This window comes from Juglans regia, chromosome 3 (genome assembly GCF_001411555.2).
Source record: "Juglans regia cultivar Chandler chromosome 3, Walnut 2.0, whole genome shotgun sequence".
Lineage (NCBI taxonomy): Eukaryota > Viridiplantae > Streptophyta > Magnoliopsida > Fagales > Juglandaceae > Juglans > Juglans regia.
In genome coordinates, this window is record NC_049903.1 from 13,022,532 (window position 1) to 13,094,620 (window position 72,089).

The 72,089-nt window shown below is 36.1% G+C and overlaps 4 protein-coding genes across 6 annotated transcripts; 1 reads left to right on the forward strand and 3 right to left on the reverse strand.

The window, feature by feature from the left end:
* Nucleotides 1-2,744: 2,744 nt before the first annotated feature.
* Nucleotides 2,745-10,679, reverse strand: LOC108998031 (protein SRG1-like). 2 transcript variants are annotated; one of them, XM_018974458.2, is made up of 4 exons: nt 10,216-10,624; nt 9,730-9,974; nt 9,331-9,655; nt 2,745-3,046 (listed from the first exon to the last, which is right to left on the reverse strand). In XM_018974458.2, the coding sequence occupies exons 1-4, from the start codon at nt 10,489-10,491 to the stop codon at nt 2,774-2,776; spliced, it is 1,119 nt and encodes a 372-aa protein (XP_018830003.1). In that variant the 5' UTR covers nt 10,492-10,624; the 3' UTR covers nt 2,745-2,773. The 2 variants fall into 2 exon arrangements, with proteins under 2 accessions (XP_018830003.1, XP_018830004.1); XM_018974459.2 differs by lacking the exon at nt 2,745-3,046 and adding an exon at nt 7,376-7,881 and having other exon boundaries at nt 10,216-10,679.
* Nucleotides 10,680-32,452: 21,773 nt separating this feature from the next.
* On the forward strand, nt 32,453-36,229 carry LOC108998065 (eukaryotic translation initiation factor 4E-1-like). The gene is made up of 5 exons (XM_018974503.2): nt 32,453-32,894; nt 34,597-34,762; nt 34,845-34,970; nt 35,751-35,816; nt 35,928-36,229. The coding sequence occupies exons 1-5, from the start codon at nt 32,611-32,613 to the stop codon at nt 35,976-35,978; spliced, it is 693 nt and encodes a 230-aa protein (XP_018830048.1). The 5' UTR covers nt 32,453-32,610; the 3' UTR covers nt 35,979-36,229.
* Nucleotides 36,230-36,571: 342 nt separating this feature from the next.
* LOC108998063 (transcription factor GTE12-like) lies at nt 36,572-43,084 on the reverse strand. 2 transcript variants are annotated; one of them, XM_035688088.1, is made up of 11 exons: nt 42,963-43,084; nt 40,555-41,376; nt 40,146-40,203; nt 39,921-40,073; nt 39,780-39,844; nt 39,638-39,689; nt 39,464-39,547; nt 39,253-39,368; nt 39,006-39,042; nt 37,206-37,327; nt 36,572-37,109 (listed from the first exon to the last, which is right to left on the reverse strand). In XM_035688088.1, the coding sequence occupies exons 2-11, from the start codon at nt 41,365-41,367 to the stop codon at nt 36,921-36,923; spliced, it is 1,689 nt and encodes a 562-aa protein (XP_035543981.1). In that variant the 5' UTR covers nt 41,368-41,376; nt 42,963-43,084; the 3' UTR covers nt 36,572-36,920. The 2 variants fall into 2 exon arrangements, with proteins under 2 accessions (XP_035543981.1, XP_018830045.2); XM_018974500.2 differs by having other exon boundaries at nt 39,006-39,072.
* A 9,297-nt stretch (nt 43,085-52,381) lies between these two features.
* LOC108998082 (bidirectional sugar transporter SWEET2a-like) lies at nt 52,382-55,806 on the reverse strand. Its single transcript, XM_018974534.2, has 6 exons — nt 55,605-55,806; nt 54,104-54,140; nt 53,806-54,022; nt 53,543-53,701; nt 53,337-53,456; nt 52,382-53,027 (listed from the first exon to the last, which is right to left on the reverse strand). The coding sequence occupies exons 1-6, from the start codon at nt 55,663-55,665 to the stop codon at nt 52,914-52,916; spliced, it is 708 nt and encodes a 235-aa protein (XP_018830079.1). The 5' UTR covers nt 55,666-55,806; the 3' UTR covers nt 52,382-52,913.
* Between the last annotated feature and the right edge of the window lie 16,283 nt (nt 55,807-72,089).

The window sequence follows — 72,089 nt, forward strand, 5'->3', positions numbered from 1 at the left end:
CAACTTGCCAAAATCATTCTTTCAACGAGTTTCCATGTCATATATAACGAGATCAAATTCTAAGAGCCATTTATTTTCTTTTCCTCCAAATATGAGGATAAATAATCATGATGATTAATAATAGTAGTACCATGGTCCATGCACATGATCAATTTATTGTACGTATAAAAAAATGAAATGTGTACGTGATCGATAAAATCGACAGGATGGAATTGCCAGATAAGTCTAGTTTGATGCCCTACACTTTTCCGGATTGTGGGCAGCCAAATTCCTCAACCATGAAACCTTCTCATGTGCTGTCTATATATATAGATAAAACGACACCAGATGACTAAGAGATCGAAACTCCCAGCCACACGAGTATATATGGGGGATTCGGGATGAATGAAATGATGACTAACTGAGAATATCTCTCGATGGGAAGGAAGTAAGGGTGTGCAAAATTTCAAAAATTTCGACTCCGTCCGACTTCCGCTCCGACTCCGACTCCGACTTTGTCGGAGTCATCGGAATTCGGAGTAGCTCCGAATATCTATTCGGAGTCGGAGTAGGAGTCGGAGCTCCAAGAAGCTCTGACTCTGACTCCGAAATTTTTTTTACTGAACACTTGCGCTCGAGCGAGGTGTCGACCGCAAGTCGAGCACACGTTGTATTGAACAGTGGCTCGAGCGACATGTCGAGCAGAAGTCGAGCGAACCTCTTCGCAACATGTCAAGCGGAAGTCGAGCGGAAGTCGAGCGAACCTCTCTAAAAGAGTTCCGCTCGAGCGCCACGTCGAGCGCACGTCGAGCTCCGATCTTATGTCGGAGCTCCTATAGGAAGTCGGAGCTCCGATAGGAGGCTGGAGCTCCGACCTCCGATAGCTCCAATTTGGTTCCGACTCTTGTCGGAGTCGGAGGTTGAAAACGAGCACTCCGACTCCGTCGGAATCGGAGCCCAGCCCTAGAAGGAAGTGCGGTGGCATAGTGTCACAGTCAGAGGAAATTTATTAGAGTTTGTTAATTTCCACGCTCTGGTACGTCTTTTTGATCAATGGGGTGCATGCCTAGTCTCGTTGGGAAGTTAATTTTTGAGGTTCATCTATTGTATTTGGAGTGAGAGGGATACCAGGAATCGAATGGAGGCAGGCCTAATTAGAGGGTACTTGACGTACGTGTTAAGAGAGTATTATGACTTTAGGAAGGCTTAGGTCTAGCTCTTTTCGTGCGTCATGCTTCACTGTTTTCCTTGGTAGATATATAGGGACCTTCTAGCTTGTGCATTTTGTTTTCTGGATGCTTTGTCAGCTTGATCCTTTTTGGTGGTTTACCATGATCTACAGATGCCCCTTGCAGCCCTATCTCAGTGGGCTATCCAATATATATATTGAATTATATGTACAAAATTGTCTTTGTTCTATGCATGTATACATGTAGTTTTGGTTGTCTAATATTGTGTGGAGAATTACCTTAAACTATAATGGATCTCCTTTGTTTCATCTAGAAAGCTGCGACTTTTTAAGTTTATTGGTGTATAGATCTTGATTCATCTTTGTTTTATTAATGTTATGTTTATTTTGGAGAGCAGGCTAGCTTTCTATCTCTTGTATTTGGTTCAGATGATCATCTGTTGGTTTGCTAGTTAGCAGCGTCCGTGATTTGGCTAAGACCAGCATGTTTTCATTTGCTCTATGTATTTTGTGTGGAATATTGCACCTTATAATATATGCACTTGCCCGGTGTACTTTTGTATTGGGCTATAAGAGTTTGGTTGCCGTGCTTGTGCACTAGGTGTGTAGGTTTCACGTGTATATCGTGTTGCACATTAATATATGTGTGTTTAAATAGAATAGTAAAAATGATAAATTACATATTGGTGTATAGTGCCGAGAATGATCATAAGTAGAATTTTTCTTATGATTTATCTCCTTTTCTCTAGATAACTTCTATTGACCAATACAAAAAACGTATTATTACTTTTTTTTTTTTTTTTTGCCTATACAAGTACTGCTAGATAACAACACTTTCTATAGAGAAGCAATATATTATGTAATTGAGTAGTGCTGCTACATTTATATACAAGTTTACCTAAAATATTATACGTACTGAGTGGCAGCCACATTTTATCGATGTTTTTTAACTTCAGACTTTGAATTTTAAAATTTTGATCATTTTCAACAGCTAACACATGATCAGTATGTATGATTTATATGCAAATAAAATTATAAGTATAGATATATAATATTTTCTTATTGAATTTTCAATGTCAAGTCTAGCTTAAAACTGGTGATGATTAGAGCATAAATAATCCATCCATTACATTTAAATCGTGATTTATTCGAATTCTCTCCTATACAAAACTTTAAACGTACAGGTCGGATTTGGACTCAATGAAGCTGTAGATCATCGATCGAGCTTAGTGGGATCATTTCAACACAGTGGCAAGACAAGACTTGGGTGCATGTTTATTTGCCTCACGACACCATAACAGCATATATCTAGCAACGTTAATATTACTTTATGATCAACATGAGCGACATGAAGACAATTATGACTTGGGTTAATTTCTACACGTTGAACACAAGAAATGACAACATGGGGATATTTCAACATGATCAGTACTGGCCGGCCAGACATGTCTCGTGTCATATCTAAGTACCCTTTAACACATGATCATGATGACCATGATAGATACAAGCTGACGAAACCATAACATGAAACATATATTAATACATATATATGATTAACTTCCCAAACTACATCAGTTTACATGACCTCAAGCAGTAGTAGTACTATTAACGTACAACGTTGCCCTCCCCGATTTTTGTGATCTTCATTTTGTCCACATTTGACTTTCGATTCAGATAACAAGAGAAGAAACCTTTGACGTATTCTTCCATGCCGATCCTTCCAAATAGTGGTGGGCTATTTGTATTCAATAGGCTTTTAACAGGCCCAATCTCTGCCTCGAATTTGGGGTTAAAGAACATGGCGATGGAGATCCTTTCTTTCTCTGCATTTATTGTTACCCTGTGTTCAATGCTCTTGTAGGCCCCATTGCTCAAGATCTGCGAATGACACACCACATCATGATCACGAGTACTTTTATACACATAACTGCAATGTTTTATTATAAGTTCTCTGATTGAGGATTAATCATTTTGTTTTTTTATGGGAAATTTCAAATTAACTGAAACAAACTACAATACGAGGGGATATATATAAGGATCCCAACAAACACTTCAAAACAAACATTAATTACAGTGCAAGAGAAAGAAAATTAATAAACGGAAAATCGACTGTCTTGCTTGCAGTCGAGAGATCAGACGCCGCCTTGAAGAGAGTTTTTTGTGCTAAAGAAAGATCCTACGTACATGAGCAAGAAGATCATGAGCAGTGCTAAAACAATTCATGGCTGCTGTGCCTAATCCTCGATTTTCTAATTCATATTCAAATGGGATATGATTCCCAGCTAAGAGTTCACGAGAAAGTACTTGGGGTCAGAACTTGTCCCGCTGGGGTAACTCTCATGGCTGGCCTGTGCATGGGAGCCAAATAAGTTTAGGATTGCGCCAAGTGTCTGATCTTACCTTGAAAAGAAGCGTATGGTAACTCATCAGTTCTCGTACGTGGTGCCTGTTGAATTAGACATGACCCTATTGATGACATCAACTAACTATAGTTGAGCAAGCTTACTAACCAGGCAAATTAAAGTACTACTCGATTGTTGCAGTCAAGGGCGGCAGATCAGCCACAAACATTTAAACACTTTGATATTAATTAAAACAACTTGGTGTTAATTCACGATTTACATGAGTATGCATGCATGATTAGATCGTAGAATTTAATTTCACATGTTTTAATTGTAAGTAAATTCAAATCCTGAACCCGTTCATGACTCTTCAACTAAGGACTCCGCTCCTAAACAAGTTAATACACAGGAGACAGTTAGCCAATCGACACCTATCAGTAAGAAAATTTTATTAATAATTAATTACATTTCAATACTTTGGAGACTGTATTTAATTATTTTAAGAATCTTATTTGATGCATTGTCACGTTACAGACGTGGCTACACCCGTGGCCTTGCTCTTGAAAGAAATAGAAGGTACGGAAAAATCAAAGTCAACATTCTTGATAACTTCACTGGAAGAGTGGAAGATAGTGCAGCATTGCTTGCCTCCTATGTTGGCACACTAGTCTGAGCTTATACCTCATTTTATGTGTGATCATGGAGAAATGTTTCGAATGAGGTGAAGGATCGCATTCGGAGTCGTGTACTAGTGAGTTTATATACAAACGTAAATTTATTTAGAGATGTTTTGATTTCATATTTTTTTTTGCAATTCACTTCTTAGGATGAGTTTGACCTCAATTTTGGCCATAGCGAGGATGTGCGAACTATGAACGAGTTGATGACTACATTATTTTAACTTCACAAAGGACGATGACATGACCATTTCAAGAAGTTCGATATGTTGGAAAAGGTTGTTCAGTCTCCTTTCAAAAAATGAAGTTACACGATTGGAGGAAGTATTATGATCTTTTCGCAAGTCCAAATTATCAAATATTTTAGATTTATTCCCTATAAGTTATTTACATCTATATATATTGGTTTCATATATTATATTTAACATTGTTAATTTCTCCTACAGGACTTAAGTTCTATCAATATATAGAATCGAACGGCTTTGACAATCCACCATCGCGCCGACTCAAGGTTATTCCAACGTCTTGCTGATAAAATGGTAATTGATAACTTATTAATTCTCACTCATTTTTATCATATTCTTTTATTCAAGTACTAATATTATTTTTTTAAAATTTACTAATGTGGCTTTATTAAAAATGTGATGATCCTGAAAATTTCTTCATCATTCATATCTATGTTGCTACTCACACTGATGAGCACAGTGAGTGGGTTGATCTTGTCACTAAAAATAATTGTATTAGTGATGTTATTTTCTGTGACTAAATTATACAACATGTGAAGTCATATTGTGTTTGATTCCTCGTTTCTTTTAAGAGAAATGATACTTGCAGTCGTGAGTGTGCAAACGCCGTGCAGTCGCTTTAAAAAAAGTGAATAAATATGGGACTCACATGAAAAGAAATTAATTTTTTAATAGTGGACTCCACTCTTTTTCAAAGCAACTGCACGGCGTTTGCGCATTCCACGACTGTATGTAGAATTACTCTTCTTTTAATATGTGAGCTTTATTATCATATTTTTGTTGTAATTGTAAGAAAAAGTGATTGAGATCCAATCAGCCTATGAGGAATCCTCTACTAGTGACATAGATATATTCACGCACGTGGTCAAGACCAAATCTAGTTTGGTAAGAGATTTGTGACGTTCTTTCATGCATGTCGGTTCATCCACCAAGACCTCAACTTCTAAAGTTAATAGTCTTACTAAAGATTTAGATGCAGCACGCTAAGAAATTGAGCAAATGAAGTTGAGACAGTAGGAGTTGAAGTCTCTCTTATCACGACAGTCTGATTTAGAGACGCCTATGCAGGAGGAACAAAGAGATCGCGATGAGAGAATACGCATTGAAGTCCAAGAGCAAGTGCAGAGAGAGATGATGGTCCAGATGGAACATGTTATGTCAATTCAGTAGGATTGCAGTGAGCGAAGAAAGAAAAAGAAATGATCAATATATCATTATCGTTATCAGTATTACAAACTTTTATTGTCTATTAATCTAACTCTATAAGACAATATTAATTGTTATATTTATGGTGTAATATGAAATAATTTATATGCTTTTTAATTTTATGAAATTACTATTTCTGATCATAACGTTCGCACATAAAGAACAAACGTTTGAACATTGATTCATGTTTGAATCAACATTCGAACAAAATTCCAACGAATTCGAACAAAATGTTCGAATGTAAGGCACTACATTCGCACGTTTTAACGCACAAACAATCTAAACGTTTGAATGATGAAAATTCATACGTTCAAACGACGAACTATCATCCGAACGTTATAAATGATACATTGGAACTCTTCTCCTTTAACATCAGAATGTTACATTCAAACATCATCAAGTTAACGTTCGAACGTAAATATCATTCGTGTAAAGCAAAAACAACGAACATCAATTTTTTTTACATGCGAACATTAATTAGTCAGGTTAACATTTGAATGTCGGTTTATACATCCGAACGTTACTTTCTGTGATGGTTTTTAACTGTCACAAAAATTCATCACGTTTGAACTCACGGCAGACTTCCAACTGAAAAAAAATAAATAAATAAAAAAAAGAGAGAGAGAGAGAGAGAACTTTTTGTGACGGTTGAACAATAAACCGTCACAAAAAACATTCTATGACGCCTTTTAGGTAACGACGGTTTGCTTATTTTTTGTGACGGTTTCATCCGTCATGAAAACCAAATTCTATTGTAAAATTGCAAGCTACCAGCGTACGTGATTTGGCTAAGACCAGCATGTTTTCATATGCTCTATGTGTTTTGTGTGGAATATATATTGCAGCATATATATATATATATATATAATATATGCACATGCATATAGTGTACTTTTGTATTGGGCTGTAAGAGTTTGGTTGCCGTGCTTTGTGCACTAGGTGTAGGTTTCACGTGTATATCGTGTTACACATTAATATATGTTAAAATATAAAGATAAAAATGATAAATTATATGTAAAAATGATAAATTATATGTTGATATGTGGTGCATCAAATGATAAGTAGAATTTCTCTTATGGTTTAACCCCTTTCTCTAGATAACTTCTATTGACAAATATACTATTGTATACTTTGGATAAAAATGTATTGTTACTTTATTTGCCTATACAAGTACTGCTCAACAACATTTTCTTTAGAGAAATAATATATTACGCAATTGAGTAGTACTGCTAGCTCCATGTATATAAAATTTTACTGACAATATTATATGTATTGAGTGACAGTCACATTTTATCGATTTTTTTTAATTTTAAATTGTAAATTTTAAAATTTTTATCATTTTCATGAATAGCTGACAAATCAATAGTACATATGATTACGTAAATAAAATTGTAAGTATTAATAGTATTTTCTTATGTAATTTTCAACGCCGAGTCTAGCTTAAAATTGGTGATAATTAGAGCACATATAATCCATCTATTACATTTAAATCGTGATTTATTCGAATTTTATTCTGTACAAAACATTAAACGTACAGGTCGGATTTGGACTTAATGAAGCTGTAGATCGAGCTTAGTGGGATCATTTCAACACAGTGGCAAGATAAGACTTGGGTGCATGTTTATTTGCCTCACGACACCATAACATGATGAGGATATATCTAGCAACGTTATAACTTCATGATCAACAGCGACAAGACAATAATGACTTGGGTTTCTACACGTTGAACACAAGATAGATACACAAGACTAATTTATTTGTCATTAAGACACCAATGACAACATGGGGATCATATTTCAACAGTACTGGCCGGCCAGACATGATGCCTCGTACTGTGTCTAACCCTTTAACACATCATGATCGATGATCATGATAGATACAAGACGAAACCATAACATGAAACATAATATATATATGTATATGATTAACTTCCCAAACTACATCAGTTTACATGACCTCAAGCAGTAGTAGTAATATTAACGTACGCTGCCCTCCCCGATTTTTACCTTCATTTTGTCCACATTTGACTTTCCATTCAGATAACGAGAGAAGAAACCTTTGACGTATTCTTCCATTCCGATCCTTCCAAATAGTGGTGGGCTATTTGTATTCAATAGGCTTTTAACAGGCCCAATCTCTGCCTCGAATTTGGGGTTAAAGAACATGGCGATGGAGATCCTTTCTTTCTCTGTATTTACTGTTACCCTGTGTTCAATGCTCTTATAGGCCCCATTGCTCAAGATCTGCAAAATGACACACCACATCATGATCACGAGTACTTTTATACACATAACTGCAATGTTTTATAAGTTCTCTGATTGAGGAACCATTTTGTTTTTTTATGGGCAATTTCAAATTAACTGAAACAAACTACAATTCGAGGGGATATATATAAGGATCACAACAAACACTTCAAAATAAACATTAATTACAGTGCAAGAAAAAGAAAATAAATAAACGGAAAATCGACTTGCAGCATGCAGTCGAGAGATCAGACGCCGCCCTGAAGAGAATTTTTTGTGCTAAAGAAAGATCCTACGTACATGAGCAAGAAGAAGATCATGAGCAGTACTAAAACAATTTTGTGATTGCGGAATCATTTATTTGTGGATACCAACGTTAGAACATATGCATGGTTGCTGTTCCTAACCCTCGATTTTCTAATTCATATTCACATGGGATATGCAGATTCCCAGCTAAGAGTTCACGAGAAAGTACTTAGGGTCAGAACTTGTCCCGCTGGGGTAACTCTCATGGCTGGCCTGTGCATGGGAGCCAAATAAGTTTAGGATTGCGCCAAGTGTCTGATCTTACCTTGAAAAGAAGCGTATGGTAACTCATCAGTTCTCGTACGTGGTGCCTGATGAATTTAGACACCCTAACTCTCATGGCTGGCCTGTGCATGGGAGCCATATAAGTTTAGGATTGCCAAGTGTCTGATCTTACCTTGAAAAGAAGCGTATGGTAACTCATAATACCAGTTCTCGTACGTGGTGCCTGATGAATTTAGACACCCTATTGATGATATCCACTAACTATAGTTGAGCAAGCTTACTAACCAGGCAAATTAAAGTCTACTCGATCGTTGCAGTCAAGGCCAGCGGCAGATCAGCCACAAACATTTAAAGATTTTGATATTAATTAAAACAACTTAGTGTTAATTCACGATTTGCATGAGTATGCGTGCATGATTAGATCTTAGAGTTTAATTTCACATGTTTTGTAAGTAAATATCATCATATATATATTATTAGAATCTTGATGATCAGGACAATCATAAAGTATGATTTACTTCTTTTGGAAATGACAATACTATTAGAAATTACTATATTATACATGAAGGATTGTTATATATTGATGTTCACGAGCAGTCCAATGCGGTCTTTTATATTTTACTATACATGTGGTTTAAATGGAAGCTTTAATCTCCAATTTCTTGACCGAATTAATTGGTGAATATATATAGAAAGATAGACACAATATTAATTAACTTCTCAGGAAGTGGAGTACTACGTCTATGAGTATTAAATATTGTAGGACCCAAAAAAGTTTGATCAAGATCGCTAAGGTGGTTTCCAAAATCTAGAGTACTATGTTTAACATACGTCGATTGAGGTTAATTTTCTTTAGAAATTAAAGATGGGTTAGAGGCAGATCAGAGCTAGCCAAAGACGGTATATAATATGACAAACCTCCATAATGTCTCCTACGTTGACGACCAAGGCATCTGGGAGGAAGTTCACCGGCATCCAAACCCCATCTTTCTTTATCTGAAGACCTTCTACTCCATTGACTTGATGAAGGATGGTTATACCACTGGCATCGGAGTGAGGGGTAACGCCAACAACAAGTTCTGGTTGTGGGCATGGAGGATAGCAGGCCATCCTCATTGATTGCATCCCATCTACAAATAACTCCTCTATCTCTCTCTTATCTATATTCAGACATTTTCCCATTAACCCCACAAGTGTCATGGCAAGCTCTTGCAACTCTGAGAAGTATGATTCTAAGGTGTTCCTGTCGGGAGAAGTGAAAAATATGACAAAAGTTGAGGTGTTTATCTGATCAGGGAGAGGGGGAGATAGAATTACCTCAAGGAAGAAGGGAGCTTTGGGAATAAATGTGGCTCTCTTCTCTGAATAGGGTTGATCAGCATGTAGAATCTATCACCCCAGTCAAGTTTTTGATCTTTGGATCGGATGACTGTTCCATAACCTTCAGAATCACCTGGCCTTACCTTGTATTTCGTTTTCTCTTCCATGGGAAGATTGAAGAATTCTTCCATCTCTTGTTTCAGTTTATTTAATAGTGAAGAGCTAACTCCATGGTTCACAATCTGTAATTTATACAGAACAACACATATAAGTACTATTCCAACATTTATGTTTGTTATGGAGAAAAAAAAAAAGAACAAGAAGAAGAAGAAAAACTAGACAGTCCACTGTTATTATTGTTATAATTTTTATTATAACACAACAATATTTGATCAATATACATTGATCTTCAATTTTTCTCTCGATTAATTGTTCCAATATACACAAATTATAAGGTAATGGTTGAAAAATATTGAAGAAAACCTGAAAGACGCCCCAATCTTTGCAACTTGAATGCAACTTCTGTAGTTCTAGATCATAGCAGTCTGTGGGCTCCCCGAAGACCAACTTTTCCATATCGATTGTGGGGATCACTGCAGCCAAGGTATTAGTACTGCAGTCAGAGAGACCAAGATCAGTCTCTTGATCTCGACAGATATAGCTCTGCGGGACTACTGCTGCTGTCGACATTAGCGCTTTGGCGAACTCCTTAACACTCATGAGAACTGGATTTGAGCTTGAAAAGTCAACTCCCTCCATTGTTACAGTTTGCAATATTGTTGCTTATGATCTTACCGAGGCCTGCACCTCTTAGCACGCTGCAATGGCCTTTATATAGCCAGCTGAAAGAACTTAATTGTGGCAAAAAAGATAAGAACAGTAATAATTATGATGAGTTTGGGAATATATGCAGGAAGCCTTTGACACGAGGAAGGTAGCGCATGCATATAAGAACCAAAGATATTAATTAAAATTAAATGGTTCGCTTTTTCTTTCTGGTAACGTTAACGCTTTGCCATGTAATTAATTATCAATTGTAAGTTGGTGACGCATGGAAAAGTAGTAGTGGCAGTTTTCATGCAGATCAATTGACGTACGTGTCCTACCTAGATAGCTAGCTAGCTAGTTAATTATTTTGCCCGCCACCTTCAATTTATTATAAGAATCTCATTTTTTTTTTTCCTTTTACGCTTCATGAGGTACTGAAATGTTATGCACCTAATATTTATTTATTTATGACAACCTCATCTCATTTATTTATTTATTTATTTATTTATGACAACCTCATCTCATTGATTAAACATGATCATAACAAGTGCTGAATACAGGAGTATCCTCCATATCCACTATACGTTGAGATTCCATCAGAGTAGACAAAGCATATTTACCTAGTGTATGTGCTAATACATTGCCTTTTCTATGGATATGATTAACAGTTCAGACATCAAAACATAAGATAGTAGATCTGATTTCTGATATGATCATACCAAAATAACTCTCATCAACCGGTTGTTTCTGAATATCCATTACTACTTTTTTGGAATCACATTCTAAAATTATTTTTCTCATTCCCAAATAAACTCCAAAGTTTACTGCTGTGATAGCTCCTTTTACTTCTGCTAACAGTGGATCATGAAGTAGAGTCTAATCATGAAGTAAAGCCTGTTTCTTTCTCATGGTGGCCAATATGTTGCCTTCCTCATCCCTGACAGCTATGCCAATTCCAATCATACACTGATTTTTATTGACTGCCACGTCCCAATTGATCTTGCTAAATCCTGGTGGTGGATTTTGCCAAGTACCAGTTCTTGTCGTATTGTTATTTTCTCTGTTTGATGCCCTTGTTTCCATTATCTCAATATCTTGTAACATTTGAAGCACCTTGGTCTGTACTGATTTAGGATCAATCAAGATGTTTTTAAAAATAAATTCATTCCTAGCTTCTCCACCAAAGATTCCATAAGGTTAGGGACAGTTCTTCCATTTCTTTTTTTCCAGGTTACTGAACATATCTTCAAGAAGTACCTTTAAACTCTTGCATGATACCTTGCTCTTTTGGATCTTTATTGAACATTGTCCTAGAATATCATTTGCAGAGATACATTCCCATAAAATATGTTCTGTGATTTCTGGTTCTTTTAAACAAAGAGGACAAATCTGATCTTCCAAAATCTTTTTCTTGCACAAATTGACCTTGATAGGTAGAATGTTGAGGCAGGCTCTTCACAAGAAATTCTTTGCAGCAGGAGGGATATATGTATCGTGGTCCAAGCTGCATGTGGCAATTTCATGCTGAACGTTAATTTGTCCTACCTCCTCCTTAAACCAGTCTATTTTGAGACGGCTGGTCATCAATTTCATTACAAGCTGGCTTCTGCTTTCTTTTCAATTTTATTGATTAATTGATTTAATATTCTAATATAATGTTTGATATTATCATAAAAGCAGCTTGCATTGCTGGATCTGAAGAAATCATCTTAATTTAATATATATATATATATATATACACACACACACACATACAGAGTACATGCAGATCAGGCCTACACCATGGCCAGTAGGCCTGGAATAACCATATTATTAAATGAAAATACTCTAACGTAAATTATAAGTTAGTATATATTATTGAGACAGACGTACATTAATATATATAAAATAAATTAATATAACCTTAGGAAAATGTCAATATATATTAATAATTAGCATTTTTATCTCTAAAAATCTTGTTGATCAGCATGCATGACTAGTACTAGTACTAGTACGTTAATTAGTTTCTCCTCTTTACTCGCCTTTTTTTTTTTTTTTTTTTAGGAATACTCGCCTTAATTAATTTGTGTCCATGATGACATTAATAATATATATATAAGATCAAACCTTCCACAGTTTGCTCAAGTGAAGAGAGTGATCAAGAGCTAGCTTTTTATACACCGTACGATATTCGAATGTACGAGATCTTAATTAAACGCTTGAATTCATGTATTTTATATATTTTTTATTTGGACTGATCAAATATTTTGTTCAAACTTAATGTCATGAATTGAAATTGAGTTAATATCTGAATTGAACTAATGAATCGACTAAATGATCCTAATCCAATTCCAATTTTTTAGTATATCTTATCTTTTTACCATATAATATATATGTTGAACATATTTTATATATATATATATATACACTATATATTATTATTATCTTTGACAAATTAAAGAACATAATTGCTTTCATGTATAATGTACAACACGATCACGTATAAAGCATGTTGCATGTTAATTGTAACTCGTGTAATTAATTTACATGATTGTTTATATGAAAAAAATTGAGAAAAAGGTGAAAATAGATAGAAACAACATTCTTTAATTCCTAGTACTCATCTTTTATATATATATATATATATATATATATATATAAATAGTACTGGCCAAACATACAGATCAATAATAAATACCCTTCAATGCAATATAAACAGAAAAGGTCCCATAACATTAATTTAAAAAAATAAAAATTTATTTCTCCCTCTCCTTTTTCTTCCTTCCTCCATCCACCCACATTGTCTATTAAGGTAGTTCTTTTTGCTTAGTTTTATTTTGTTTCATTCAAGGTCGAAAAATACAGATCTAAATCTTTTTGGCAACTCTAGATTTAGATCTTGAGAGACACGCACGGCACAATAAGTAGACTCACAAGCCGCAAATCGTTTGGAGAAAAGTGGCGGTTTTGCAAGTGGTTCTCACGCGCTATGCCCTCCGACAGCTCTTCTCGCCACACACGCCAAATCATTGAGCTCGCCACCGCCAAATCTTTCAGATCTAACATTTGTGGCTGAGACAAGTTGCGTGTTGCCTTTATGCGCCATCATAGATTTTGAAATCTATCAGAGTTGATCCAAACTGTAATCCGTCATTTTTCGTATCTATCTTACTGCTTTCCTTTTTGGTTTCCTTATTATTAATTAAAATAAAAAAAGAGTTCGTATCTAGGACTTTTGTTTGTAGAGGTTGAGTCATCTCCTTCTATGAAAGTCGTGAGGTTGTGCTATCTCTATAGAGAGTATCAACAGTAGTGAAGACCAGATCAGTCACAAAAAGAAATAGTGTACTGGTGGAGTTCTAAATACATTATTTTGATTTATGATGTTATGTTTGATATAGGGACATCTTAGAATATATCTGTTCATGGATGTAAGTTTCTTAATTAATAAATTATGACAATTTCCCTTAAAAATAAAATAAATATATATGTGTTATATGTATATACGCATGAGTCACACATATGCATAGAATCTAATTAACGTGCAATTACTACCTTTCTCTCCTAATATGATCATCTATAATTAATTATATTTAAAAATACAAATTAATTAGACGGCTTTATAAAATTCCTTTTGCCTGCTGGGGACTCGTAAAGACGTCATTTTATGATCCATTAATTATAATAATTCTCTACCGTCTCGATCATGTGGATTTCGGCTGGAATATATCCAATACTCTTTAATTAACAAAATATATATAATATAATGGTGGTCAATGTTTTTTTTTTCTTTTTAACTTTATGCAGAAGGTTCCAATTAGCTTGTAATTGCCTAAGCATGCAATTAAATTTCAATATATCGCAGTAACGTCGTCGATCGGAGTATACGATTGAGGTAACTAACGAAGCCCACATACATAAATATCTTTTTTTCGATTATTCTATATTTGTAATTATATGTGTTCGATCGAATCATTGGATATATTATATATATATGCAGTACTACTTTAATAAACAGATTTATAAAATAATTTTTTTCTATGATCTTTTATATATAATTGACACAAGTAAATTATTAAGGCAAGTAACAAATTAATAATATAAAATATATATATATATATATACTTTATATAAATTATTAAGGCAAAGTAACAAATTAATATATAATAAAGAATTTATAAATAACGTGTACAAAGAAAAAGGCATTAAATTTAGTCAAGACATGACCAAGATATTATGGACCATTTCCCGACGCACAAACTATACATCCGTCGTCCTAGCTAGTTTCAGCTTGCGTGATGCTTTATATTTTTTTGTCCTCAATCTACATTAATCTACATGATGTTCCCCAAAGTCGTGACAATTGCGGCCTGCCTGCCTGCCTATATATATGTGCATAAGAAACGTGCGTAAAATCCCATTCTCTTATATTATATCCAAGGTTTGACATATCATGTATGTAGCTAGCTAGCATATATATGGTTTGACGAATTGGCAATCAATTGGTACTCTTACTCGACTAACCATTTAAGCACGTTTCTGGTTGAGCCATTCAAGTTCATATATGATACAAATTCAAAGTCATTTGTGTAGTGGAATTGTCATCAATGACGCATGATTGTGGGTGCATGCATGTGTGTTTATACACATGCAAATAATCTGTCACACGATTCTTTACATTAATGTTTTTCAAATTATTTTCTTTATAAATAATCTGTCACACGATTCCTTACATTAATATTTTTTAAATTATTTTCGTCATAAATAATCTGTCACACGATTCCTTACATTAATATTTTCGTTATAAATAATCTGTCACACGATTCCTTACATTAATATTTTTCAAATTATTTTTGTCATAAATAATTATTTTTATAATAAATAATCTGTCACAAATTATACTTTTTTTGTATAGATATATGCAAATACAGGCATGCATGATATATAGTCGAAGAAACGTGCTGTGAATGAGTAATAGGGGTATAGAAACACCTAGTACCCGACTGCACACGATTCCTTACATTAATATTTTTCAAATTATTTTTCACCTTCATTGGCTCAAAAACTCCACTTTCAAGTCATATTATTTTTATTATTATTATTATTATTATTATCTCATCATGGCCCAACTACATCAAACCATGAACCGGCCGCATTAAGTCGTCCTAGCTAATTAGTATGTACATTTTAAAGATTTAGATGAAGATGATCAAGAAGATCAAAAGCTAGGATTAAATACTAAATATTAAATATTAATATGAGATACGTATACGCGAAAGAGATAATAACTTTGTTAACGATCATAAACTTGCAATATTAATATAAAAAATTATATTTTCAGATTCTAATTGAAACATAAATTCTAAAATTTAAATCAACTCAACTCTCACTTTTTTCGGCAAAGGTGAACGATGACATTTAAAATACTAATATCATTGGGTATTTCAATCCGAAACTTAAGTTGTGACGTACGTACTGTGCCATTAATATTTATATATTTTAAAAGGTCAAAATCTATAAATTGTAAGGCTATGTTTGGCTACCAAAGTCTTCCCAACACTTTCCAAGTATTCTCGTACTTTTGAAAATACTTCACATGCCAAACAACTTAAAATACTTTTAATGGGACCCACAAACTCACTTCAATCTCTACTCATAACTATTCACAAACATTCTATAATACTTATCACTATTATATATAAATAAAAAAAAATCACTATAATATTTATCACTATTAAATAAAAAAAAATCACTATAATATATAAATAAATAAAAAAATCACTATAATATATAAATAAAAAATATTTATCACTATTATATATAAATAAAAAATAAAATCACTATAATATATAAATAAACAATATTTATCACTATTATATAAATAAAAAATAAAATCGCTATAATATATAAATAAAAAATATTTATCACTATTATATATAAATAAAAAATATTTATCACTATTATATATAAATAAAAAATAAAATCGCTATCATATATAAATAAAAAATAAAATCGCTATAATATATAAATAAAAAATAAAATCACTATAATATATAAATAAAAAATAAAATCATTATAATATTTATCACTATAATATATAAATAAAAAATAAAATCATTATAATATATAAATAAAAAATAAAATCACTAAAATATATAAATAAAAAATAAAATCACTATTATATATAAATAAAAATAATAAAATAATATAATATATAAATAAAAAAATAAAATCACTATAATATTTATCACTATTATATATAACTATTCACAAATAAAATCACTAAAATATATAAATAAAAAATAAAAGCACTAAAATATATAAATAAAAAATAAAATCACTATAATATATAAATAAAAATAAAATCACTACAATATTTATCACTATTAAATTTAAATAAAAAATAAAATCACTAAAATATATAAATAAAAAATAAAATCACTATTATATATAAATAAAAAATAAAATCACTATAATATATAAATAAAAAATAAAATCACTATAATATATAAATAAAAAATAAAATTTCTATAATATTTATCACTATTATATATATATAAATAAAATCATTATAATATTTATCACTATTATATATAAATTAAAAATAAAATCATTATAATATTTACCATTATTATATATCAAAATAAAATAAAATCACTACAATATTTATTAATATTAAAAAATCATTATAATAAAATTATTATAATATTTATTATTAAAAATAAAATCACTATAATATTTATGGGACCCACACATTTTTCAACTATCTATCCAAAAGTCAACAACTCAACATACTTCACACATCCAAACAACTCAAAATACTTTCAATGGGACCCACAAACTCACTCAAATCTCTACTCATAACTATTCACAAACATTCTCAACACTTCTCAAGTATTCTCACTACCCAAACATACCCTAAATCAACAACGACGTACTTAATTACTTTTGCATTCTCTTGTTCTGGTTATTTAATTTCAGGAATTCTAAGAGAGTATATATGAATGATATTATAATATATATATATATATTATATATTTATATTTATATTTATATATTGCAAGTAACATGTCAAAAACATGCTTAAAAGGCCATTTCCTTTTGTAAAGATGATGTGCATGCTGTTTGGACGAATTTGCTATATTCAAGAAGTTTGGTACGTAATCGACAACACTTCCCATTTATGATACAAATTCAAACCCATTAATTTTGTGATGATCAGATCCATGTCCATCGTCATCAGTGATGCATATATACGTGTATATATTGATATATATATACACACACTAGTGCAGGAGCAACGTGCAAAGCACGTTTGTCTAGTTTAGTAAAATGATTATTTTTAAGAAAGAATGTGGTTCTTATAAAAAACAATATATATATATATATATATATAATTCAATCAACAATTTAATGCATAGAGAAAAAAATGTGTAAGTCCTAACAAATATTTTTGTGTAATAATAGTTAAGTATTGGATAATAATTACATGTCTGCATATATTATAAGATTAAAACATTAGTTAAAACAGTAACATAGTCCCATAGATAGTTATGATATCAATAATTTTAGTAAAGTTGTTTGTGATAAGTTTAATACAACTTCAACAAAAACATTAGTTTAAAATTTGATTTCCTTGATAATTCTATTGTGATCCATCATTTTTGTCATCTTGTACGGCATCAATTGAGATAACATTGAAATTCTTATACTTTTGTTGCTTGATTCGGTCAAGATCTACAAAAGTTGAATCATCCACTCTTTTTCTGAAGCTTTTTTTGCAAGATTTTTTATATATGACAAATTTTTCTACAAAATAAATTTTGATTAGCTTTGCATGATAAATAAAAACCTAAACAACTTAAATATTGAAAATTGAAGTATTGTAAATTAACACAAATCTTAAAATGGAATGTTTTTAATTAAATTATCATGGATGTCATAAATAAAACTAAAACTTCCACAACATTAATACAATCTTACCACTTCTCATTATGTTAATGAAGGACATGATTTGTTCAAATGTTGGATACTATTGCACAGAAGCAAGACTAAATGAATAAATAACAACTTATTAATGTGAAATTTGCACACTCACGGTGCATCTTAAATGCTATAAAAAATTTTGTTGATTTCTACATTGAACAATACAAGCAATCAAATTATCTATACTTTAAATAAAAAAAGGAAACAAACATAACAAAATAACATATCAAATCAAAAAATACCAAGAAAATGAAACCTATAAAAGAATAGATCAATATCACATATGAGAATTCTTAAATAAAATATTTGCCAAAATTTATTTGTTCTTCAAAGCAAGTGCCAAATAAAATTATAAACAAGGACCAGCTTAGTATATTTTTTAGCAATAACAATAACAATACTTATTATAACATTTGATTAGTTGGCATTTCAGAATTTTAGAGTTATGCTAATAACTAACTAATTTTTATTTATGTATTCCCAAGCATTTTTTATTTTAGGAAAAAAAAAATTGATTTAAAATATTCATTAAATAAATATAAAAAAATGTTGACGTGCTTTTTTTTCGCAAACATCCTTGGTATGATGCAAAAAACCATAGGATATTAAAAAATGTATAAGCTCTTAAATGTTTTGATTGTTACTAAATTCTATTTAAATTTTTAATACAATTTTACGTGCAAGTCGTATATTAAGTGAAAAAATTTAAACAAATTAAAAACTAATAAATAAGTCCACAAATACATAACAATGGGGTTTTTTCACATTTCGAGCCCAAAAAGAGGGGTCCCAATTTGTGTGCCCATAACTACCCATCAAGCTTAGCCCATTTGCTAACCTCAAATCCAAACCTCTATATGGCGCCGTTTAAGGAAAAAATAATCCTATCTCTCCTCTATTTCTTCTTTTCTCGACACTAACACTTTCATTTCCCTCATATCTCTCTCTCTCTCTCTCTCTCTCTCTCTCTCTCTCCTAAGAAGCACATTCCAGAGGGTTCTTCATTCTCATGGTTTCCCTATTTCTCCATTTTCTCTCTTCCTTTTTCCGTCTCACATCCACACAACCACAGCACACACAATAGTTTCGCCTTCGTCTCACCCGCATGATATTTTTATATTTTTTTATTTTTTCCTCTCTCTCTCTCTCTCTTTGTTTCTGGTTCTCTAGAAAGCTCTTTCTTTGAGCTCCATGTTTTTGGTCCATGAACAAACAGCAAAAAGATGAGATTCATTGGGTGTTGCAGTGTATGAGTAAAACTTTCTTTCTTGTTTGTCTAAAGTTCAACAGATCTACACCTTCTAGTCTATATCCAAGTTTGAAGATCTATTTATTTCTATATATTGTTCAGATCTATGATTTTGACCTTTTAGTTTTGAAGGATTTTTTTTTTTTTTTTGTTCTTTGCAAACTTCGACAAATGTAGACGTTTTAATCTAGATTCGAGAGGTTGTACTTTAGATCAGTCAATCTATTTACCTAGATCTATTTTCTCTTATGTATTGTTCACATCTAAGATTTTGATCTTCTAGTTATTTTAAAAAAAAAAATTGTTGTTGTTTGTAAACTTGAACAGATGTACATGTTTAGTGTAGGTCTGAGAAGTTTGAAGATCTATATATTATTATAAATTGTTCAGATCTCTGGTTTTGACCTTTAATTTTTGGGGATTTTTTTTTTTTTTTTTTTTGGTGGTTCTTTGTAAACTTTGACAAATCTAGATGTTTTAGCCTAGATTCGAGAGGTTCTACTTTAGATCTCTTGATTTATTTTCCTCGATCCGAGACATTCACATCTAGGATTTTTACCTTTTAGTTTTTTTTTTTTTTTTTTTAAATCGCTTTTTAGAGAAAGTTCTTGGTTTTAGCTATGAAGAAAGATGTGATTCTCGAGAAATCTTAAATTTTTTAGAAGTTTCCCTCTTTACATCTACATGTTTTACAGATTCTTTTGATAGCTTAATTTTTTTTTTCTTTAGAAGCTTCGAGGCATGTACACATTTTAGTTTACATATGAGAAGTTTTAGTTTACATTTGAGAAGTTTTAATTTAGATCTAAAATTTAGACCCATCGATGTACATGGCTAAATATTTTTTTATTCTATTATTTACAATTCTATAATTTCCTAAGATTTAGATTTTTCGATGTTAATGTTTTACATTTTTCTTTGGTATTTATTTTAATTATGTGTAAATATTGGGGAGTAATCTGTTTAGGCCTAATATTTTTTTGCTTATCTGTAATTTCTACTTTCTTTGTGATGCATATGCATATCCTCTTATCAATTTATGTAATTATTTTTTACATGTAATTATTGGGTCTCAAAGTATCAAAGTCCAAATTTTTTGGCAATTTTGTTTAGTTACAATTCTTTTTTTTTTTTTTCTAGTTATAATTTCTAGTTTTTTTAACATTCATATGCCTATGAGGTATTTGATGAAATCATAGAGACATTTATATTTAATTGAGAAACAATAAAAATGTATTTATATTTTAGATGTGAATATTGGATCTGAATATATGAAAATTGGAACTTCTTGATTAATAATCTGTTTAGGCTTAATTTTTATTTCTTGCCTGTAATTTCTACTTTATTTGTCATGTATATGTCTATTATGTTATGAACTTGTGTATATATCTTGTAGATGTAAGTATTAGATCTGAAAGTATCAAATACTTAAAAACATCTAAAATATAAATATTGGGTTGTATATATTGTATGTTTTTCTTGGTTTGTGAGAAAATTTATTTTTTCCAAACTTCTCCAAAACACAGATTTAAAAATACAAATTCCTTTTTGATATTTTTATATATTGTTGATTCTGTTCGAATACAATACTGTCCTTATACACAACACCAACGAAGCCACAAACACAGTATCAAACAGAAAAATAATAACTCAAAAAGAAAAAATTTCATAAAACATTTGAGTTTTAGATGCATTTTCTTTGTCCCTACATTACTGTTGAATTTCTTTTAGATACTTAGAAAACATGTTTTCTTTTTAGTTTTTTTTTTTTTTTATAATACATTCACAATTTATGTTAGGTTGTATATACTGTATGTTTTGCTTGGTTTGTGACAAAAATCATTTCTGCCAAACCTCTCCAAAACACATATTGTGACAAAAACTTCTCCAAAACACTCACAATTCCATAAAATAGGAAAATAATTATATAACAAATGATGTTTTCAAATAAATAACACCATACACTTACAAAGATTATAACCAGAAATGTCCAGACTCCTCAACAAAGACCTGAAGACAAACAACCAAAAATACCTACAAAAGTTAATAATCATTCACCAAAAAAAAAGAGAGAGAGAGAGGAAGCCATAAAATATTGTACCAAACAATTGAAATTTTTTATCTTTGAAATATGTTATCAAATGTGTTGTGTGATTATAATTGTTGGGATTATCTGACGGACTGAAATAAATAACAATAAATCAAAAAAAAATCCAGAAAATAATTTATATAGAAAAGACTTTCAAAATCAATAACACCATATACTTACAAAGATGAAACAGAAATGTCAAGTTCTGAAAGTCTTTAATCGACAAGACCTGGAAACAAATCACCAAAAATAACCCACAAAAGAACAAATAAATATATTTGATGAAAGAAGAGATGACAAATAAAATTAAGAATTTTTTTTTTTTCTAGAAAATCACATGTAATGAAGAACATTATGCAGAAGCAAAAGAAGAACACAAGATCAAATCAATTTGGAAAGAAGCTCGTAATGGATTAACCCACTAGATCCTTTTAATGTGCAGTGCAACGTCCTTTGTTCTCCAAACGACATGCCAATAATTGTTGGAATTACCTATCGTCGGACTGACATAATAGCAATTGATGGATCGATGCATAATGAATTGACGTGGACCGAGGTAATGACAATTTCTCATTATCCAGTCAGATGCATGAACTGACGGAAGAGATATGCATAGTTTTCTTATTTTTTCTTTTTTATTTTTTTTACTGTTCAGCAATAAATATACTATTTATATACAAATAATGAACTCGAGGATAGACTTTTTGACAATAGAATAATAATTATATGTCATTATCGAGACGGACAGGACTGACAGACGGACAAGTCACCGGACACAAGAACTAGATAAAAAATATCTTGCATAAATAGACAATACTAAAGAAGTAAATAGAGGGATAAAAAAGTAACTACACAATACACACGAAAAATTTACATGGATGGACAAAATTTATAGCAGCTCGATGTATCGGCTTGATAGCCGTTTATTATAATAGAATAGATATTTCCTCCATAATCAGCTGTTTGCGGCCAAATGCATCTACGGACGCATGTGTTTTAATGCCTTTGTTTTATTCTAAACTGAAAAAGGGATGCTGCATGGGAAGGTTTGGAAGTTAAATTAAAGTACTTAATATGATAGTAGTGTACGGGTTAATTGCAATGGTAGGGGCAGCGACGAAGGCATGATTTTTTTATTCGGGGGCGGACTGGTATATTGTACTATATATACCTATTATAAAATAATTAATTTCACCCCACGATGATAATATATATGATTCAAAAAACTCTATAGACAATTCAAAGACAACAAGAAAAATGTAATTAAGAACAATCAAACACGAATTTAAAATTTAATTATTTTAAAAATGAAAAAACTAAAACATGAGATGAAGATCATATCATGTACGTACATACGTGCATCACTATAAGAAAAATAAGTATTTATGATAGATTATTTGTGACGATAACGACTATTTGTGATAAAAACATATTCATTTTATCAAAAAATAATCATTTTTTTTTTGAAAATAACTAATCACAAATAAGCATTTTTCATGTAAAAAGTGAAGGTCCTTCCCTTCGTCACTATCTTCTGAGTGATTTTGTCCTTTATCACAAAGCCAAGCCTGTCAAATTCATATTTGAGAGGATATTCTGACGTAAGTTTACTAACAGAGATCAAATCTTTCTTAATATCAGGCACTACCATTAAGACATCATTGGGGAATCATGTGAACCAACGCTTGCTTGGCCGACATGAGTAATGGGGAGAATATCTCCATTTCCAACCATTACTCCATCAGTACCGTGATAAAAAGTCAAAAATGGAGGTTAACTTGATTACTCGTCATATGGTCTGTAGCACCATTATAGGGATGCCATGAAGGTTTCTAATTTTCATCATTTTTAGAAGCTTCAAAACTCTTAGGAATGTTGTTAGATGTAAATGAATGATTAAAATGATTAAAATACTTGAGAGCAGTGTGATTTCGGTTGTTGCGAATTTCACAGATCTCTTTTTCTTTGTTAGAATTTTTACTGCAGGACTTTCCACGTGCATGAGTATTGTTGAAGGGCTTGCCAGTAATTTGAGAGGAGGATTTCGAACCATTGTTTCGTCCTCAAACAAAACCTCTCCCTTTGAAGTTGAATGAACCTGAGTTGCCTTGAGACTTTTTGTTCCTATTGGACTTTTGTCAATAGATGGCCATAGAAGGAGCAGGTGTGTCGAGTTTATATATCTTGGCATAGCTTTCTAGCAATGAGACCACTTCAGAATATGTGGGAACGAGAGGGCAAAGCATGGTGGCCATATAGGAAGGCAATTTAGGAGCCACCATGACTTTTTGTGTTCAGAGACAGGCTTGCCAATAGCAACAAGCTCATTACAAATTGTCATGAACTTTCTCAAGTAATCACTCAAAGCGCTAGTGCCTTTTGTGATGGAGGTCAGCCTTTGCTTTAAAGCAAGGTTGCGATTTGAAGAGAGTTGAGCAAAGGCGTGCACAATAGCACTCCAGACCTCTGTGGAAGTGTTTAGACCAACAATGATGCCAAGAACTTCTTCCAATAAGGTAGTTATAAACCATCCTTTAACCAATCTATCAGATCAGTGCCACTTCAAGAAGAGAGGATTTGGTTGAGATTCTGAGCCCTCAGCCAGTAGAACTTGTAGTGGTGATGGAGCATCACCAGTAATAAGACCTTGGAGATCATCACTCTCAAGGATATTCAACATTTGAGTCTTCCATTGTAGGAAGTTTGTAGGGGTGAGTTTGATAGAGACATAGTTGGCAACATTCTATGTAATAAGATAGGGATAAGGATCAGAAGGGGAGGCCATGGAAAACAATTATCTCTATCTATTCGTTAATTCTTTGATACCATGAAGATGTTTATGAGAATTTCTATCTCACAAGGTGAGATACAGAGAGTTCTAATATTCATATATATATTGAAAACACAAATTGAGTGTTACCCTTTTTGGAGGGTCTGTACAAGGAAACTATTATCATGTAAACACTAAAACAGATGAGGAGAACATGAGTATATTCACAATTGGGATTTCCTAACATACATCTTGCTAGCTAAGCTATTTCTTTATTAATATTGTTTGGAATATCTTCTGCATTAATAGTGCTGGGATCACACAAGCTTGTATCTTGCAGACCAGAATCTTGAATGACATTTTCAAGTTTTAATGTCTTGCCCTATATTTTTTCAATTCACCCTATAGCATGCATCCTAATCTTTTCTTCTAGAGACATACATATTCTTATCCCCATGATCGTCAAGTAGACTAGTGTTTCATGCAATTGGACATTTACGGTGGAAATTTTAAGGTAAGCTAGTCATGGGTATTCTATTTGTTCAGCGGATTGAACCAGCTCCAAACTTTTTCAGTATTTAAAAGGTGGAAATTTTAAGGTAAGCCTGGCTTTCTCTTTGCTCTCTCTCTCTACTTATATAAAACTAACAGCCATGAAAGCCTAGGGTACGTTTTCCACCTCAACCTCATCAATGGAGTACTTACAAGCTAACTTTGGAAAATCAATTGTAGTACCTAGTGTTGAGGAGTTGGCCGAATTAGATACCCTCGTCAACCTCCCACCTAGGTATGTATGAGATGATCATTAAACTTTGATCGTTTTAGAAAGGTCATAATTCCATCACTGTTGTCATTGATCTTAAGAGATTGTTGATTGATGATTCCTTGAGTTCTGAATTGGAGATCAGGCAGAACTTTACTTACAAAGACTGGTGGTTCTTCTAGGTACGTACGTACGTATTAACTATTGTAATCAGTCTAGCTAGCTAGGGCGCCATGCAAGGCGAAGTTTCTTTTTGCTGCTTCATCATCTGTAGAAGCTGGAAAATGTGTGTTGTGACACCATGTTTCATAGAGCTTAAACATCAAGAAAGCTGAATATTTCCAGAGGAATGCAAAATCATCTAAACAATTGTACAGTAAATTAATACAAATGTTAACTTCCCCAAAATATTATAAATGTAGCAGTTGCTAATATTTTAACTTAAGAGACATTCAAGACTTTATCCATTACCTTAAAATATGTTGTCAGAAACCAAGTTGGCACTAACGCATGATATTTTTATGTTCTATGTGAGATTGACATTTGATATTAAAATTCCTTGTTTCCCCTATAGATTGTGAGTAATGGCATTTATCGGCGCATTGAGCATAGGGCAACAGTAAAATAAAAAAAAAATAGAGACTCTACATTGCTTAAAGAGTTGAAGAAAGTTGTTTTGGTCAAGTTACCAAAACAGAGTATAATAGTTTTAAATTATAGAAAATTACAAATAACAGCCTGCACATCTCACATATTGAGATTATAGCTAATAAGTACAAAATTACTAGTGATAAAAACGAAATGCAAGTGATAAGTGTGCAAAGAGATAAGCCATCTAATAAGCTACATCGGATGCTATAATGCTTATCTATAGTCAAGTGGTTGCTTATCTTTAGAAACAATTTGCTATAGATTATGACTATTGCTATCAGCTACTAGGGCTGCAACCCAACCTTGTAAAGCTAGGTTTGTGCCCGACCTGACCCGAGAACCTCCATCTAAGGCGCCAACCCAAACCGACTCGACCCGAACAAAATCAAACCGGGTTGAACCCGTATGACCCAACCTTTAAAAACAAGGTTGTTTTCATGCTTCCAGAAATGAAAACCGATTCGCTTAGGGAAAAAAAAAATGAAAACCGATTCAATAATTTACAAACCACAGGAGAGGAAGAGAGAGAAGGGGTCTTGGGATCGAAGGAGAAGATCTCGAGTTGAGGTGAGGCATCCCCAAGCCTTGACCTACCCAGCACTAGCAACGGCAACAGCGGCAGCAAATCTGCAAACGACAGTGTCTAGCTCGAGCAAAGTTACACTGAAGGCAGAGAACCAGATCTATAAACGGCATGCTGAATCTGATTAGGGGGAGACCAGCCTTCATGGAAGAAAAGGTACTCGAAGCTTGGGTCTGATAGTGGTGGTGGTGGAGGAGGAGGCGGATTAGACTGGGGTGGGGGAGCAAAAGACAAAAGAATAAAAAAGAAGCTCAAAGGATGATGAGTTGCTTTCATGGCGAATTTTTCTTGGTATCTCTAATTAATTTCTTTTCTTTCCCCATTTCATCTCTGGTTTTCGTCTCGCAAATTTTCTGTATGGTGAGCCTGCATGTGGGTTGTGTGGGCAACTAGTGGTTTGGGTTTGAGGAATCAAAGGTCCCAAATAATGATATTTGTTCAAGCATGAGAGAAGAAACAATGCTAGAAAAATAGAGATGGAACACATTCTAAAGGGTTTCTTCTCTATGGTGTTTTAATGGAGTCTTCGCCATGAGAGAAAAGGCTTTTAATGCAAAAAAGAAATAAATTAGAATAGATGAGTATAAAGGGTGCAAAGACAATGGAGGAGAGAGAGAGAGTAAAAGGCAAAGGATGAACCTGAACACTCAGAACTTGTGCTTCTCGAGGCATATCAACGGCTAGAAATGGTGAAACTTTACAGGAGATGTAAGATATGAAAGACAATGCAAGATGGTGTTAGAGCCAATAAAAAAAAGTTGCAGGAGCCGTACTCATACGCATTAACTTTCGTGACAAGTTTTAAATTTATAGAGTCGGTGGAATTAACACCCGAAGAACAAATCCGACATTAGGCAGGTTGAGAACCGATTTGTAATGACCCGTCATATTGTCAGACGGATCAGATTGAATAAATCGGACCAATTAGTTCATCGACCCATGTGCACATGCCTATTAGCTACATGTGTGTCCCTCCCCCATGAGCTTGGACTTTAGATCAAAAAACCAAGTAGAAGGCAATCCCTTGGTGAATATGTCCACTATCTAATCTCTAGTAGAAATAAACTTGAGATGAACATCACAATTGATCACTTTTTCTCAGACAAAATGGTAATCAACTTTAATATGCTTTGTTCGAGAATGGAAGACGGGGTTGAAGGCCAATGCAAAAGCACTAACATTATCACATTGTATTATGGGAGCAAAAATTAGTGGAATACAAAGGTCTTGAAACAACATGCATAACCAGTAAAGCTTTGTAGTGGTAATTGCTAAAGACCTATATTCAGCTTTAGTGCTTGATCTAGAGACCACTGGTTGTTTCTTTGAGGTTAATGATACAAGATTTTTGCCAAGAAATATTCCAAAACTAGAGGTAGACCTACGATCATCTGGGTTGCCTACCTAATCCGAGTCACAATAGGCTGTAAGTTGTAGGTTTCCCTTGGTATAGGAGAGGCCATGATTAATGGAGTTCTTTACATACCTTAGAACTCTTTTTGCTGCAACCCAATGAGAAGAGGTTGGAGCATGCATGTATTGGCAAAGCTAGTTCACTAAGAAGGAGATGTTTGGTCTGGTTAATGTACAATATTGGAGAGCTCCAACAACATGGAGATATTCAGTAGGATCAAGAAGTGGTTCTCCTTCAAATTGTGACAGTTTACTTCTAATGGAAACTAGTGATTTGGAGGGTTTGACACCCAACATACGAGCTCGATGTAGCATATCATAAATATGTTTTGCTTGAGTAAGATGCAGACCTTTTGCGTTGTAGGTAGCCTAATATCCCAAGATCCTTGAGTGGAAAACTCTACTGCAATTTAGTTATGATAAAGAGCAACGCTTGAGAATGAGTACCTATGAGGATAATGTCATCAACATAGATGTGCAAAAATAAGTGTAGATTTTCATATGATGAAATACAAATAGTGACTTGTCAACTAGAGAGGCTTGAAGCCAATTTCAAGCACAGCTGCAAATAAGCAAGTGAACCAAGCTCTTAGAGCTTGTTTGAGACCATAGATGGTCTTATTCAATTTACAAACATAATTTGGATGCTCTTGGCTTTGAATCCCTTAAGGTTGCTCCATGTAAACATCATCTAATAGTGCTCCATGAAGGAAGGCATTGGAGATATCCAGCTGCCTTATATCCTAATCAAACTACACTACCAAGGCCAATAGAATTCAAATAGTTGGTAGTTTGATCATGTGACTGAAATCTGTGAAGTCAACCCCCATGATATTTTTGCCCAAATCCCTTGGCAATCAGCTGGGCTTTGAATCTATCAATGCTGCCATCAGGTTTTTTGTTTGATACGATACACCCACTTGTTATGGATGACATTATAATGCTTGGGCCGAGGACACAGAGACCATGTACCAGTGGCCAATAGAGGTTCAAACTCTTGTTCCATTACAGCCTTCCACCATGCATCAGTTGCTGCCTTAGTGTAATCAATTGATGGTTGTCTCGGGTTGTATGCTGCTAGTGAGATTAAAGGGAGCTAACAAGGACTCATGTGAAGACTCGTGTGAGGAGCTTACTGAGTTAGAAGAACTATCTAGGTGAGAAAGGTTCAGAAGGGAGACTTGAGACGGAGGTAGTCATTGCTTGGGAAGATTCCTAAGGTGTTATAAGCAGCAGGTACTGAGTATTGTTATTGCTAAGGTGTTGGAAACATGAACAAAGGAGAATCATCTACAACATTCAGCTTGGAGTTGTCATTAGAATGAGCCAGATCCAATGCAAGAAAGGAATTCTCATAAAAAACCACATGCCTAGAAAGATAAAACTTGTTAGTGACTAGATCAAGACACATGTATCCAGCATGACTATAGCCTAGGAAGAGACAAGCTTTGGAACGAAATTGGAGATTGTGACCATTGAAAGGTCTCAGTAGTGGGTAGCATTAGTTTAAGGTGTGGGGATTGATGCTTTAAGATTGGAGTAGGTAGTCTATTGAGGGTATAGACTATTGTTAGAAAGGCTTCCACGCAATATTTGTTTGATAGATGGGAGTGAGCCAACAGGCTAAGACCAGTCTCAAGAACATGTCTAAACTTTCGTTCAGCTAAGTCATTCTATTAACTAGTATGTGGGCAAGATTGGCAATGTATTATTCCATTGAGTGAGACAGTGTTGAAACTTATTGGAACAATACTCTTTCCCACCATCTGTTTGTAGCTATTTTATTTTTAAAGTCAATTGGTTTCAATTAACAGCTTGAATTTTACAAAGACTCCAAGAACTTCAACTTTGGTTCGTAAAGGGTATAGCCATGTGTATCTAGAATTGTCATCCACAAAGATGGCATGGTATTTGTACCTACTTATGGATTGAACTGGTGAATGCCAAACATCACTGTGAATTAAATCAAGTGGCTGAGAGGAAACACGAGTGGAACTAGAAAATGGTAAACAACTACTTTTTCCCAATTGGCAAGCATTGCAAACACTTTTATTTATATCACCATCGGACAAATGCAGATGATGAGTTTTAATAATGCTAGATACAATCTTATTGGACAGATGACCTAGTCTCGAGTGCCAGCTCGAGAGGCTAGTCTTTATTCCTAAGAAAGATATAAAATATGGCTGGCTTTGGAGAGAATTTCCTTTAGCCATAGTGGATAAAGTTCATTTCTACTCTTGCCTTCCAGGAGGGGTGCATGCGTATGATTTTTCTTCACATAAAAATGAGAAGAGGTTAATAGAATGTAACCATTGTTGTCAAGGAAAAACTTTTGGATAGACAATAAGTTACTTGCTGCATTAAGACAATGAAGTACTAATTTAAGAGAAAAGGGTTGAGAAGAGATGGAAGAAAGGAAAGTAGCTAAACTATTATTTCTTGTAGAGAGTCCTTCACCATTACCAATAGCAGCACATCATTACTATGAAAAGGCTGCTGGATATGCAAGTTGTTGCGGTCATTGGTAATATGGGATTATCTCCACTATCAGCATACCACTTTTGTTCTTCAATTGCAGCATTTGTGCGAGCCACCAAGGTTGCCAGCTGAGGAGGAGGATGTTGACCCTAATAAAAGTAGCCCATCATGCGGTAGCAATCAAGGGCCTGATGATTGCTCTTTCCAAAATAGGTTGTTGTGAAGTTTGATGTCCAGCAGAGTTGTGAGGGCCTTGTTGTAGGGATTTAGGTGTCTTGTTCTGACTTCTTGTTCCTCGTGAAGAGAACTTGCTGAATGTGTGATTATTTCCTTTATTCTTGGGGTAGGAATTTGAGTGCCCTTGGCATTCGGAAATGAGAGCAAAGCTATTGGACTCGGTAAGAGCTGCTTGTTGATTCAGCAACATCTCGTGGCTAAGCAATTCATCCTGAAAATCATCATATGTTAGAGATTGTCTCTAGTTGCAAACGTGAAGGAAGTGATGAAGCTATTGAATGATGGGTCAAAGCCACTGATGATGAAGGAAATAAGATCTTCATCATCAAGTGACTTGCCAACAACAAAATGTTGATTCAACCAAGACTTTTTCAATGTAAGTATTTGATCCTTGTTACAAGCTCTAGAGTTGTTGCTTAAGGTGAGAAACTTGAGACCAGGACTGTGAAGCAAATCGATTTGTTAGAGCAGTCCATACTTGTTTGGAGGTGTAAAGTTCATAAACAGTAGACAATACTTTCTCCGAAAGAGTGACATTGATTCAGCTCAAGAGGAATTGAACCTTCTTAGTCCAGGGAAGGTAATCTTGATTGGAAACTTCCTTGCCAAGGGTGTCACCAATGGTGGAAGGAGAGCACAACTCAAATCCATCATGACTCTTTAAGACAAGAACAAGCTGGGAGAGCCACATAAGGTAGTTGTTTCTATCAAGTTTGATGGAAATCAAGTGAGTGAAGTTGGGAAAGGTGAAAGCAGAAGCGATGGGGTTTGAACTTGACGTGGCCATAGAATCGTAACAGTGTGAGCCTAGCAGGGCTCTTGTACCGTGAAAGAGTTGAAGAAAGTTGTTTTGGTCAAATTACCAAAACAAAGTATAATAGCTTTAATTTATAGAGAATTACAAATGACAGCCTCCACGTCTTGCATATTGAGATTACAACAAATGAGTACAAAGTTACAAGTGATAAGAACGAAATACAAGTGATAAGTGTGCAAAGACATAAGACATCTGATAAGATAAGCCAATTGCTATATATCAGATGCTATAATGTTTATCTATAGTCAAGTGGTTGCTCATCTTTAAGAACAGTTTGCTGTAGATTTTGATTATCAGTATCAGCATTATCCAGGTGATTATCTCTAAGTGATTGTCATAACTTATGAAGAATTTATCTATAACAATTTCTAAATTCAACAACACTTGGGGGTTGTTTGGGAGATGGGATGGTTTCATCTCATACCATCTCATTTCCTACCCAAACATACTTAAAGAAAAATACTTCTCAATTTTAAATTTTTAACTTTTTCATCTAATCATTACTTAATTGTTATAATTTTTTCAAACTTTTAAATAAAATACAAAAAATAATTCAACTTTTTCAAATTTTAAAAAATTTATATTAAAAAATTATATTCTAGCAATATTTTAATTTTATAATATTTTTATTCAACTTTTTCTTTCATTTCTCAAAACTTCATAAAACATCATAACTCAAATAATTTTATTACTATTTACAAATCATTTCACTATTATGTCATACCTTATCCGACCCCAAATTATAAAAGAAAATAAGATTCTACATACCGAGTATCGTATTCTTACCTTTTTATTTTATGATTGATGAGATTGTATTTTCAATTTTAAATTTTTTTAATAACAATAAAGGACAATACAATAGAAATAAAAATTGTCACATATACGTGATGGAATATGAGTACTTTGTAGCATTGGTTTATAAAAAAATTATGTATTTTGTCAAAATAAATAAATGAGAAGCCGAGTCCAATCCGTTTGCCACCCCCAACAAGTTACATAAATTTGTCGCTCTATCTATCTCGGAACTGAGGAATCGGAGAAAGCCAGAGAAACGCAAAGAAAGTCCCCAAAAAACTAACAGAAAAGTGGAAAATGGCGCTAAAGTCGGCAAACACCGAAGAAGAGACCAACACTAACATGAACACAAACCCCAACCATGGGTCGGGCGGACCTGGAGAGGAAGAGGAGCCTGAGGAGGGAGAGATCGTGGGGGGAGATGGGGAATCGAAGACGGCGGTGGTGCATCAGCCCCACCCGCTAGAGCACTCGTGGACCTTCTGGTTCGACAACCCCTCCGCCGCCAAGTCCAAGCAGGCCGCTTGGGGTAGCTCCATGAGGCCGATCTATACCTTCTCTACCATTGAAGAGTTCTGGGGGTAAAATATTTTTTTATGTCTATATAATATACGTATATATTCATGACTATATATATATATATATATATATGGGAAAGATTTAGATTTTGGGGGTGCAAATGGGGGATTTGAAAGTGAAAAATGGTGAGAAAAGTTAACTGTCTCATGTAATTGCTAAGATAATTAAGAAAAAGACCGTCCTTTGCTTAGATCTCCGGCTTTTGTTGCTGTTTTTGGTGCTAATGCAAATGAAATAACTGAAGATTTTTGGGTCTGATCGAATTGATCGGATTAATGTAGGAACAAGTCTACCGGTCTTGTGAGGTGATCGTAATGGGTTCCTATTTGTGGTGGATGACATATCAGGAGGAATTGGGATTTTTGGCATCTTGTGTTGTTGATGTTTGTTTTTGGTTCTACTTATAAAAAAGAATGTGTGATTTGGCCCATTGGAGGCAAATGTTTTGTTTTTGGCACAGTTGAGCGGAACATTGTGTTTGTTTGGAGCTTTCTCTTAGGAACAACAAAGTATTCTGGATCATTTCACGTGAACCCACTGGTTCTTGGGTTTTTAATTGAAGGAGAAACTGTGTCGTGATCAACAGTTCAGGTTTTGCGCAAGTTCATGTGGGATCTTGCATTCAAAACCACTCCTTATTGACTCTGCCTGCATTTAAGATTTAGAAAGTTGGGGTATAATATTGGCTTCATACTGTTTTCAAGATTGTGCATTGCATGTAATTAACATGCTGAGGTCTATCTGTATGTTCTCATTATATTACTTTCTTTTAAACTGTTTAGACACAAATGCACCTTTTTAAACTTCAGAATGAAATTTAAACCTGAGTTAAATTTTAGGGCAACCCTCTCAGTCTATATATTTTAGATCATGACTGTAGTTATCAGTTCTGTTTTTGAAAATTTTGGTTGGAGTGGAGGTAACAAAGGTGTTCCTATGGATCCTTTTCAATGATATGCAGATGGATGATTGGCACAAGGTGTTTCAATGGATCCTTGGGGATGGCCAGAAGTAATATGAAAGCCTTTACTTTTTTTTATTTGGAAAATAAACAAGTAAAAAGAAAGTCTTCCTTTTCTGCCATGTGTTTGGATTGCTGAGTGACAAGTCGATTCTCGACTTCATCACTTAGCCTCATTCACTTTCACAAAACTTTTCATCTCATCTTATCTAATCATTACAATTTTTCTAAATTTTCACACAAAATAAAATAAATAATTCAACTTTTTCAAATTCCAAAACAAAAATAATATTAAAAAAATATATTCTAACAATATTTTATTCAACTTTCAATTTTTATGTCAATTCATCTTATTTCATCTCATTTCATCTACGAAAACAAACGAGGGCTTAAGTTTCTCATTAATTGCATTTCTTACCAGTTATCAGGTACATATGACATCATTTAGTAATGAATACTGAGGAAGTAGAAATGACAATTTTATTTTTGAAGAGTTTCTAATGTAGGCTAATTCATATCATCGTAATTTCAAGTAGCTGCAACCAATAGTGATAAATTTCTCCTGAACTACCATGCATTATGGTCTGAAGAAATCATTATCCTTGTCAGGGGATCCACTTATATCTTTATCTCTGCCTTGATTTCTGATTTCCATTTCACCTTGAATTATCTATATGTCATGTCTCCACTTGTATCCTCAAGATGAATGACAAATTTGCCTGCAAAATTCATTCCATGTACAGCATTTACAATAATGTTCATCATCCAAGCAAGTTGACCTTGGGAGCTGACTTCCATTGTTTCAAACATAAAATAGAGCCAAAATGGGAGGACCCTGTTTGTGAAAATGGAGGGAAATGGACAGCAACCTTTCCTAAAGGGAAATCTGACACCTGTTGGTTGTATACTGTATGTTTTCAGACTCTTTGTAGCATGAGACTGAATTAAAAATTCTCTGTGGGAACTAATTTTCTGAATGGACCGGTCTTAGTTGCTAGCAATGATTGGAGAACAATTTGATCATGGAGATGAAATATGTGGAGCAGTTGTAAATGTCAGACAGAGGCAGGAAAAAATAGCTTTGTGGACCAAGAATGCTAAGAATGAAGCTGCACAGGTAACTGCTATTAAGTAAACAATAAAACCACCCACCTCAATTATATTGCCTGTTTGTTGGTGTCCATACGTGATTTTGGCCCACGAGATCACCTTCTGGACATATTTTAACCTTGTTCATATTTTTTTATTCTCCATGTTTATTGTCTATTCTATATGATTTAAGAGGAAAGAATAAGTTGGTCTCTTAATATACCACATTGTCTTCATTTGAGACCTTGTAATATTAATGTAATTCAGCTTTTTTTTTTTTTTTTTTTATAAGTAACAATCTCATCTTCATTTCTTTAAACCAAGGAAGAAATACATGAAGGAATCTCCTCCAATGTTACAATAGGATCAGAAAATGAAAGAGAGTCTTTTGCTAACAAGTGAGCCAAAACATTGCCATTTTTCCTAACATGAGAAACCTCCCACTTAGCTAACTTTTGAAGCAACATTTTAGCTTCATTCAGATACATACAAGCACCATTTCAATCTTCTATATCACTTTTGAGAGCCGTAACAACTTGCAAAGAATCCCCCTTGATTATAACCTGTGAAAGACCAAGATCCAGTCCAAATTTTACTGCTTGAAGTGCCCCAAAAGCCTCAGCAATTGGGCTTTTGGGGCACTTCTGATATTCGTAGGAATTGATAGTGTTCCTTAGCTCGATTTAGTAAATGTTATGTTAAATGGTTTTCACCAACCCAGAGCAATATGTCATTGCGTAATTTTGATGATTGGTTCGATTATGATTGTAAAAAAAAGGCTGCAAGCATCTCGTGTGAAATTTTGCAGATGAGCATCGGGAAACAGTGGAAGGAGTTTCTTGATTACAATGAGAACATTGGTTTTATATTCCATGTAAGGATGTTATTTTTGAAGCATGTAATCGTTTCTTTTTCCTCTATTGGTTGGCTCAGTTTATGATAGGCTATGGGCTACACAAGTAACGTTCTTCATCTGCTCTCGCAGGAGGAAGCAAAGAGGCTAGACAGAAATGCCAAGAATCGCTACAATTTATGATCTGTGTGTAGTCTGTGTTCATCTCTAGTGTATTCTAAAGCTTTTTTCTTGATGCAGTCCCATACTACTTGACCATATGCCTAGGACTCAAAAGTTTGAGTTGGGTTTGCTTTTTGCTGTTTTACACTTAGCTTAAAAAGGGGAAAAAACAAAAAAAACAAAGAAATTAGAATGATAAAATATTTGAATGAAAGAATTAGAATTGCTTCTTGCCTAAAAATATTTGAATGGCAATGGGCAATGAGTAGATATTTATTTTTGGTCTTGGCAATGCGTTATACATATGTCTTCCTTCCGGTCAGGGGAGACTCCTCTCCTCCCCCAACTGGACCTTCCTTCCCTTTCAAAGATTCAAGGTTTTTTTATAAAGTATTTTGTCTGCCAAAATGAATCTCCTCCTTCCTCCATTTGTTTTTTCATTCTTTATTGAGCAATTTAGGCATATTAGCGTGTGTATGGTTTTTCATTGTAACTGGGATCCAATCCCAGGTCTTGCATTGTTATGCACTTTTCCTATTAATATGTAATATGATTATACTTTCTCGAGGAAGAAGGAATGAATAAGAATACATACAGGTAACCCGCCCCAGAAATTAACCAACTCTAATATTTCTTCTTTCATTTTATTTTGCAAGTACAATAAACAGAGAAAACATGACACAGCAGAAAGAGATGTCCTGGTACGACAAACGGGTGCAACAACACTCTCTAACTCAAACTGCATCTTATATGAATTTATCTATTACTTCTTCCCACCACCCCCCCGCCCCAATTTCCAAACCTTAAGCAACCCCGAGCCGGTAAAAGGTAAAAAATAGTCATTTATGAGCCAAGTCCCTTTTTCCTCCAGTATAATGATATAAACAGGCATAGCCAGGCAAAAAGGAAGACTTGAAACTATAAGGTAGGGTAGAGTAGAGTAGAGTAGAGTAGGGTTCATCTTCATGAAAAAATCTCCCCTTCCTCCCCATCTACATTCAAATTCACCTCATCATCCTCCATGGATTCATCTTTAATAAACAAACCTAGTTTCTCCAATAGGGTTCGCGAGCAAGATAGAGAACAGCCAAGTAACATATCAAGTTCCTTCTGAATCCATAAATTCTCCTCAAGATGAACAGCCCTTTCCATCTGCATACAGGTGATCATCAGATACATCTCCCAAGTATAAAAGAAAATTGAATTACCTGAGGTAAAAATGCGATAATCTACTAAACAATATTAAACCTTATGAAGCGCAGCTCGAGCAGCTTCCCTTTCTCTTTCACGCTGCTGCTTCTGCTCAGCCTCTTCCTTTATTTGTGAGGCTGCTTTTGCCACTCTCATTTGAGCTTCAATCCTAGCCCTCTCTGCAAATAATGATTCATATTCATCATCTAAGAAGAAGCTGAAAATGACACACCATGACATGCGCACACATACACACAATCAACCATTCAGATACAAAAGAAATAATAGTACTGACTGGGAAAATAGGTCCGTATTTCATTTAAAAAAAATAATAAGATGAAGGCAAACAAAGAAAAAACCAAATATATCTCCAAACTAAAAGATAATACTAAAAAAATATAGCATATTGCTTCTGCAAGAATGATTATTATTCCCGTCAAGAAAGATCCACAAGGAAATAAAAGAGGGGGAAAACACGATGAGGAAAAACCCTGCCAGGATCATTAGATTAATATGAGGTTCGTTCATTCAAGTGTAAATATTGTGGTCGTTATTTTTTGATAAGCAATATTATATGTATAAATATATATATATATATATCAATAGGAGTAATCAAGTACACACGTATACAAGAAAGCACCTAGCACATACAAGAGGGCCCCCTAATGACTCAAAAATCCCATGAAACCTACCCAAAATACACCAAGCCCGAATTGGAATGTAACACACCTCCCCAACCCCAGCCCCAGCCCCTTGTTTCCATAAAACTAATCCTCCACCCAAAATTGTGGTCATTATTGTCAGGGTAACACTACCAGACTAACACATTTGCAATTTACAAAATAAAGTATACAGATCCAAGACTGAAACCAAATCCTCACAGGTGCTGGCCCCAAACTGCACATGCATTCATTTAACTACCAAAGCAATTCCAACCCTTAGCTTTGTTTTCTTCAAATATAGGCTATAGTAGAAAGGCGAAATCTTTTTTTTTTTTATAAGTAAAAATATATTAATATCAATAGGCGTAATCAAGTACACTGAGTGTATACAAGAGAGAACACCTAGCCCATAATAGAGAGCCCCTAAATGAACAATGCCCAAAGTGAGAAAAAAGGCGAAATCTATTTATTTCCCCTTTCTACAAACTCGCCAGGTTAACACTCCCAAATCCACTTAGCCCTATTCTCACCAACCAAATAAGCCATGAAAAGACATCATCATTACCATGGGAGCACCCAAAAAAAATCCATATACTCCTAGTGACTAGTTGTACCTGATGAGCATTGATTGCAACTTGATTCTGAGAGACTTCAGTTTATGCCTGTAATTCACCTTAACTAATTCCTTAGGACTATAAGGTCCAAAGCTCTTTATGGCCCTTACAAACAGATAGACCATAGTGCACTTGAATTTTTGTATAGCAGGCAAGTACTATGCCTAAAACTAAAGATCCAGAGGTGAGGTCCACCCCACCCATATGAAACTTTAAAAACATGTAAAAATTCAAAAATCAAAATGAACAGAGGGAAACATGACAATGCCTAAGAAGCTAAGAAATTGGTTGATGGCACGCCTATAAGTCCAATAATACAATAATATTGGATATGAAACGAATGGGACACTTATATGATGCCAGCAACTATATCATCATTCTACCTATCTAAAGAAAAACTATATCATCATTCTAACTAGAAGTTCAGAAAAATAATGTATTTGCTAATAAAACACATTTAGAAGGTGCATTACACAGACGCACTAATGCCCTTGAACCATAAGGTTAAACTTCTGACGATTCTTACAAACACATAATCCATAATGAATGAGTCATGAAACTGAAATGTTCGCTTAGTTCACCTTCAGACTGTCTCCTTTTCAGTCTTTCCTTTTCCTGCTGCAAGTTCAAAGGATCAGCTTTGTCACCCTAATCATAAGCAAGTAAAAAGAAAGTATGAGCAACCATACTAAATATATACTTTCTTTTTTTTTTTTTTGTATGAGCAACTGTGAAAACACAGTAGCACAGGAAATACAAATATTACATTACCAGACTGCCATATTTGGGCATCCAATAAATACATAAAAAGAAACACAGATATCTTACATGGTCAAGAAGTTTCCCATGTTGTGCTTTCAGAATAGTTTCTGCAAAGCGGCTCTTTAGCATTGCAACACGTAGAGCCTTCTTTGGTGACAGCTCTTCATCAAAAACTGAACATCCTGTAACAAAGAAACAGGAAAAAGCAAATCTTACAGGCAGTCAGTGTGCCATGGCAAATGGTAACAAATAACACTTAGATTAAGGCATGACTGACCTCCTTCAGAAGCAGGATCTGTTGCAGGAGGCGTGGGCCGAGAACTAAGGCATGCATTTTCATAATCCAAAGCACTTACAGCCCCTTCACATAATCACCATTCCAAAACTCAGATCACCAACAAATAACTGGAAAATATCAAGCCTTTACAGTCAAATGAAAACAGACACCCACCATCAGAATCCGGATCTGACTTGCTTATGTGGGATGATGACCCGCTTATTGCCTGACAATTGTAAGTTGGAATGGAAGTTTTAACTTATCTCGTGGCAAGAAAGTCTCTAACTCCCGAACATATTCATTATGTCAAGCATACCTGTCTGGAAGCATCAAAACCACAAATGCGATGGTCTCTGTCCAATGATCTTTCTGAAGATAAATCTGAACCAAAGTAGAAAATCTATGAACCAGTTAAGTAGGGGAAAACCGAGAGGCAGCCATAGAAAGGCTAACTAACCACTTGAGGATGCATTAGTTGCATTACAAGGTAGGCTACACAGGCATGTAATGGCGCCACATTGACCACATCTACAAGCAATCAGGATTGATGGAGGTTCCAGAGGTTCATTATTGACAGAGGCACGGGCATGTCTACTACTATTGTCAATTCCTATAAGATAATTAGCCAATGAGCTTCTATAGTGATCCATAAAACAAAAACCTTCATTATGTACGTTCATACCTTTGTGAGAGTCATTTCCTGACGATTTCTGAGTGCAGTCCCGTGCAATCTTCATGACCTACACATATGAAGAGAATCATAAAAAACTTGAGCTGAAAAAATCTATCCTGATATAAAAATGAAAAATGTCATGTAAAAAATAAAAAAACTGAAAAAAAAAAATTTGCAATCTCAGGTCTACAACCTACCCACCAAAAGTTGCATTAGTTAGTTGAATCTAGGAAACTCAGATTGGCTAAACAACAAAAAGTTCACTTCTATCTCATTTATTTATTTATTTATTTATTTCTATAAGCACTTATAGATCATTTACTTTTTATACAGACAGAAAATCATATATTGTCTGAATGAAAAAATCGTCCATGCAGAAAATCATATCTAATCATGAATAATATAGCATATTACTTACTTCCACATCTCTTCCATCAGAACTCTTGACCTTCTCAATGGTAGGCAATGACCTCTTAATCAACAAATTATTACGCAGAGGAGCTTTTTGAACACCCTGTCTGGTATCAATAGTCTCCGTCACCTTTCCAGTTGATAGTTTTCTTTGCCCAACCTTTGAGCTTTCATAATCCCACTTTTCCCCAAAAGATTTCCATCTTGTCTCAAAAACATTGTTTAATTCCTGTGCCATTTTGTGGACGCTATTACCCGGAGGATTATAAAGCATGGCATTAGAAAAGGTTAGTCTGATGTCAGCCGCAAACCCTTCTGTGTCAAAATACATATTTTTCTCCAGTTTAAACTTTATTGTTCCCAGATCCATGGGGTTGGATATAATTGTGAAATAATCCGGAATGTTCAAAGCCACAGGATCGACTGGTTTGTTGAAAACCCAACCAGCTGGATGAGACATCAGTTTTTTCAAAATTGTGGAACAATGAGAAGTCACACTACGATCCATCCTTTGCCTCTTCTCTTTTGGACACTCTATCAACTCTGGAGGTCCACGCTTTTTTGACCCCGGCCTAGAGAATTTTTCCTTCGGATACTCGGGTTCCAGTTTCTTTGTACCATCAGAACGACAAATACTGTGCATCTTTTTCCTCTCAGATCCATTACTTCCATTCACAGAACTACTACGATTCCACTCATCAACTAATGATTCCAGCTGCTCCAGCCCACATGCCTGATTATCAAGATTGGCTTCTATTCTTTTCATGGAGAATTTAATATTGAGCTTCTTGTTTGCTACCATGGTTTCAGTTGCAATCATATTGAGAAACTGCAAGAATTAAACAAGGCCAGTAATCAGGAGAGCAAAAATCTAGCACAACAATTAAAAGAAAAGGCACGGAGATAACCCTGCAATTTGTGACGACCCAAGGAAGGCTCAAATCGTATATGGGCCCATACTAAAAAGTCATCAAGGTTACAATTGGGGCCACTTGAAATCATTATAAAGGGCTTGAACTTCGCCTTCCCAAGAAACATGAGATCTCATTCACTATCTTTCTATACATAATCACACAAATGAAGTATTATAGGCCCTTAAAATGCAACATTCTCTCGTTAGGCCAAATCCATCATAGGTGGCACATTTTAAGTGCCACACTAACTCCAGATTGTGTGATTGTGTGTAGGAAGGTGGTGAATGGGATCCCACATTGCTTGGTAGGGAGATGTTCAAGCTCTACAATGGTACATTAACTAGTCTTTTTGGAGTATGGGCCCAGGTGTGACTTGAACCTTCATTGGGTCATTACAATCAATGCGCTATCTTGTTAAAAAATCAATAGATGAAATATAGCAGCAAATAAGCTAGGTTTCTTTTTCTCAGCTTTCTTAGGAACCAATCAATGGTTATTCAGTTTTTCAACTGTATAGGCATCTTTCCAATGCCAAAAAAAAGACTTCTAATAGATAAAGACAACATGAAACATTCTGTCTCGTCTCTTGTCCTTCAATTTTCTCTTTTCTGAAAGCTATGCAAAAACGAACCAAAAAAAGTTTTTTTTCGGTATTGTTTCCCTCAAATTCTCAGGAACCATTAATGGGTCGGTTGTTTAAACATATAAGCGTCTTTTTCCTTTGCCAAAAAAAAAACATCTAAACAACAACAACAATAATAAAATAAGGAAGACAACGTCAAACATTTTCTCTCGTCTTTTGTTCTCCAGTTTTCTCTCTTTTCTGGAAGCTAGGAAAAACCAGCGTTGTAAAAAAAAGAACACTTTTTCCGTCTTCTTTCCCTCATATTCTCTGGAAACACGCAGAGTGAGAAAACGTCGAAAACTAAAGCATAGAAAAAAAAATTCCGAGTAAATAAAAACCTTGAACCCTAAACCCCGCCCACGATTTAGATAAATGATTCTTGTTTCCCCTAATCCCCATCCTAATTCAACCCAGCCCATAACCTTAATTCAAAACCTAATTCCTACCCTAATTCGGATCTAAGTTCACATCATAATCCTAATCCAAGCCGGCAAGCCCACCCTTGTTCAAAACCCAATTCAAAACTAAACCCTAACCCAATTCCAACACATAACAATAACCTAGTTCCAGTTGGGTTCAGAGTTCATAGGGGAAGTTTAATGGGCGGGGGCGGATCGGGGAAGATGGAGAGGGACCAGGAGGCGAAGACGATATCAGCGAATTATTGGGAGATGGGTTTGTGAGTATATAAAGCAAACGAAGATGGGTTGCGCAAGGCGATGCTGATGGAGAACAGAGAAGAGGCCATGCTGATGGAGAACAGAGAAGAAGCTGTCCCAGGTGAAGAAGAAGACGAAAAAGACAGCAAAACGAAGGAAACAACCAGCTAAAAAAATAAAACACAAACATATCAGGGTTAGGGTTTCGAGAACTTACCTCTGCCGATCGCCGCAGATAGAACAAGGCCTCTGAGACGAACAACTGTGGGGAAGTAAAGCTTTAGGGAGCAAAAGAGGACTCTGAAAATAGAAGACTTTCAGGTCAACCCAAACGAAACGCGTCGCGTACCGGGCCAGTTCGGTTCAACCCGACACAATCCGATTTTCTTGAACGTATTCTAGTTGGAAATAGACAAGGGTGGAATAGATCCGGTACGGTCCGGTTGATAAATTTTAGAATCGAATTAATATAAATTGATCTTAAAATTTTAAGAACAAATTTATCACTAAAATCAAAACTTTTAATTTTTTTTATTTTAAATTTGATCATTTTTTTCTATTTATACGTGTGGCACTACAAAATGTATTTATAAGTAAATTTATATTAATAAATTAATATTAATTATTATATTAATTTTATGTTATAAGATTAAAGTTTATATATTATATCAAATGTTATATTAAAAATTATAAGATTAATTCTATGTTATATCAAATATTATATTAAAGTTTTATAAGATTCATTTTATATTATATCAAATGTTATATTATTTTTATGTTAATAAGATTAATCGACATGAATATTTTATGTTCTATTAATTAACAATCTAGTATATAATATATAATATAAAAAAACATTATATAAAAAAAATTTATATATAACATAAAAATAAATAAATAAATATATCGATCCGATTCGGTTCAAACCGTTTTTTAGAATATGAAAACTGGTTTCAGATTGATTTCAATTTTTAAAAATTAATATTGGATCAAATCTTGGTCGGTTTTTCAATTTTGTTTTACCCCTAAGAATAAAGCAAAAAAACTACTTGATTTATTGATTTATTGAACTAAATCATTCATAAAAGATCGAAAAACATACTGTTAAAGGAAGGGGCACCCACGTGGGGTTGGTGGGCTATATATAGCCTCCTTCAATTGGTTTTTTTATCATTTGAAATATAAAAATTCTCACTCTTTTTATTCTCTATTGAAATAGTCTCTTACACAAATTAGATGAAATGAGATAATAAATAGCAATGAGATAGTTTGTGAATAATAATAATTATTATCTGAATAATAATTATTTCCAAATAACTATATTGGCTCTACGATCTGATTGATGGCTTTGTAGATTTTCATAAAGTCCCCTTCAAACGGTACTTGATCAACACAAGTTTTTTCACTTAATTTATTTACTTTCAAAGCAGAGTGAAGAACATATTATTATTATTATTATTTATATAAAAATTGCACCGGAAAGTAGACTGGAACACAAAAATGGAGGCAACTTTTTGTCACTATTTTTTTGTGTTACATACTAATTTTTTTTGTGTGTTTATCATTTATGTTCTTTGTATTGCCGGCGTAGCACTAATTGATTTAAGTATATTTCTTAATTTAATTATCATATAGGTTAATTATCAATTGGAGGGTGAGTAAATCAATAGATATCGTTCATTCATTTTATAATATGATATATCAATAACTTTTCATTAATAGATATATAATTAGAAAAAGTCTAAAATCAAGCCACAGCATAAATCAAGTTCTTGGCACACTCTCTCGCTTAGAGTTGGTATTTTTTGTGCAGTTTAGATAGTGAGATGAGACGAGATGATTTTATATAAAAGTTAAAAATTGAATAAAATATTATTAACATATTATCTTTTAATATTATTATTGTTTTTGAATTTGAAAAAATTGAATTATTTATTATATTTTGTGTGAGAATTTGAAAAAATTATAATGATAAGATCAAATGAAATGAAATACTTTTACTATCCAAACAGGATCTTCAGGTATTAGATTTTTCCTTTAATAAAAAAAATTAATCAATTATGATTTAACAAAGTTTTAAATTTCGTACCATACCGGCTATTATGGCTGAAATATATCATTTCTGTGACGTAGCCAGTACAGAAAAATGTTGAATTTTGTACTGGTCAGAATTTCGACCGTACTGGCCGATATTTCGGATTTAAGCTTTTGCTTCTTTTTTTTTCATTTCTTTCTCATTTTTAGACTCTCAATTCAGGCCACACTATTTATAATTTATATATAATTTATTCAAATATAGACAATTATTTTGAAATATATATAATTTATTTATATATATAGATTATTTCAAAATAATATCGATACCTAAATATCTCATTTCAATGGCTCGACCGAAATTGTCACAATTACGATAGTCAAAACATTGTGATTTGGCCCACTATGGAATTAGTATAACGAGAAGGAGGTAGTTTAGGATTGAATGGTGTAAAAACTAAAACCCGATACTGACAGCAGTTGCAAGCTCTCTATGTAAAGATCCAATCTTTCCAATATAACTTGATGACCCAATTAGTTGGATTTTTCTCACTTTCTATATGAATTTTGTTTTTTTTTTTTTTTTATCCTTATTATGTCGAATACGTGGATAATAAGAATCTGCTAGGGAGTCTCACCCTCACACACTCTTGGATGGGATTGCAGTCACACCAACAACTAAATAATATTCAAACTTTTGCAATCAACTCTACCTTTATTTCATTCAATCATCCCCTTTTATAATCAAGGAGATTAAATTCAAACAAGCTTACATAACAGAAATTTAAAATTTAAACCAGCTGAAAACCAACTTACATAACCAACATAAATTTAAACTTGAAAATTAAAAGGTAAGACTAATAGACCGAGTCTTTAGCCTTGGCAGAGTGCTCTCCTACATCAGATCATCCATCAATTCCCCCTGCTAAAAAAAAAAACTTGACTCCGACGAGTTGCGTGCTTGGTAGAACTCGTACAGATCAGGGGATTAAGTCGTTGACACTCCTCAATGCACACCCACGAACAATCAGAGTAGGGGCGGTTCTTCCACTTAACCAGAAATTTATGATATCCACCATGGCAAGTAGAAACAATTTGGTCATCAAGAACATCTTCAATTTCCTCTCTATGCGTTGTTTTTTATGGGAGCTTGGGCATTGCCAATGGAACTTCAGCTTCTGTATGGTGGCCTTCTTACAATTGTAAATCCTCAACATTAACAATAGGGTTGATTTGTAAATCAGCTGGCAACTCGAGCACATAAGCATTGGTACCCAACCTCTTTAGAATTTTAAATGGATCTGCTTTCTTTGAGTGCAACTTCTGATAAGTATGCGGTGGGAAACGTTTTGGCCTCAACCTCATCATGACAAGATCACCTTTAGCAAACTCAACGCTCCTGCGATGTTTATCTGCTTGTCGCTTATAAAGATAATTTTTTACTGCCAAACACTGTCTAATCTCTTTGTGTACTGACTGGATATATTTAGAAAAATCTTCTCCACTTTCGCTTATCCTAGAATTAATTGGTAAGGGCACCAGATCAATAGGTTGACGTGGCCTTATACCCCAAACAACTTCAAAAGGTGAAATCCCAATAGTCTGATTAATTGAACTATTGTATGCAAATTCTGCATTTGGTAAAATTAAATCCCACGAAGTAATTTGGTCACGAACTAGGCAGCAAAGTAGATTGCCAAGGCTGTGATTTACAACCTCTGTCTAACCGTCCATATGCGGGTAAAAGGCACTTGAATACTTCAAACACGTTCCAAGCTTCACCCACAATGTCTTCTAGAAATAGCTTACGAACTTCACGTCCCTATCACCGACAATAGTTTTAGGTAAGCCATGGAAACGCACGACTTCTCGTAGAAACAATGATGCAATGCAAAAGGCATCATATGTTTTTGAGCAGGGTACAAAATGCACCATTTTTAGAACTTGTCAACGATAACAAACACGGAATCATGCCCACGAATAGTTTTGGGTAATCCGAGTACAAAATCCATATTGAGGTCCTCCCAAGGAGTGTGAGGGATGGGTAAAGGCGTGTATAATCCAGCGTTTGATTTTGAGCCTTTCTCAAGTTGGCATGTGCGACATAACTTAACAACCTTGCTAACATCTCGCTTCAAAGATGGCCAAAAAAATCGATCTACCACCAAGGCAGTAGTCTTATCACGCTCTAAATGACCAACTAAGCCTTTTCCATGAAGTTCCCAAATAAAATGCTCCCTTAGAGATGATTTAGGAACACATAATATGGTCCCTTTAAACAAAAATCCCTCCTACAGTGAATATCCTGCGTGCTCATCCAATTTGTTGTGATAAAGATCCAAAATTATTGGCCCAAAGAAAGGATCACCTGCATACAACTTCTTTATTTCCTCAAAGCCAATTATAGAAAAAGATCAAATGGAGAGCACATGGACTATCCTACTTAAGGCATTGGCTACACGAGTTTCAATCCTCGTTCGGTGCTTTTAAGACAAAATTAAATTGCTATAGCATACCTACTCAGTTAGCATGCCGTGCATTTAATTTCTTCTATGAATTAATAAATTTTTAAGGAATCATGGTTTGTAAATAAAACAAACTCACGATGTAGCAAATAATGCCTCCAATGCTTTAGAGTTTGAATAACTGCATAAAACTCAATGTCATACGTAGAGTATTTCTTTTTGGCCTCATTTAACTTTTCACTAAAAAAAGCAACCGGATGCCCTCCTTGGCTTAGAACTCCACCTATCTCAATGTGTGAAGCATCACATGTTACTTCAAACAGCTGCACAAAATCAAGAAGCTTTAAAATAGGAGCATTAGTCAACCTTTCTTTGATTTTTTCAAAGGCACGTGTAGCTGTGGAGTTCCACTGGAAATACATTATGTTATTGGTGCCATGATGGTATTGAAATTGCGAATAAACTTGGGATAAAAAGTAGCTAATCCATGAAAACTTCTTACTTCATGAATATTCCAAGGTGTGGGCCACTATTTAATTGCTCGGATCTTCTCAGGATCCGCTAATACCCCTTCAATTGAGACAATAAATCCCAAGAAAGTGACTTGGGAGTTAGCAAAAGAACATTTTTTCAGGTTTATATAAAACTTCTCTTTCCGCGACACTCGCATCACCTGCCTGAGATGTTCCTTATGTTCTTCCCTGTCTTTACTATAAATAAGAATGTCGTCAAAATACACAACAACAAATCTACTTGAGAATGGTCTCAATATATGATTCATCACATGCATGAATGTACTAGGGGCATTGGTCAATCCGAACGGCATGACCATCCACTCATATAATCCATCTTTCGTTTTGAAAGCGGTTTTCCATTCATCCCCGGGTTGATTCAGATCTAATGGTAACCACTTCTTCGATCTATTTTTGAGAAGATTGTAAACCCATGTAATAGATCTAACATATCATCCAGACGAGGAATAGGGAAACGATATTTAATTGTTATCTTATTTATGGCCCTACTATCAATACACATGCGCCGCGTATCATTTTTTTTTTTTTTTGGTGAGCAATGCAGGACAAGCGTAAGGACTGAGGCTCTCCTTGATAAATCCCTTATCCAAAAGGTCTTGTACTTGCCTCCTTAACTCTTCATACTCTTTTGGATTAAGTCGATAGGCTGGATGATTTGGTAACTGGAATGAGGTCAATGGCGTGTTGAATATCACGCATAGGAGGTAGTTGACTCCTCAGGTGCTATATCCGAAAAATCCTCCAAAATAGAGATTCTCAAGATTTTATCTTCCTGCATTAAAGAAATCTCACGTGAGATCAGTAAAAAAAATGGCTCCAAATTCCTTACTTTCCTCCTCAAATCAACACATGGAAAGAGTTATAGAGGAAGAAGAGTCCTCCATCTTCTGAAAATCTGAGATCCTCATAGGCTTTAGCCAAATCTTTTTATCCCCATATTTCAGGGAATATGAATTTGAATACCCATCATATTGTACCTTCCTGTCGTACAACCAAGGCCTCCCTAATAAAATATGGCAAGCCTTCATTAGCAGCACATCACACCAAACCTTCTCATAAAAATCCTTGCATAAAGAGAAGGAAACCAAACACCTGTTTCTAATTGGTATAGACGTGTCATCGATCCAGCTGACTCGATAAGGTTTGGAATGAGGCTTCTGCTTCAACTTCAGTTTTTTGACCAAATCAAGGAACACAATGTTCATCCCGCTCCCATTGTCGATGATCAAGTTCATCGTCTTGCCTTGATGCTTGGCTCTAGTATGGAAGATATTCGTACGCAGCCAGGACTCGTCCTCATCAACTCCCTGCTTGTGGCCTGTTAAAATCCTTCGGACTACACATACTGGCAGATCTGACCCTTCCAACTCTACCTCGAGCCCCTCTTCTTCATCATCCCCTTGCATGGCTGCTACCTCGACCTCCTTTGAATTTTCTGCAGGTTGCTTCGTTAATTCATCTTCTTCACACACAAGTGCAAAGTGTTGGTTCTTCGTGGAGCATACTACAGCAAAATGACCTCTTCCACCACACTTATAACACTTAGCTGGCCCTTTATTTGCAATGACTACATATTTTCCCTTGGCAACATCGTACTCCCCATTCTTCTCAACCATTTTTGCACGGTTTGTCGTAACTTCACTTTTAGTATTCATTCTTCCAGCAAATGAGATTCCCCGAGCATTGTCGTCATTGTGTCCGAATATATTGTTACTTCGCCTCAAATTGGACCATTTTTGTTGGGCCTCGACGCGAAGAGCAAGTTGGTACGCCTCTTCCAAACTAAACAGCTAAGCTATAGTTAGCTCCTTTCGAATGTCCTCTCATAGCCCAATTTTATAAAGAGTTAAAGCTTGTCTATTCATCTCTGTCACATGGCTGCGTATTGTAACTCATTGGAACTTGGAAGTATAATTTTCTACTATTAAGTTTCCTTGCTTAAGCGCCAACAATTCTTCGAAAAGTCTCTTCATAATCTAGCGGTAAGAACTTCTCTTTCAGGCGAAGCTTCATCTCATCCCAATTAGTTATGGGTGGTTGTCTACACCGATGCAGTTGTTCTTCAACGCTTTGCCACCATACTCTCACTTGCCTCTTCAGCTTCATCTTTACAAATCGAACCTTCTTTTCGATCGCCATATTGAACCATTCAAAGTAATTTTTCAGTGACATTAACCAATCATGAAAGCTATTTGGATCCAAGCTCCCATGGTAGTCAGGTACATCCACTCTGATCTGCTTTGACACCTCATCAAATTTGATATGAACCCAAGAGAATGGAATCCCTTGAACCCACAGTTAATCTGAAAACTCATCCAAGAAAGTCAAAATCAAGTCAATGGATGGAGAACTTAGACCCGATGAGAACTTATTTCAAGAACTTAGATTATATTAAAATCTAGACCCGTTGAAGAACTCGTCTCAAGAACCCAGATTACAAGAAGGAACGCCACAAATGTTGTGATTTACTTTTGATAAGTTTAAAAATTCAATCAAGAACAAGAAGAGATAAACTCAACTCACAATGAATAAATTCATTAAATTTCATAAAACTTTTTAACATGAGGCTACAAATAGTATTTAAACCAAAACCTAATTAAAACTCTAGCTAAAACAAAACCCTTTTACCCAAAATGCCATTGGATGAACAGTGACGCGGCTACAGTAATGCTGCTACAGTAACTACAGTAACCTCTTGAAACCATAGTTTAAAAAAATATAACTTTCCAAATTAACCATTGGTCAAAATACAAGGCATTTCCAAAAATTGTAGTTCATAAGAAATAGGACATATGTGGACCAAGTATCCTCAAGCTCAATTGTTCTATACTAATTCTTATAACTAATAAAATAAGCCACTTTAATAAAATAAACAAGTCTAAGGCCTTTAATCACATAATCATAATAATAATACGCCTTAATTTATGTTACATTCTTTCATAGCTTGTATCACGTGGATTATCACTGGATCTCCTTTTCTCAAACCCATCTTGAATATTAAACTCTTACTAGACTCGTCCCAAGTGGATTGTACCAATCCTTGCATTGCTTCCTTGATCTTCTTAGCTATTGATCTTGCAATTGGCTTATCTGAAACTTGCAAAGGATCTTTAAGACGGGACCCACCTTGGTTCCCATCAAAATTGCTCATGGTCCCTTTGCTGTTGGTACTACCAAGGAAAATGGTCAAAGTTGCCTTCCCTTCGAGATGCATTTGGTGGTTGATAATGACCCACCTGTGGTCGATGGTTCTCACCATCATTCTCTCCTCCCGCACCTATTTCTTGGTCTTCATTGTTGTTCTGGTTCTCTCCTTCACCACGATCTTCTTCACGATTATTCTGGGTAGGAAAGGCTTGATTCCATACGACCTCCATCTGTTGGGTAAGGGTGGTGAATTGGTTGGTCATCTGCAGCATCATCTCATCACGTTGCTCTTGCGTGAGTCAACCATTATTGTTGTAGGATTGTCCGCTTCTCGTACTCATACTAGTTGGTCACCAAAAGAACGTAGGACTGATGCCAAAATTGATGTCGAATACGTGGATAATAAGAATCTGTTAGGGAGTCTCACCCTCACACACTCTTGGATAGGACTGGAGTCACACCAGCAACTAAATAATATTCAAACTTTTGCAATCAACTCTATCTTTATTTCATTCAATCATCCCCTTTTAAAATCAAGGAGATTAAATTCAAACAAGCTTACATAACAGAAATTTAAAATTCAAACCAGTTGAAAACCAACTTACATAACCAATAGAAATTTAAACTTGAAAATCAAAAGGTAAGACTAATAGACCAAGTCTTTAGCCTTGGCAGAGTGCTCTCCTACGTCAGATCATCCATCACTTATCCAACTATTATAGAATTTAATGTTAAATAATTTTATTACTAAAAAATAATTAATGCAAGACTTTCACTTTGAAAAATTGTGAGATCCCTTTGAAAAAAATTATTTTTTTTATGGAGAGTTTTACTTTTTTTCAAAATGACTATACGAGACTTAGACGCCATAAACTTGTATCAAACATTACTCTTAATTAATCAAGATATATAATTAATTCAATTATAATTCAAATTATGAGTTAAATTAAATAGCATGACATGTTATAATAATAAAATAAAATAAAGAGAGTACCTTTTTATGATTCTCTCAGCTTAATTAATGCTTCAAAGGTGTATTGCCTTTTCTGTAAAGTGTTTTAAGAGTTCTTTTCCTTTTCCGTGAAGTCATTTTTATTGCAGTCTCCTCAGCCCTTCCATGCACAACTAGTTTCCTCTCTTATTCAATAAAATGTCATTGATTTTCAGCCTCTAAATAGGTGCATGAGTCTGTCTTTGATGACTAATGAATGCAAGCTTCTACCCTTTTACAAATATGCAGGAGCGAAGTCTTTTTCTGTTTCTGTTTCTGTGATTATATCTTGGAAGATCAAATAATAATTTTATGTGATTTCAAGGCCATATAATTTTGAAGGAGCTAATAACGAATAAAAAATATTATTTGTCATTTTCTTAATTATCAATTTTTTTTAATCACTCTCTGATGTGATATGAATAAACAAATAGTTTCTGCATTAGGAAATGATAACATCATGAAATGATGAAAGGATAAAGGTTAAAATGATAATAAATAGCATTTATCCAACGAAAATATGTGGTTCAAACAGGCTTACAAAACTTACTGGACTAATTCAAAAGTACTCATCAATACTCCAAAGTTTTCCTTATACACCTACAATATATACAAGAACTCAGCAAGGTAAGGAAATGAAGCATTATTGAGTTCACTGAGTTGGCTGGTGTGACACTGACGCACATACCAAGCACGCAAGCCATTGTTCTGTAAAGGACAATGTCTGCACTGCTTTCAGCAGCAAAAGGAACTGAACATGAGTTCAGTTGCCCAACAAATAACTTCTAAGACCAAAGATAGAGCCTTTTTAACTGTTAAATTTAGTGGTCCATGTCTTCATTTTTCTCGATCAGTTCACAGTCACTAGTGTTAAAGCTTATATGATGATATCAGTTTATGTCATATAATATATTCAGGAGGTGGACTTCTCCAGAAAGACAGATAGAGAAGAAGACAATTCAGCATGAAGCTTTACCACATTCCGTGAATGGATTCATTCAAGCATATGGATTTAGTAGAGGTTTTCTTGGGTCTCCTCCAAATGTATTGCTATAATAGGAGTACAAGGCCAATTGAACGAGCCCTAAAATCGTTCCAATTCCATTTGGAACCTGCATCCAAAAATAAATAGAAGTATAAACAGTAAGTATAACTGTATAAGAAGCAAAAACTCAGGCGGTCTTTTGGACTTCTAGCTTTCATTCAGTCAGTTAACGAATCTTGCAAAGCACTGCAACAGGACAGTACTGTAATGTGGGGATAATTAATATCCAACAGCATCAAAATAAGAGTTCTTTCTTCTGTTTTCCTTCAAGCATGCGCCTTATATTATATGAGTCGCATGAAATAATCAGTTGCGGTCATATGCTATGGAAAACATGATCTTCATATGCCTACCAGGCAGGAAACATGATACTTACATAAAGGAAAGGATCGTACTTGAGCACTCCATATGCAAAGAAAGATAGACTCATCAAGAAGGTTGAAAGGGAAAGATAAAACGGCATGAACTCAATGCTCCTTGTCTTAATCACCAATTTCTGGCACAAAATATTGCAAAAACATTAGGGAGGAGGAACTGTACAGTCTAAAATAAAATGTGTGAGAATTTTTCACAAGAACTTACAATGATTAGTAACGGTGAAGCAAACATGGCAATGAGTGAAGCAACACTAAAAAGTCCAACAAAAGTTTGCCTTTCATGAGAATCGAAAAATCTCATGCTTACATACACTGTGGTCACAAATATGGCAAAAACTGCTACTAACAAGCCTGACATCTTTAGCTGCATGAAACATTTAATGGAGGATTAGATTAGATAATCACACTGAATTATGAAAATGAAATTCAAATTTTCCTGCTAAAGAAGATACAGGGTGTGATGCTTACCTTTATAGCTTTGTCAGCAAACATAATAAAGATGCTTATGTAGATTAACTGGAAAACTGCCCCAATTGAATTGACTGAAGCGACCAGGATAATACTAGGCGACACTAGTGGCATTCCATACCAGAGGCATATCAAGCAGTTTAAGAGAGCATATACATAAGGCAATCCAGAGAATTGCTCTGTTGACCTGTTTCTGATGATTCTCTTAAATGTGGGTCTGGAAAACATAAAGTTCAACATCATTATTGGGTTTAGAACCGTTCCTTTATTTCTTTCAAGAAAAATTTGTACAACTTACATGGGTGACACAAACAGCCCAAAAGCAAAAAGGTTTCCTGTAATGACAAATGGGTATTAGTTTGTCTATCAAACATAGTAGTCATAATCAAGTAATGAGAGAAACAAAGCTGATTGGAGAGTAAGTACTCAGATATCTATGAATAGTACCACCCAGCATGTTAGATTGATTTACAGTCAGAGCCGTAGAGGTTTCTTGCCATCACGCAATGTCATTGAGTCCTTCTACTCATCATCCCCACACCACACACCATACTTGATTTTTTATTTTTGTTTTATTCTTGCTAAACTAAAGGAATTCTTCTATTCATCATCCATACACCACACATTTGGTAAGAAAAAAATTAAAAAATCAAGTGTGATGTGTGTTGTTGGGATGATGAGTATAATTTTTCAATGTGATTATATAAAAGTTCGAAACCACTGCCATGTCTACCTACTGGGATAGGATTACAAGTGATTTCTTTCTACCTTGTCATTTCTAATCCTTACATGTGAAGAAGGTAATGATCTTTAGTGATGTCTTCTTTGCATTTAATGGAATAATATACAATCAACTAAATGAACCTAATCGACATTGATTTGATATAATGGTCCAAGGAGTCATAGGTTTAGCATAGTAGCCTTTTGTAATCCCAACTGCAGACCTATTTGATCTTCAGCCCAAACAACAGTTATCTTCATGAATGGAACACTGCGGTAGAGGTGTTCACCTTTTTCTTCCATATGCGGATTTATGTAAATTGATCTAGACATATAAAAAGCTTTGGAAAACTCATTTAATTAGCTGTAATTTTCGTTGCTATGAAACTATGCAAGAGAATGTGAACTGTTAAAAGGAAGACATGCTTTTGGTATAACTCCAGATTCGACAAAAGCTAATTCATATTTAGCAAATTCCATTTTATAATTTTTTTATATGTTAAATAAAATATGAAGCCCCATCTAAGTCTTGGAAAGAAGCATGGGACGCAAAGGAAAGCGACTAAATCGTTTAAGAAATGAAGATTCTTTCACATTTGTGTAATTATCCTTTCCTATCCTACATTCTTCTGAAATGTAAACCAAGGAGAGCCCTTCTTTTTGTGCATTTCTGCAATTATCCTTTCGTATCCCTTTAGAAAGTTCAAATTATCCAATTTATGAAAAAACACTCAAACAGTACACTATATCATAACACATATAAAAAATTATTGGATGAAATTTACCATCAGACGACATTGCTCTGGGGTATTAAATTTCGGTAAGCAATAAATTTACTACCGGCAAGTTCTAATTAAGAAATAAATACATATTATCTCATAAAACTTTGGACAACAATCACAGGAGCTGAAAGAATAAGAAAATAAGAAGCAGTAAAAGTGCTGCAGACTTTTTCCAGAAGCAATCAAGGGTTTGCTTCATCTACATCTCAGAAACAAGTCAAACTGCATTCATTTCAAGCGGATACCAGAAGAAGGATAAAGAGGCAGAAAAGAGGGGAAGGAGGGGAAAAAGGATACCAGCAATACCAGCAGCATCACTGCAAACTGAATAAACAGAAGACAGCCCAGTTGGTAACATTTTCGAATGATATTCAACTCCACTGATCAGAACTCGCACCTGAACTCTCTCTCTCTCGTCTCTCCCCTGTACTCCTTTGTTCCTTTGTGCATAAATTGTTCACAAAAATGTTTGTATATTGTTGTGCTTGGGTCACACACTGACATATTATAATATTCATACATATCTACGGTCTACCACTCTTTCTTTCTTTCTTTTATTTCCATTGACGTGGAAACTTTACTTTTTTCCTACTGTCTTCTTCAGAATCGAGTGATTGAAAGCATCCTAATATTATTTAATGGTCAGGAATTGCATTATTTTGGGGTTTAGATAGATAGACTTTTAAGTTGTGTTTGAATATTGAGTTAAATTGAGATGAGTTAAATTTTTTTATAAATAATAATGAATTGAGATGGTAGAGTATGTTTTATGGGATCTATTAAGATAAATTTAGATATATTCAGATATTAAAATGAGTTTAGATATATTTATAGAAATTTTGAAAAAAAATTATAAATCTCGCATATAAAGAGGTATTGAATTGAAAAAGATTGTGGGTCGTATGTGTAAATAAATTTTGAATTGAGATGAGTTTAGTGATTTAAGAGTTGGACGTTTAGATGCTAGATTCAATTTAAAATTAGATTAAATTAAATTGATCTCAGTAAAATTCAACAACCAAACGGGACCTTAAGTGGAAGCCTAGTAGCTCATCCCCATAAAAAAAATACAGCATTTGAGAATTGAGAAAGAAATATATCAATGACGTTTATGCATGTACATTGAAGATTTCTAACCGGATTATCAAGTATGAGGATTGTCTTGTGATTAGTAAGAAAAATGTATTTATTAATGTGAAAAGTTGTCACTATAATTAGTATAAAAAAATTATATTTTGATTCTTTTTAATCATAATGCATCGTATCGTAATGATATATTTACACACTGACTTGTAACTAGCAAAACTCGGTTAATAAATCTTTATCTTTTCAAATACTATGCTATCCAATAATATTGTGTAATAAATGATCTTTTTGGGTTGCAATATGAGTGGTATTTGCAACCATTTTTTTTTTTTTTTATCTAAATAAACAAGGGCTGCAAAATAAGTGTAAAAAAGGCTGTTATCTTAAGGATTTGATGCTTAGCATGAAGAGCACGTAATTTCACGGTGAGGATATTCCTGGTCTCGTCTGTCTTGGCCCCGTACAATGGTAATAACTTAGGATTTGTTTGGTTACAATTTAGTTAAAATAATATATTTTATTAAAAATTAAATAAAATATTATTTTTATTTTAAAATTTAAAAAATTAAATTATTTATTATATTTTATATAAAAATTTAAAACAATTATAATAATTATATAAAATAAAATTATTTTATTTTATATAACCAATCATAACTCTCGAAATAATTATATGGAGTATTTAAGATATTTGGTTGGACGTGGTTACCCCTTTATCTTGTCTCGTCGTGATGGACATAATTAAAACTCTATTTTTTTTTTTTATAAATATAAGAGAAAAATAATTTTTAGCAGAATTATGTCTTTTAACTTATCAGTCAATGACAAAGGTTTTCTATCGTGTGAAATTTAAAGGATTATAAATTATTATTGTAAATAATTGGAGGCAAGAACACGATATTCCCAATGCTGAATAAATATTTGCTGTTATTTAATATAATTCCTAATTACGTGAAGCCACGGAGGCTAAGCTGCCGACTATGCTGACAACTCAACCTTATCCCCGGGACCTAAAAAAATAAAAGAAAAAGCCCCTTATCCTTGACAGTTTGTATAAGCTGTCCCAGTGTCAGTGTGCCAATTTGTCAATATCGAAAAGAATGCTATAGGACTAAGAGGCGTATACATCGGAGCTGTACCCATCGATGATATCGACACGAGGCCAAATACAATATGAGACTTGGTCCTTTATATGCAAGATAATGCATTTAACCCCTACCACAATCTTTCCATTAAATAAAATGATAATTATATTTGGAGGATGTATTCGTCCCTAGTCCCATAAGGCCTAGTGCATGGCCAGTAAGGCTCACAACCTAGATGTTGCAAGCCCTCTTACTAATAAGGAAGTAGGAGGAACCCACGTCAAAATAGGGAGAGGGCATTGCATTCACACAAGCATGCCTCTAACAAGATGACTCGTCTGGAGCCTCAGCACATTAATTAATTGTGCCGACTAAGAGCGTTGGCAGGAGATCCCAACAGGGAATCTTATCCTTGACAGAAGTTGCCACATTAAATGCTATGGCTTGTCTCCCAAGGCAGGAATGTATATCCCATGCACAGAGAAAATAATGTCCCCATTGGAAAATGGAAGTATAAAAGCCTGGGAAAATGTATAACTCGTCACACACTGCTACTCTCACCATCTATCTTTCTCACTATGAGGTGCAAATTGACTTAGGTATCGGAAGTGTTTTTTGGCACTCTGGGCCTCCAAATTCTCTAGACTCAGGTGGTTGACGAAGCAAGGCAGGGTGCGAAACACGTCATTAACATTTGGCACTATATGTGGGATCTCTTTACGTAAAACGAACTTGTATTTCATACACTGGTCGCGACACGGTCCCAGGCAATAGTGGTTAAGAAGATACATCAAATGAATGAGAGGAGGTGTGCAAAAATGAAGTAAGCTCCCCCATCACCCCCTAAGTGGTGGAGACTAGAGATAAGCAACACTTGAAATAGGGAGAGGCTGACGAGCCCTTGGAACTAATTACATTAGATGAAGCTCCTTAATGGAAGGTGAGAATAGAAACTGAGATGAGACCTAAAGTGAGATTGCAGTTGAAGCAGTTGCTGGTCAAACGCAAAGACATTTTTGCCTGGAGTCATGAGGTCATGCCCGAGATTGAAAGGGATGCGATTGAACACCGATTAAGTGTGAAACCAGATGTCAAGAAAGTTTGGCAAAAATGCAGGAGTTTCAATACTAAGAAGTACGCAGTCATAGCGGAGGAGGTTGACCGTCTACTAGCCATAAGATTTATTAAGGAGGGCCATTACCTAGACTGGCTTTCTAATGTCCTTTTGGTAAAAAATGAGAATGCCAAGTGGAGGATGTGTGTTGACTTTATTGATCTAAACAAGACATGCCCTAAAGACAACTTCCCCTTGTCATGGATTGACTTGATCGTGAACTTGATTGTCGGGCATAAGATGTTGAGCTTCATGGATGCCTACTCCAGGTATAACCAACTCCAAATGAATCCAAGTGATGAAGAAAAGACGGCGTTCATAATAGGCCAAGGATTATACTGCTACCAGGTAATGCCCTTTGGATTGAAGAACATCGGAGCGACCTATCAGAGGCTGTTAAATCGGATGTTCAAAAAACAAATCTGATGAAACATAGAAGTCTATGTAAATGACTTGCTCATCAAAAGCAATGAGTTAGAGCGACATACGACTGACTTAGGGGAAACGTTCACAGTCCTACAAAAATACAAGGTGAATTTTAACCCCCACAAAATGCGCTTTGGAATGGAGTTGGGTAAGTTTCTCAACTTTATGGTTTCAGAAAGGGAATCGAGGCTAACCGAGAGAAGATACAAGCCATCATCACCATGAAGACCCTAAAAACCTCAATGAAGTTCAAAAGCTGGCGAGCAGAATCCTGGCACTTAACAGGTTCTTGTCTCGATCGATCGGCAAATTCCTGTCGTTTTTCTAGGTGATGTGCAAGGTGCACAATTGGAAAGAGGAGTGCGATGAAGTGTTTGCTCGACTCAAAGAGCATTTCTCTAATCCCCCCTCCTGAGTTAGACCATGCAGGGAGAGACTCTCTAACTGTATTCGTCTGTCACACCGGAGGTCGTATCGCCAACACTAGTAAGAGAGGAAAACAGAGCTCAAAGACTAGTTTATTACACAAGCCATGCGCTGAGAGGGGTGGAAAATAGTTACCTGCCTATGGAGTTGATAGGTTCACTTTAGTAGTAGCTGCCCTCTGCTTGAGACCCTACTTCCAAGCATACCCAATAAAAGTGCTCATCGAAGCTCCCCTCAAGAAGGCAATGCAGTGACCCGACATGTCTGGACGACTGGTCAATTGGTCGATCGAGCACAGTCAGTGCGATATTGACTATATCCCCTAAACCGCCATCAAGGGACAAGCACTGACGAACTTTGTAGCTGAGATGATTAGCCTCCTCGAGGAGGAACCCAAACAACCAACCGACCATCCCTAGCATGTCTATGTCGATGGCTCATCCTGTCGTTTTGGCGAAAGGTAAGGTATACATAGTGTCGAACTTTGGTGAAGAAAGTTATTACTTGATAAGTCTTGAATTCAAAACTACCAATAATGAAGCCGAATATGAGGCCCTATTGGCAGGCCTCGTCAAAGCAAGGATGCTCACAGTAGCAGAAGTGGAAGTGAAGGCGAACTCTCAAGTGGTGGTAAACCAAGTTGAAGGAAAATTCGTGGCAAAAGGTGAAAGGTTCCAACTCCACCTATGACAAGTGTGGGAAGAGCATGGCCATTCATAAATCTTTTTATTAGACAAATCCTTCGGAAAGACAATTGGAAAGCATATAAGTTAGCACAAATTACTTCAGGAATGAACGATGCAACACTACCTTGGGCAGTGATCAGCAAGGTGGTAGAAACCCTCGCCATTGGGCTAGAAGTCTCGGAGGTGAGGACAGAAATGCCCGAGTGGGCAGAAGCAATAACCAAGTTCCTAACCACTGGGGAACTACCAACCAAGAAAGAAGAGGCAATGGAAGTAAGGAAGAAGGCAGTTAGATTCACTCTCCTAAACGAGACCTTGTACAAGCGAGGACTTTCCTCGCCCTTGTTATGATGCATATCACTAGATGAAGCTCAATACGTAATGGGAGAGATCCATGAAGAAGTGTGTGGAAACCACTGAGTCAAAAGAGCCCTGGAGAGAATCGTACTAAGAGCGGGCTACTGCTAACCTCATGCCCTTAGGGATATAGAACAATCCGTCAAGAAATGTGGGAAATGCTAGGAAACACATCGATTCTACATAGCCCATCAGAGGAGCTGACATAGATCACGTCCCCATAGCCCTTTACACAGTAGGGTGAAGACATAGTGGGCCCCATGCCCCTTGGTAAAGGAGGCGTGAAATTCTTCATAGTAGTTGTAGACTACTTCATGAAATAGGGGGAGGTAGAACCCCTCACGACAATAACGGCAACCAACATCACTAGGTTCCTATAGAAGACTATTTTGTGTGCAGATTTGAAATCCCGCACACCATCATCGCGGACAATAGGTGACAGTTCAACCACGATCAATTTCACAATTAGTGAGCCGAATTACAATTCAAAGTCAAGCACTCCACTCTAGGACACCCTCGGGTGAATGGGCAGGTCGAGGTGACTATCAAAATCTTTGTGGGAATATTAAAGAAGAAACTCACGAGTAAGAAAGGCGCTTAGGCGGAAGAGCTGTCAGGGGTTCTATGGGCCTACCAAACTACCACGAAAATCTCAACTAGAGAGACCCCCTTTGCGCTAACATATGGAAGAAAGGTCATAATCTTGGTAGAGATAGGTATACCAAGCTACAAGGCCAGCTAGTGGTGCTACTTGCACCCCTTGGGGCAGTGGTGCCCACATCCTGCCCCTGCATGGTGGGGGTTGGGGTTTGGCCCCCCGAAATTCAGCCCCACACCCCATGGGCGGGGTGCCCTATCTGCATTTCGAGGGATGGATTGGACCCCTAGTCTGTCCATCCCCCACTGTCTACCGCCTACTCATGGGGGAAAACAACTGAAAAAAGCAAAAAAAAATCCAAAACTATCGAAAAACAACATCAAATCTACGTATCAATCCCTAAAATCTACAAATCTATCATCCAACAACAAATCCAAGAAATTACAAAGTACATACAGTGACACATGAAAAAAAATTAAAATCACTCTCACGCCATACAGTAAGACCAACGGTTTGAGCAAAGGAACTACAACCACGAATGGCCATGGGTTTGTTCGCAAAACCACGGCCACACTTCGAGAACGAGATGTCGAGAAGAAAAGTCAAAAACTGAAAATAGGAAAAGGATGAGGAGGATGAGAAAGAGAGAATGAGAAGAAGAATAAGAGAAGGAGGAGGAGGAGGAGGAGAGAAAGAAGAAATAACGGAGGGAGAGAAACTAAGAAAGAATATAAGAAAGGAGAAGAGAGGAGAAGCAGGGGAGGGAGAGGGAGAGAGAGAGAGAGAGAGAGAGAGAGAGAGAGAGAGAGAAGAGAGTAGAATGATTTTAGGGTTAGGGTTTTTTTTTTGTATGTAGAATGTAAGTATAAAATGACATCGTTAAAAATTTATTTTATTTATATATATATATATATAGCTGGGCCTAGGTGGGGTTTAATGCGAGAAGGCCTAGGCCCAGCCCGCCCCCCGCCCCAACTCCTTCAAAGCCTAAGGGCGGGGCACCTCCCCTCGCATGGTGCGAGCATAGTTGCCCACACTGTTGAGACGGTGGACGGCAGGGTGGCAAGAACGGTGCCCTGCCGCCCAACCTTAGGTCCATCATCTAATTCAATATTTATTGCTCTAAACCTTTCAATGAGAAAATAAAAGAAGAAGTCCTACTTGAGAATCTGGACATGGTAGAAAAACTTAGAGATAGGGTGGAGCTGAGGGTGGCAATTGCCAAAAGGTAAACGTAGCAATACTTCAACAAAAGAGTAAAGCGTTAGGTGTTTAAGGTAGGAGACCTAATCTTGAAAGAAACCAGGGTAACCTTTCAGGAGAAAGGAAAGTTTGGATCAAAATGGAAAGGATGGTATGTGGTTACGACTTGCCACAGGCCCAGAACTTATTGGCTAAAAGATGTTGTAGGAAAGAAATTGCAACAACCATCGAATGCGAAGCACCACAAGAAATATTTTGCATAGAAGGCTCTCATGTAAGAACACCTTACAAACTCAATAAAATTGCTTTACATTTCATGACTCTCCTTTGTGTTTCACTTCTTACTGTCAAATCCTTATTACGATACAAACGTCTCAGGCACCACCCAGCCCAATCGAGCACATCTCTTGCTTGGTTACTTAAGTCGATGCTTCGCACTTGCACCCGACGAAAAAGGAGGGAACACCTTTCCTAAGTATCTCATCTCTCCTTGCCACCCAACGCGATCGAGCACATTTCTTATCTGGCTATCTAAGTCGATACTCTAAGCTCGCACCAGGCAAACAAAGGAGGCAACAACTCTCCTAAGTGTCACATTTCTCCTCACCACCCAGCGCTGTCAAGCACATCTCCCTCTGGTTATCTAAGTCGATACTCCGTGCTAGTACCTGGCGAACAAAGGAGACAACACCTCTCCTAAGTATCACATTTCTCCTCACCACCCAGCTCAGTCGAGCACATCTCCCGCTAGTTATCTAAGTCGATGCTCCGCGCTCACACCCGGTGAATAAAAGAGGGAACACCTCTCATAAGTGTCACATCTCTTCTCACCACCCAATGCATTTGAGTACATCTCTCGCCTGGTTACTTAAGTCGATGCTCCGCACTCACACCAGACGAACAAAGGAGGGAACACCTCTCCTAAGCGTCCTATCTCTAGTCGCCACCTAGCGCGATCGAGCACATCTTCTACTTGGTTAAGAAAATATAGGGCTTGACCATCGAGCTTAAGGGTCAATAAGTTAACGGCGTTTAGGTCAATCCAGAGATTCTCCATCAAATGATCCCTTAACGTTTCCAAGCCTTTCCTATACCTATAGCCCCAAGCTTTGTTGCGGACTACCTTAGTAGCCGACATCTGGGAAGAGAGTCGGACCAGGTTCTCCTTGGAAGAGGTCAACTCATACTCCAGAGCTTCTATCTGCAGCTTTTGAGAAGCCAATTCTCCCTTAGTAAAAGTCCAACTCGAACTCCAAAGCCTTATTGCTGATCCTAAGATTTAATCTTGTCTCACTTGTACACACAAGATTTGTTGAGGTCTATATACTTATTGTCCAAGCCGAGAGAAAACTCATCGAGTTCAGGAACTTTTTTAGCTTATCAGCTTCATGTCTCACATCCACAACTTGGCTCTGTTAACACTCAGAACGACTTTGAAGAAGCACCACGACCTCTTTCCCTAAAGGCCTGCCTCAAGCCTCTGAGTTGTAAGGATGGGATAGAAGAGAATAAAAAAGGAGCTCGGGACTTTTGGGGCCTACACCCTCATCGAGCTCTGACATAACTAGGGCCTTTGAGCCACCCACCTCGACCGCTGACATGACCAGGGCCTCATGTCGCCCACATTGGTTAGATGCTCGTCTAATGCCTCTGCGTCCCTCTTTGATTGACCCGGTGACGCAGATGTCTTCAAAACTACCGACGCCACTGTATCTAACCCAGACGAAGTGTTGAAGGGCAAGGAAGGTGTGGAGACCCTATCCTTACTGAGGTCCACGACCAAGGGGTGACAAACTCCTAGGGCCCCTAGACAGAGTAGGCGCCCTCATGACTGGAGAGATGGTTGTCTCGAATGAAATGGTGCACCCCTTGGGCTCATCATCTGGGGAATCGAGCATGCTCGAGGCCTTTTCGAACAGCATGATGGGTTCACAAGACCCTTTGGAGTAGAATTGAGAAAGGCTGAGAAAAAAGACATATCAAGCTCTTCCTCCTCCCAGTTGTTGACCTCGGTCAGCCCCTAGTCGCCTAACGGGGTAAAGAGTAACACCAACAAGGGCGACAGAGTAGGACGTGGGCCAGGCAAAGGACTAATAGAGCCCATCGCAATTGAAAAATTGAATTACGCCTGCTCCAAGATGGCATCTATGCCTCCCAGGGCACACGGTTCATGTCGAGCAAATTCACCAATCCCTAACCGTGGCGGAACTTGAACTTGCGAAGACTAACCATGGCCTCCAAAAGAAAGGGGCACGACCTACTCGGATTCAGTGCTATTGTTGCCTCTCAACGACTTTCTAACTACCCACCCTCAGTACGAGGTGCTTTTCATTTCCCCTCCACCGTTGGATTAGAGGATCTCCTTTTGACCTCGAGAGGTAGATAGCGCCCTTAAGGGACGAAGACCAATGAAACATGATCGATTCGGTGTCATTAGGAACCGTTCAGTGTTGGGCTTGGTCAACAGAGCGTTGGTCCAAACATCCTCATGTACTCCTGGTGGTCTGTGACCCACGAGTAAACCACCATCAAACAAGCTTTTTCCCGGCCGGACAATTTCAAGGAAAATTCCTTATCGTCAGGAACGACGGCTTGAATAGGGAATTCTTGGCAGGCGGCCTCACCAACAACCTCTGCCTGATACAAAGAAAAACCTCTTAAACCATTCCTTGACGTTGGAAAAGTGGGACTCCATGCGGGCGACTTTGTAGTTGTTACAGAAACGGAAGCTACATAGGTTACTTTTGTGGTGCTGCACCTCATGCGAGAAAAAGAACTCTTTGGCGATCAGATCGAGATATTCCTCCCCCTCAGCTCCCAAGACCGAGCGCCAAATAATGCAAAATGACATCAGAATTCTCCATGGGTTGGGATGAAGTTACGACAGAGCCAATGCAAGAAAGTCCATAACCCTTCAAACTGGACGGTAGAAGGGGAGACACTGGCCATTCAAGAACATGGAGGGATACAATACAACCTTCTCAACAAACCCCTTCGAGTCAATGACGCCGTAGTGAGCTCTATAAACCTCTAGAACAACGGAGTCAGGTACCCAGTAAAAGTTTCTTACCATGTCCAAATTCAACAAAGAAGTAGTTGTAGACCAGTGGTACCCCTCGAAGTATTAGGGGTTGTCCTAGGCTTAGAGAAGTCAGAAGCTCCAGGGCTTGGGGAAGACCCCTTCCGTACCCGACAACTAGGAGCCCCAAGATGAAGGATGGGAAGCTTTCAAGAAAAAATCCCACAATCCTCACAAAAATGAAAGGTCGTGGGTGCTGAACCATCGTGCCTCGTCTTGAGACGTGGGAATATGTGTAGCTGAAAAAGATATTTTAAGAAGATGGGTTACAAAACGTTCGTGGGTAATAAAATTCCCACCATGCATATTGGGAATTTGTGGGGTAACCGGAGGGACATATTCGTCCCTAGTCCCATAAGACCTAGTGCATGGCTAGTAAGGCCCACAACCTAAATGTTGCATGCCCACCAACTAATAAGGAAGCAGAAGGAACCCGGGTTAAAATAGGGATAAGGGATGCATTCACACGCGCACACCTCTAACTGGATGACTCGCGGGGAACCCCACCACATTAATTGCTCCGACTAGGATAGTTGGCAGGAGATCCCAACAGAGGATCTTGTCTCCAATAGACGCTGCCACATTAAATGCGACAACTTGTCCCCCATGGTAGGAAAGGATACCTCAAGCATAGAGAAATAAATGTCCCCATCAAAAGAGGAAAGTATAAAACCCTGGAAAAAGGTATAACTCCTCACTCACTACTACTCTCACCATCTATCTTTCTCATTCTGAGGCACAAACTGACTTAAGCTTTGGAGGTATTTTCTGGCACTTCGGACCTCCAAGTTCTCTTGACTCAAGTGACTGGCAGAGCAAGGGGGTGCAAAACACGTCCTTAAAAATATTATAAATTAATGTAACTTGTTGTCATCTATTAACTCTTTTTTGTGGACAATCATGAGGTTTTTCATGAACAACCAACTATCATGGTCATGGATTCAACAAAAACTATCATGATCATGGATTTGATTGTGGAAGGGTTTGTCTCGACTCTAAAAGAGTTTGTTTAGATTTTGAAAGAGTCTAGAGGCAATAGATATAGTCAGTCTCAAGGAGTTTGATTGGGTGAGAGCTTGGATGGTGATCTAGAAAATCAATTTGCCCATTTAACCAGCATAGGCAAGCAGACAATAGATCGAAGAGGGTAAATGACCAACCAACCCAAACGGGAGTGGGGGAGGTTGCCTTTCAAACCAACTTCTCAACAACGGAATGTTGGCGACAAGGCAACATGTCAAGTCCTAAACAATTTTATAATTGAAGAAATTCAAGCCACATCTAATTTTCTCATAAATAAGGACTCTAGCAATTAGGTTTGTTGGGCGGGCCTCCGTATCTAGCTCATATGATCCATCCCCTCGTCCCCGTATGGACTTGGGTGAGCAATCCACCCAACCTAAGTAGACGGGCGGGCTGGGATATTGTTAAAAACCTAGAAGCGAGTGCGAGGTGGGGGTGGGGAGCCCCACCCGATGCCTACATAGGCTATATATGTAAAAAAAAAAAAAAAAAAAGGCTCTAATTTCCTCCTTTCCTAACTTCTATTTTCTCTCTCAATCCCTCCTAGTGTCTCTAATTCTCTCATTCGTCATGGGGCCCCGGCCCATCTTCTTTATTTCATCGTCCTCCTTTGATTGTTCTCTTCTCGTCTTTCTCATTTTTCTTCTTCAAGGTGATTGTTCATGAGATACCTATTGGCCATGGTGTGGCCATGGGTTTGATCAAAGAACCACACTTAGGATGGATCATTAGGGATTTGTTTGTGGATTTGGTGGATGAATATGTGAATTTGGGTTATTTGGTGGATTCCAAACGGAATGTAAGACCATCTGTTTGCCTAACAACCAGACAAGGGTACTCGCATATGTGGAATGGTTTAGGACGTGGGACTAGAAAGTGCTCCCCACCATGCAAGGCCGAGGAGCAGATTGGGCGGCAGCCCGCTTGCATAGAGAGGGGAGTAGCCCTATTAGTAATGCATATATAGATGGAAATCCTCTTGTGGCCATATATGCTATCCAAAATAAGAATGTTATTTTAGCAAGTTGCTTCGAATATTATTATATGCATCTCTATTGGCTCCTCATGAACTTATTGTACGCCAAAAGTTCATCAACAATTAAAATGAAAACTATGTTGTTCCTCGGTCTAGCTTATTTCACAATCGTATTTGTTTTTTGAAAGATTGCAAAACATCCAGTTTGAGTTTCAAAATAAAATTAAAATCCATGGTGAATTATTATTTTTCATTAATTTTGTTGTTCTTCGATTACCAAATTTGATTACCTTTTTTCAGGGTTTTCATATTATAAATTGATTTTTTAAATTAATATATAGAGAACAAATAATATACAAAAAAAACTTATTTATAAATCTTATTTTTATCATATCTAGCGCATTGTTAATATGAAAATTTTCTACATCAATTATGCTAAAAAATAATTTATTTTTTAATTTTTTTAAAATTATAATAAGTGTATAAGTGATGTGTTAAAAATAAAATGGGGATAGAGACACTTTTTTTTCTCTCAATACATTTTCTGTATCCGATGTTTCGTAGTTCTCCATTGAGATTGGGTGGTTTGTGAAGATGGGTGGATGGGTTTTTATAAGGATATTGTGATGGAGTACAAGTTTTTCTCACTTGCTAAGGATGGGGGTCTACTGGTCAGCACTGAGAGAAGCTGGAGCGTGAAGTTGAAATTGTCACTGGGTCCTTCAACAGTGAACTGGTTGGCAAAGGCTATGACAGGTTGTTTGAAGGAGGAGAAACGTGATTTTTTCACCACTGTTAAGGAGGGTAGTCGTAGTTTCATTGCTCAGTATTGCTCGAATGGTCGTGGACGTTATATGCTGGTGGTGGAATATGGGGGTGGGGGCAGAAGAAACTTTATCTTTGTGCCTAAAGAGAAGGAAGGCAGAGGGTGGAAACGACTAGGGGAGGTGCTATGGGAGTTTCACTAGGAAAGGAATACCTCAGTCAGTGAGGAGCTCTAAGAAAATTGCCGATAAAGGCGCCACCTTTCTCTTACAAGGAGTTCTCTTACAAGGAGGCGCTGCTGGTGGAGCATCCTCGTCAGCCCGTAGCAAGGTGGCCATGGCAGAGAGTTGGTGACAAGGTACAACAGAAAGGAGATCACAACTATGGTGTTGGTAGTGACAAAGTATTTCGGCTTGAACAGAGGCAGAGTGGTGGGAGCAGACTTGCAGGTAGTGTGGGAGAGGGGGATGTCCACAGAGCTTTGTTGGACTTGAAGGTGTAGTTGTGCACACTACAGAACCAGGTGGAGTGGCTCTTAAGTGTGTCGAGCCTAAAGGGGAAAGGGTAATGGAGGAGAGGGCCGGACATGATATTGAGCTAGAGGAAAGGGCTGGGTTGCACTTCAGTGGTGGCCCAGGCCCAGGCCCAGGCCCAGGCCCAAGGAAGAAATGCCCTAGTCTAGGGGTGTAAGTTGAAACCGGAAAACCGGTCCGGACCGGACGGGTTTTGAACCGGGACCGGTTATTAGAATGTGAAAATCGGCCGGTTCCGGTTTTAGGATTTTTCGGACCGGACCATTTGATAAAAAAAAATATATAAAAATAATATTTATATTATTGTATATATAAGTTTTGTACAAAATATTATATATATATATTAATATATATAAGTTTTATATATTATGTATAATTATAATTTTTTATGTGAAAGTTTTATATATAATTATATATATTTATATATGAAATAATTTCTTATTATAATTTATAAATTATTACATACAATGTTAATACTAAATCACTAAAAGTTTATAACTAATACTAATATTAAATATATATTTTATAACTAATACTAATATATAACTTATAATAAAAGTATAAAACAATATTTTTTAAATTAGTTTTTTTTTTCTTATAAACAAATTTGTAATGACAAATTGTGAAACTTACATTTTAAAAACACCGAAAAACCGGACCAGACCGGACCGGACTGGAAACCCGTAAAACCGGAAGTACCAGTTTAGGAAGGTAACCGGTGCGTAATCGGTTTTGAAAAATAAAAAACCGGTACATACCGGTTCGGTCATAGATTTTGTCCAAAACCGGACCAAATCGGACCGGTTACACCCCTACCCTAGTCTGAAAGGGGGTGTTATAAGAGAGGTGAATGGGCCTGCAATTGTTGGCCCAACGGACATAGTAGGCTCGTCAAGGCCTAGTGGGCCTAACGTCCATAGGCCCAAGCCCGCTGGAATTTTAGGGGCTGGAGGTGGATTTTAGTCCGTCAGGCCCCCTCCCATATGGAGGATTTGTAAGGATGGAGATCGACGGCCCATGACTAATGGCAACCCAGTCACCATGCCGACGACAGTTTCAACTGCACCGTGACTTGCCGTGGGTCCACCGACGAAGGTTTAGATGGCGTTGTTGATGGAGGAAGACTAAGCGGCATGGTTGCTTAATGAGCAAATCGATGAGATCTCGCCACTGTGTGCCGCTACCTCAGCTCCATGTGGCCAAAAACTACTGATGACCATGATGGAAGTGCCATTTCCCAAACAAAGGCCCATATTCAACTCGAGGAACATTTCGAGTCTATTTCGGTGGGAAAGGCTTGCTCTGAAGGTTGCGGGGGGATCATTTGAGGGGTTGCGGTGGCTAGGGTGGAGGTGGTTGATGATGGGCTCTCTCAGAGGCTTGGCTATGAGGAAACGATGGTCCCCGAGACTCAATTGTCCACTAGTAACGCTGTGGTTGAATGGGAGGGCAGAAGTTTATTTGGGGAGGAGGAGATGGGGGTGACACCTAATATGCAGTGGGTTCCCATTGAGGGGGAGCCTATTCCGTTGAATCGTATGCTACCAAATGAATCCAATGTGTTGGATTGGGTGCTCCAAAAGGTGAAGGAAATGCAATCCTGTGTGGGAATGGAATGTGTGGGTTTTGAAGATCAGTTTTTGGCTTTACTTACTGCCATTGAGGCGGGTCATTCACAGGCAAAGAAATCAGGATCTAAAAAACAACGAAAGCTCAAGTGCCTAACTTGGTCGAAGAATTATGAAGGAATTTCAATGCGTGAAAGATCAAAGAGGAAGGGGCTTGCCTCTCCATTATGAAGCTGAAAATTGTATCTTACAGTCTCTACTGGTTGAATGAGGCAAATAAGCGACTTTGTATAAAAAATGGAGGGTGAACATAGTATGTTTACAAGAAACCAAGCTGAAATGTGTTTCTAGGAGGATAGTGCAAAGTGTTTGGAGTTGTACTTAATTGGATTGGGTTTATCTTGCATCGAATGGAGATTGGGTGGAATCCTAGTGATGTGTGACAAAAGAGTTATGGAGAAAATGGAGAAGTTTGTGGGGGAGTATACTGTGGCATGTTCTTTTAAGAGCGTGGCAGATAATTTTGTGTGGGATTTTGCAGGTTTATACGGTCCAAACGTAGACAACGACAGAAGATTCTTATGGAAGGAACTTGCTGGGTTATATAGCTGGTGGGAGCTTCCCTGGTGTAGGAGGTGATTTCAATGTCATTAGATTCCCTAGTGAACAATCTAGACATAGTAGGACGCGCCCAACAATGACAAAGTTTTCAGATTGTATCTTTGACTTAAACCTATTGGACATTCCTCTCATGGGGGGCTCTTTTACTTGGTCGAATAATCAGACATGGTTCTGGTTAGACAAATTTCTAATCTCACCGGAATGGGAGGTGCACTATCCGGAGGTGTGCCAAAAGAGGCTGCCACGATTTTGCTCGGATCATTTTCCTATCTTGTTGGATTGTGGTGGCATTAAGAGCAGGCACCGATACTTCAAATTCGAAAACATGTGGTTGAAAAGTGAAGGTTTTGTGGATAAGGTTAGGCAATGGTGGTCTTCATACCAGTTTCATGGTAATCCCTCATACATCATAGACTGTAAATTAAAAGCCTTGAAGAATGATCTTAAGATTTGGAATTCTCAGTCCTTAGGAGATATAGGAGAGCGAAAGAAATTCATGGTGGAAGAGTTGCAACAGTTTAAGAGGATACTTGACGTTAAAGCCCTTTCACCGGAATAGCTATTGCGGAAGACAGAGTTGGTTTCAGAATTGGAGAAAGTATTATCTTTAGAGGAGATTTCTTGGCGCCAGAAGTCAAGAACATTGTGGTTGAAAGAAGGGGATTAGAGCACAAAATTCTTCCATAGAGTTGCCAACTCTCATAAAAAAAATAATACCATTGAAATGTTGAATATTAATGTATGAAGTGCAAGGAGGCTCTTTTGATTCAGAACCATGTGGTGGATTTCTATGAACAACTGCTTACAGAACGCGAGGGATGGAGGCCAAAGCTGGATGGTCTTGGTTTTGATACTATTGAGCCTCAGACAACGTCTTGGCTAGAGAGGTCTTTTGAAGAGGAGGAAGTGTATGATGCAGTGAGACGCATGGATAAAGATAAAGCCCTAGGTCCAGATGACTTCTCGATGGGCTTTTTCCAATTATCCTGGGAGGTGGTGAAAGAGGACACTATGAATGTGTTTCAGGAAGTATCCTTGATTGGAAAGTTTGAGAAAAACCTAAATGCTACTTTTATTGCACTGATCTTGAGGAATATTGGAGCATCAAAGGTTAAGGATTTTTGATCCATTAATCTTGTAAATAGGGTGTATAAAATTATCTCCAAGGTGCTTGCCAACAGATTAGGGGAAGTTTTGGGTAAGATCATTACGAAGCCACAAAATGCATTTGTTAGG

What these genes read in the sequence shown, in the direction of transcription:
- LOC108998031 (XM_018974458.2), bottom strand. Translation starts at nt 10,491, where the DNA reads ATGGAGGGAGTTGACTTTTCAAGCTCAAATCCAGTTCTCATGAGTGTT. An exon ending in AAGCTCCCTTCTTCCTTGAG is followed by an intron (nt 9,656 to 9,729) that starts GTAATTCTATCT and finishes TTCTCCCGACAG; the next exon opens with GAACACCTTAGAATCATACT. An exon ending in ACGTAGGAGACATTATGGAG is followed by an intron (nt 3,047 to 9,330) that starts GTTTGTCATATT and finishes TGTCATTCGCAG; the next exon opens with ATCTTGAGCAATGGGGCCTA.
- LOC108998063 (XM_018974500.2), bottom strand. Translation starts at nt 41,367, where the DNA reads ATGATTGCAACTGAAACCATGGTAGCAAACAAGAAGCTCAATATTAAA. An exon ending in GTTTTGATGCTTCCAGACAG is followed by an intron (nt 39,690 to 39,779) that starts GTATGCTTGACA and finishes TACAATTGTCAG; the next exon opens with GCAATAAGCGGGTCATCATC. An exon ending in ATGGGAAACTTCTTGACCAT is followed by an intron (nt 39,073 to 39,252) that starts GTAAGATATCTG and finishes GCTTATGATTAG; the next exon opens with GGTGACAAAGCTGATCCTTT.
- LOC108998065 (XM_018974503.2), top strand. Translation starts at nt 32,611, where the DNA reads ATGGCGCTAAAGTCGGCAAACACCGAAGAAGAGACCAACACTAACATG. An exon ending in ACCATTGAAGAGTTCTGGGG is followed by an intron (nt 32,895 to 34,596) that starts GTAAAATATTTT and finishes TTCCATGTACAG; the next exon opens with CATTTACAATAATGTTCATC. An exon ending in CTAAGAATGAAGCTGCACAG is followed by an intron (nt 34,971 to 35,750) that starts GTAACTGCTATT and finishes GAAATTTTGCAG; the next exon opens with ATGAGCATCGGGAAACAGTG.
- LOC108998082 (XM_018974534.2), bottom strand. Translation starts at nt 55,665, where the DNA reads ATGTTACCAACTGGGCTGTCTTCTGTTTATTCAGTTTGCAGTGATGCT. An exon ending in TTGCTGACAAAGCTATAAAG is followed by an intron (nt 53,702 to 53,805) that starts GTAAGCATCACA and finishes TGTTTCATGCAG; the next exon opens with CTAAAGATGTCAGGCTTGTT. An exon ending in AGTACGATCCTTTCCTTTAT is followed by an intron (nt 53,028 to 53,336) that starts GTAAGTATCATG and finishes TTTTGGATGCAG; the next exon opens with GTTCCAAATGGAATTGGAAC.